The sequence below is a fragment of the Panthera onca genome, chromosome A3 (assembly GCF_046562875.1).
Source record: "Panthera onca isolate mPanOnc1 chromosome A3, mPanOnc1 haplotype 2, whole genome shotgun sequence".
Taxonomy (NCBI): Eukaryota; Metazoa; Chordata; class Mammalia; order Carnivora; family Felidae; genus Panthera; species Panthera onca.
The window spans coordinates 66,550,708-66,622,796 of NC_138341.1; the positions used below are offsets into that span (position 1 = coordinate 66,550,708).

At 42.1% G+C, this 72,089-nt stretch overlaps 1 long non-coding RNA gene and 1 pseudogene across 1 annotated transcript; one reads left to right on the forward strand and one right to left on the reverse strand.

Annotated features, from left to right (window-relative positions):
- Positions 1 to 18,445: 18,445 nt before the first annotated feature.
- LOC144615815 (uncharacterized) lies at positions 18,446 to 58,532 on the reverse strand. Its single transcript, XR_013554427.2, has 4 exons — positions 58,157 to 58,532; positions 42,155 to 42,254; positions 20,407 to 20,602; positions 18,446 to 18,896 (listed from the first exon to the last, which is right to left on the reverse strand). It is a non-coding gene; the product is annotated as an uncharacterized LOC144615815 (long non-coding RNA).
- LOC132676889 (phospholipid phosphatase 2 pseudogene) lies at positions 31,386 to 33,260 on the forward strand (annotated as a pseudogene).
- Positions 58,533 to 72,089: the final 13,557 nt, after the last annotated feature.

Here is a 72,089-nt window from a genome sequence, read left to right on the forward strand (position 1 = left end):
AAATCAGTCAGAGAAAGACAAATATCATATGACTTCACTCATATGTGGAATTTAAGATACAAAATAGATGAATATAAGGGAAGGGAAGCAAAAATAATATAAAAACAGGGAGGGGGGACAAAACATAAGAGACTTAAATATAGAGAGCAAACGGAGGGTTGCTGGAGGGGTTATGGGTTGGGGGATGGGCTAAATGGGTCAGAGGCGATAAGGAAGACTTGTTGGGATGAGCATTGGGTGTTATACATAGGGGATGAATCACTGGAATCTACTCCTGAAATCATTATTGCACTACATGCTAACTAACTTGGATGTAAACTAAAACAACAACACAACAAACCAGAAAGTCATCAAAAATGTGAACAATAAAATACTTAAAACCAAAAAAAAAAAAAAAAAAAGGAAATATAAAGTAGTGGAGTGCTACTCTCACAGTGTAGGAGTGAATGCTAGGGCAGATCCATGAACACAGGTGAGGGAACTCATGGCTCTTTGACTCCTGGACTTGCCCTAAGACCAAGCAGGTATATTTGGTTTATTAAAACCTCTGATCTTACTTAAAAAAAAATTTAGTCATTCAACTAACTGAGCCACCCAGGTCCTCTGAAAAAACAGTTATATTTTAGTATGTTAATTGTATTTCTGTTTACGGTGAGATTTGGAATATTTTCCTTTGCTATTTGCCATTTATATTTCTTTTACTGTGAATACCTCTTTATATTCTTTGCCCCTTTTTATTAAATTGCTCACCTTCCCTTTTTCTTATTGTAAGAATTGTTGATATACTTGTTGAAAATCGACTTCTGTGCCTCAGAGCTGAAATACATAATGCGAAGATGGAATTTGCGTATAAAGAAGGAAGATGGTTTATTATTTTGTGGGCCACAAGAGGCTGCAGCATGCTAAGGCCTTTAAACTGCAAGCCCCCCAGAGGAAGGGGCTGGTGGATTTTACAGGGAAATACAGGATGTAGCTGGTTTTGACAGAGATTATGTACATGCTGTCAGCCTTGATCATAGGTCATCATGTCTTGAGGGTGATACTGGGTTCCTGAAACAAAAAGCTAAGAAGGGAGGAGGGAGGTAGGCCTGCAGAAGAGAGGATAAAGGTTACTTAGTTTAAAATTGAGCCTCACACGCCTGGGTGGCTCGGTCGGTTAAGCCTCTGACTTCAGCTCAGGTCATGATCTTCTGTTTTGTGGGCCTGAGCCCCAGGTTGGGCTCTGTGCTGACAGCTCAGAGCCTGGAGCCTGCTTTGGATTCTTCCTTTGCTCTCTGCCCCTCCCCTGAGCATGCTGTCTCTCTCTCTCTCTCAAAAAAAAAAATAAGGATTAATGAAAAAAATTTTCAAATCGAGGCTCACAGAAGCACCAGTGCAGCCATTTTGAGTTTTGTTCAGCTTTATGCTTTTAAGCAGTTTCATACTATTAATCCTTTGTTATACCTGCTGCAGTTATTTTAATATACCACTTTCTTTGAACTTTGTGATATATTTTATTCCGAATTTTGGATTATTATGCTGCTTGAGTCTTTTTCTTCATGGCTTCTGTGTTTTTGTACCTTAAGCAGGCCTTCTTTACCCCATGGTTATAAACATGAAAACCATTTATTAAAATTGCAATGAGTTGGGACTGTCCTATGGAGCCAGAATCTGCTTGGCCTCAGATGCTTAGAGAAGACCCTGTAGGGGAGCTATGATCTGGAGTCCTACAACTCCTCATTTTCCTCATTCCAAGAGGGCAAGAAACAGAAGCCATGGCTTGTGGGTAGTCACTGCCGCCATGAAGCAAGTCTAGGCAGAATGCCTTTAAAAAGGACTGTTGCTGCCCTCTCTACCTCAGAAGAGTGCAGAAGGTGTCAGGTCACCTTGAAGAGTAGAGTTGTGGAGAGTTCTATCACCTCATGCCCAAAGTCCTTGACATACTCAGCAGTCCCAGAACCATGCAGATACTTTATAACAGGAGCGATACAGGCAGCATGTGCTGCCGTGTAGTACCACTGGGTTGTGGTTCTGATGCTAAACATGGAAACATCTATTAGCACAAGGTCTCCTGAATTATCTGCCTTTGTAACACACTGTGCTGGGTGGTGTGCAAGAAGAGGTGATGCCTGCCCTTTTAGAGATGCCGCTCCACAAAGGTGTGGTCGAACAGAATCAGACCCATCTGTGACTGAGTCCTAACCCTGGCCTTGAGCAGCTGTAGTGTGGGACTGTGGGCAAACTGATGAAGTTCTCAAGGCCTCTATCTCCTCCTCTGTAAATGGGCACTATTCTGGCTTGGAGGAGTGTGCTGTGAGGACTGCCGAGTTCATAAATGGGAAAGTGGGTTGTGTGTGTTCTAAGAACCACAGTATTGTCATTACACCTGGAGTCTGGGTGACACATGAAGAAGAAGATATGGTCTCTGTCCTCAAGGAGCTTGTGACATACTCATGTGGAAACAGAAAACAGGGCAGGGCAGGAAATGGTTAAGTTGTCAAGTTGTACGGTAGTGGAAATTGGAGAAGGGTCTAGAGTTCGGGTGACCCAAGGACAATCCCATTTGTGTTTTTATGAAAGCTGCCAAATGTGTTTGGTGTGAAATGAAATGAAACAGTCCCAAGGAGATCACCTTGTCAGCAGAATCCATGTCCAGCCTTGTTCAGTGAAGGACAGTGGAGCATCAGCTGGGGTAGTTTCTGTCCCCAGGCTCCCACTGTAAGGTTGACTTTCTTTTCCTTCAATTTAGACATCAGTCCTACAGGGCTTTTATCCATTGAAGACTCTGACCAGCCTTGGTGAAGTGGCCTGGGAAAGCTTCTGGGTATCTAACCAAGAATCACCAAATAGTATTCAGAGGGAAAGGCTGAGAAATTGGCTGTTGGCATCTGAATCACAAAAATGTAATATATCCTGTGCCGAGTTCCTCAACAGGAATTCAGTTTTCTCCATGCCGTATCCCCAAAGGAGTGTAGATGTTCACCTTAGAAGGAAAGGACACCAACAAAAAAAGGGAGGTTGGAGTGATGTTCTCAGCCATGACTTGCTGCCAAGTCCACGTGTAGGGGTCTGGCAGTTCCACTGTGGTTGGCAGAGAAGAGGCCTGTGATTGGCCTGTGCATTATTGGCCTGTGGGCCAGTGCAGTGAGGGCATGAGGTCCCCAGTTCATCTCTGAAAGGGCCATTTTCCTTCCCAAGACCAGCTGCCTAACAGATAGATGCTCAGCCCTCCTTACAAAGGGTGATGGTGGCTCAATTACCTCTGGAAAACAGTCCAGGGGAGGGCTGGCTACATCATTTGCAGGGCCTGATGTGAAATAAAAATGCAGGGCCCTTGTTCAAAAAGCAGGAAAGAAGTTCCATTAAAGGTTTTAAAATAGAAAACTTTTTCTTTAAAAAAAACTCTTGTTACTTACAAACATAAGGCATAATGGTATTATATAAATAACAGCACAAACTTACCAATGCAAAAATAGTAATGCTTTTGGTATCATATAATGTTATATAATACAACGATGACTGTATTTTATTAACATGGTATCTCCAATATAAGATTTTTCTGGTTTACTTTTTTGCAAATTCATTTATTAGGTCATCAAGAGTTACACTTCCAGCAACTTCGTTTTCAATTGATATAATTGAAAGTGACATTAGTTATTCTTGGCAAATGCAACATTTCAAATAAATGTTTGATAATTGTTAATTTTGAGAAGGATCTTTCTGTAGGTACAAAGGTTGCTGCAAATGTTAGGTATGTTTTAGAGGCTGGGACAACATTGGGGTAAATTTCTGGTAAATTATTTCACAATAGAAATTTTAGTACATCTAGAGCTGATGAGCTTCATGTAAGTCTGAATTTGATTTTATTTAATTTTATTTTTTAAAATTTTTTGTAAAGTTTATTTTTCAGAGAGAGAGAGGGAGACCGAGGGAGTGCGCGTGCGTGCATGAGTGGGGGAGGGGCAGAGAAGGAAACAGAATCTGAAGCAGGCTCCAGGCTCTGAGCTGTCAGCACAGAGCCCGACACTGGGCTCCAACTCACAGCCATGAGATCATGACCTGAGCAGAAGTCAGATGCTCAACCAGGGAGCCACCCATGTGCCCCTGAATTTAATTTTAAATATAAAGTTATGCAATGCCATTTTAATGTTTCCTCTGGTATTTCCTGTAACTTGTAGAGGTCGTACAAGAAACTGAAAGCAGCTTCATAGTTAGTGTATAATTAAACGCGCTTCTTTATGCATTCTGTTGCTTTATTTTCCATTATAAGAAAAATTAATTTTAAATTGTCTTGTTAATAATTGACTTGTCTCAAACATCATATGAAGATAATTTCCTTTCTGTTGAAAGAGAAAGTTTACTTTCTGTTTCTCAGCCTGCGGGTATTTGCTTTATGGTACTCTAACAGTGTTCAAAACCAGAGATTCTATACTCTTTTAAGAATTTGAATAACTCTGTGACAGTTTTTATTGCAGTGTCCACATGTGCACTTTCATTTTGTGGTACTTTACTGACCGTCTGCTGCCTGAGGACTGGCCGTTCCAGTGCTCAGGCAGCTCCAGTCTCACACTGGAGAGTTCTGGTTTGTGCAGATGTTGCAGGGACTTGATGGGGATGGAAGGGCACACTGGCCTCCCACTGCTGCCCCTGCTCTGCTTCCATGACGGGCCCCTTCCTCTTTGGGGGCTGTGGCCGCTGCTGCCATCAGTGCTTCTGCTGCAAGCACAGCCACATCACTAATGTGATTTCAGATCTGGGCCTGGCTGTGTCTTCAGCACACTCCCTGCTGCCCACAGGCCCAAAGGTGTGTGTGTGTGTGTGTGTGTGTGTGTGTGTGTGTGTGTGTGCGCGCGCGCGCGCGCACGCACGCTGTCAGCCTACCTCCTCTGCTCACACATGCTTAGTTGTCTCATCAGCCTTGGCTCACAAAACACAAACTGAAAAAATAAAGTCATTTGGAATTTCAGGATAGCGGCCACAGAGTATTAAACCAAATAGGAGAGCTGGACTCTGTGGGACTGCACAGGGTGAGCCCTGATTCAGGGCTTGTGTGCAAACCTTGGTAGGGAAGCAGTGGCATCCTTGGGTGGCAAGCCAGAAAGCACTCTACCTCAGGGGACTCCTGATAATCAGGACTGTGTTCTAAAAAGGGAAACCCAAGGGGTGCCTGGGTGGCTCAGTCTATTGAGCTTCCAACTTCCACTCAGTTCATGATCTCACAGTTTGTGAGTTGGAGCCCTGAGTGGGGCTCTGTGCTGACAGCTGGGAACCTGGAGCCTGCTTCAGATTCTGTGTCTCCCTCTCTCTCCCTGTCCCTCCTCTACTCACACACACTTTCTCTCTCTCTCTCTCTCTCAAAAATAAATAACCATCTAAAAAAATTAAATAAAAAGGGAAACCCAAGTTGTAAAGTAGGTGTCCCATACTGATAAATAGCTGCAAGACTTATTTCTCCCAGGGTCAAGAGGAAGCCATTGCTAAGTACCTCCTGTTACTTTCCCCACTTCTGCCCCAAGTCTGGTGACCTAGGCCAGTGAGAGGTCAGCTGAGCACCTCGGGTGGCCACTGGCAGTTTACCATCATCATAGCCTTCATCCCCTCTTGGTGCTAGAGAGCCCTGGGCAATGGCCTAGGCTTTTCCCCACCAAGAAGAATGTTCCCTGGATGGAGCAACAGGAGGCAGAGAAGCAGATCTGGACTTATGTCCAGGCAAGATGACTGATCTGGTTTTGGCTCTACCGCAAGTGCTTTCTTAGGGTAACACACACCCTGCAGCTCAAAATGGGATTTTCCTCTTCATTCAGGATCCTAAAAAGAGGACGGGTTCTGCAGTTAAGCCGGTGACTGAAAAGTTTTTATGACTATCTTCTCATTACAAAATCATTTCCAATTTTTAAACAGATGCTGATTTAGAAAATATGGAGAAATAAAACCAAGAAATATCACCTAGCAGAAAACACTGTTAAAATTTTTACAAATACTCTAGCAATCTTTTTGTTTGTTTTTCTGTATGTATTTCAGGAAAAAGTGTTAACTATAGGAAAGTACAGGGAATGACATGATAAGCATTTATGTACCCAGTACTCTGGATAAAAATTTATATTTTGTCATATTCGCCTAAGATTATTTTATATAAAAGAAATATTGCTGATAAAGTTCAAGTTCCCTTGGTACTCCCCTCAAATGCTGTTTTCCTTCTTCCTTCCCTGGAAACAACTATTGTAAATTTATATGTATATCATTTCTATACACATTTTTATAGATTTATTACATACATGTATTTATATTTTGTGAGGTATTAAAGATTTACCTAAAAGTATATATTGTTTCTGGAATTTGTTTTTGTCATTCATTTTTATCTTTAAGACTTACTCAAGTTGATGCATGTAGACCTAATCTACTAATTTTAATTGCCGTTGTAGCATTTAGCAAACTGTGGCTGCGAGCATATCTAGCCTGTGAGCAAATCTGGCTAAGAATGGTTTTACATTTGTAAAGGTTGTTTAAAAAAAGAAGAAGGAGAAGAAGAAGAAGAAGAAGAAGAAGAACAGAACCTGCAGTACAGACTTAGGTGATCTACAAACCTAAACATTTACTATCTGGCCCAGAACAAGTTTGCTGAGAGGTGTTACATAGCATTCCTTTGTGTCTATATAACAATCCATTCCCCACTGATGGCCATTGAGATTGCTTCCAGTGTTCCACTCTTAGAAACAGAACTGCCATGAACATGTTCACATATGTCCTGTGTGTGTGTGCATGCAACAGTTTCTACAGAACACGTGGCATTGCTGAGCAGAATGGTGGGTGCCTTTGTGACTCTCCTCCACAGTTGCTGTGCACATCAGACCCCAACCAGTGGTAAATGAGAGGTCTTATTTTTTTCCCTAAAAATTTCATCTACATTTGATTTTTATCCGATTTTCAATTGTTGCAAATCTAATGGAGGTGAGTGTCTTACTGCTTTTATTTGTGTCTCTCTTCTTTTCTAGTGAAGATGGGCAGCTTTTCCTAAACTTATTAGCCATTCAAGTTTCTTCTTTTGTGAGTTGCCTTTCTGTTTCATTTAACTCTCTTTCTACTGGATTATTTATCTATTTTTATTATTGTAGGAATTCTTTATATATTCTGAATTCTAACCTTTTGTGAGTTTTATATGTTACACACCTCCCTTCCTACTTTGTTGTCTTTCTTTTTCTACTGTTTATGATATCACTTAATGTATAGACATTTTAATTTTTGTTGTAGTCAGATGCATCAATCTTTTTCCATATGGTTTGTGCTTTTTACTTCTTATCTAAGAAATTTTTCTCTATCTTGAAATCATATAGACTCCTGTTATTATTTAAAAGTTTTAAAATCTAGAATTTGCTTTTGTGTGTGTTGTGTGTGCATTGAATTTTATTTTCTATCTGGAAACACCAAAAATCCCAACACCATTTTTTGATGTTCTTCCTTTCCCAGCTAATTTATCATCCAATCATTTATTCACTGAGTATTTACTGAGGTTGTACTATGTTCCAGGCACTGTTCTAGGCATTGGAAAACAGAGAAACAAAACAAAACAGGAAAAAAACCTTTGTCCTCAAGAAGCAAACATTCTAGCAGAGGAAACAGACAGTAAACAAAGAAAGTACACTGTGTATCAGATAGTGATACCATCTATGGAGAAAAAGCAGTTAAGGAGGACAAAGATTGCGGAGGGACTATTGTTCTCATAAGCAGGGTGGCCAGGGAAGGTGTTACTTACAAACTGGCAATGTGACATTTGAGGAGAGACTTAAAGGAAGTGAGAGAGTAAGGATGTGGGAAGAAAGTTCCAGGAAAAGAGAATGATCAGTACAAAGGCCCTGAGGAGGGAGTGTGTTTGGCATGTTGAAGAAAACCAGCAAGGAGATCCACATGGGAAGCAGAATAAGCCAGGAGACGAAGTCAGACAAGTAAGGAGTAGCTGGCTCATGGAAGACCTTGGGAGATGTTGTTAGAAATCTGGCTCTTAATGTGAGTGCAGGGTTTTAAACAGAAGAGGACATTATCTGACTTAATGTTTTATAAGGTTCACCCTGGTTGCTGTGCTGGGGGAAGTCCATGAAACTTCTCATCACCTCACTTTTTCTATCTTTGGGGTTGAAGATGTCTAACTCATCCTCTGTTCTTAGTTGATATGAGGCTGCTTATACGATGCCATAAAGGGCTGAGCCTTCTTGGGGGAGAGGCTTCTGGAGATTATTACTGTCAGGGGGAAGAGTAAGAATAATGGCAGATGATAATAGCATGCTGATTATAATGACCTCAGTGGATAAAGGGATCTGTCGTGCTTCCCAGAGAATTCTGGGCTCTTTGACGCTCTATGATTATAATTATTTATTCCCAGAGCTTTATGTTCAAGAGACTGGTAATGAAATAGAACACACACCAGATGGGTAGATATTAGCTGCAAGTTTAATTAGCTGAAGAAAAAGTAGGGATGGCTTAGGCTAACAACCCCTGAGACCCCAATAGTTTGAACTTCACTGTCTCTCTAAGTGACAGTTTCCTTATCAAGGCAATTCCTGTGCTCAGTTTAGATATTCCCTACGAGTATGCTCTTGGTTCCTTGAACTATATTACAACACTCATCGCATAATAACCAGCTTAATTGCAGGTGATTTCTTCTTGACTGTCAACTCCATGACAGTAGGGATTAAGATTGTCTCCTTCACTGCTCTATTCCTTGTTCCATGCATCTGCTGGAGTAGGTGCACAGTCTGCATTTGGTGACTGAATAAAGAAACTCTTAAGGCATAGAGCTATTGTGTGGGATTCGTAACCCGTCTGGTTCTTGGGTTTAGTCTGTTGGGCAAGGAAGGCATTGTTGTGTACTGCATTTTTCTACCGGGAGTCTTGGGTTCGTTGGAATTTTCCCAGCTATCCTGGGGGCCTCCTGGGTTTCCTTGTTGGTTGAATCATCCTTGAGCGGAGACCCTGGGGACCCCTGCGGCTGGAGGCAGTGTCTGCAGCAGTCATCGCCTGCAGCTACGTGGCTGTGATCTGGAGACCAAGTTTGTCTTAATCTCTGCGCCAGGCTGCTGACAATAAACAAGCTTTCCTCCCAGCAGCTGTTGACAGTCGCCTCCCACACGGCCCAGAGAGCCCTGCCCGGAGGTGGCATGACTCCCTCCCAATTGCTCTAATAATAACACTATATTCTTAGCCAGAGCTCCAGGGCCTCACTCGGATAGACATTTTTCACTTGTTTTAGAACAGGAGTCGGAGAGCATAGGAACAGCAAACTCATTTGGACGTTTATTTAACCACCTCCTGGAGTTATTCTGTTCCAGGTCCCAGTTTTCGAATTTCCCCTGCTGCTCGCGTTCTGGCAGCGGAGCCCTGGACGGGGCAGGCGGAGCTGCGGTGCAGCGGCGGCCGGAGGGGCAGGCCTGGCCCTGCGGTCTGTCCCCGCGTGTGAGCGCCGCGGGCCGGGGATGGGGCCGGCTGGCAGGTGCCACCTCAGGGAGCTGAAGTCACGGCGCCAGGGAGAATTGCCCTCCTTCGGAGACCGGGCGGCTTGCTCCTGCTTGCGCCTCTGCCTCTCGGGGCGGGGCTGTGCGGCTCCGCCCCTCCGCAGGGGCTGTGGGAGGGGGGCCGTGGGAGGGAGGCCGGAGAGGGCTGCACCCCTGCGGCCCCCGAGAAGCCGCAGGCCCCGCTCCCACAGTCCCACCCCCATCCGCCCCGCCGGCGGGTTCAGCCAGTGCCTGATCCCCACGCCCCTGCATAATTAGGGGGTGCCCACGCGGTCCGTCTCATTTTCTCAGCAGCCCTGTGAGGTGAGGGGGGAGGAGGCGGGCTTCCAGAACCACAGGCCCCGGGGCTTAGGCACTCCACCAGCCTAGGAGCTAGGCTGTCCTGGGAGATTCCCCCCGCGGCCCCCCTGTCTCCCCCCCACACCCAAGCATTGACCTCGGTCTCGAGTTTTTTTGTTTGTTTGTTTTTGGTTCTGTGTTTCTGCTCCCTGCAATACTTGCACAATTTTCACTAACAGCTCTGTGAGGTTTTGACTTGGGCGGCTCACTCTGCCCAGAGAATATGGTATTACCCTGTAAGCAGGAATCCCTGAGGTTTCTTGAAGAAAAGTGTCCCATAAATCCAAGGCATTATTGTATTACTTCTGCTTTAAGGCTTTTATACTCACATCCAGAAAGTCTGTGTTCCTTAGCTGAGCGAGGAGCCAGCCAGCTATCACACATGAGCTCTCTGTTCTTAAATAGACTCAAGGCTTTGCTTAAAGCTTTTCAGATGGATTCGTTTAAAAGTGCAGCTTCCCTGCCACTTTAAGAAATTCGTCATGTCCGCCATCAGTCTGATACTGCTGGATATATTACTACTCTGCAGAGACACAGACGGCAATCTCCAATGTTGAAACTAAAACTTTTTATTGGAAAACTGCAGAAAACTTGCCTGTAATTCACTAAGAACGTATTTTGATAAATAAGGAAAAAACATTTCAGAAAGTAGGTCAGAGCCCTTTTAGGGAACCCAAAAGCCCACAAGTATTCTCTGCAGGTATGGTAATTGGGCTGTCAGTCTCCAGCCTTCCGCCCCCTTCTTTTGTGTTTCTTTTCCCTGCCACTGTCTGTGACAGCTCCGGAAGGGGCCCCAGGCAGCTTTTCTCTGAGTCCTTCCCTGTGACATCTCCTCTCTGCCTTCTCTCTACACAAACCAGCCTCACTAGCACCTCAGCTTCTAATTTTAGCTTCTGTTTTGCATTTTGTGCAGCAAAGGAAATATAATGCAGAATTTAGACGAGAAGTCAGGCTGTTTTCTTCCTCATAAACTGGCAGCGATCCATAGTTGATGGCTGAAGGCTGATGGCAGTCAGTAAAACAGGGAACAGCAAAATGGTTGTGCCTTCATTTGCATTAGAGAGCAGTTTCTTTTAAGGATCCCATGAGCTAGAAGCTTTTTATCCTTTTCCCTCTGTGTCCATGACTGGTTGCATGACTTCAGAAACCACTACACTCACTCCTGGTTTTGTAGAAGTTCAAACTGACACATAATTGATTATGTTGAGGATATGAGTGTGTGTGTATTTGGGAAGCAGGGAGGATTATTTCACATAAAAATACTTAATTAGATTCAGTGATCTATCAAGACTAGAAGCTAGATATGTCTACATTGACAAACAGGCAGAGGACCATATCTTACATCCTCTTTCATGTGGACTGTCTCCTTGTGTGTCTTTTAAAGGACAGGGCAAAACTTTAGGAGCAGACAGGTGGTACTCAAACTGTGGTAGCATCAACATTGTCTGAGAGCTTGTTAGGAATTCAGGATCTTGGGCCCCAGACTCTGTACCTACTGAATCCCAATCTCTGGAGGGTGCGGTCCAGGAAATCCGTCTTTTGCCATGTTCTCTAGGTGATCATTATGCATGCAAAAGCTAAAAATCACCGAACTTCATGATATCTCAAGGTCTTTTCTATCCAACTAAGACTTATTTCCTGTAGCTTAAAAAAAATTTTTTTTTAGTGTTTTTTATTCATTTTTGAGAGAGAAAGAGAGTGAGAGAGACAGAGCACGAGTTGGAGAGGGGCAGAGAGAGAGGGAGACAGAGAATCTGAAGCAGGGTCCAGGCTTTGAGATGTCAGCACAGAGCCTGACATGGGGCTAGAACTTGTGAACTGTGAGATCATGACCTAAGCCAAAGTCTGGCTCTTAACAGAATGAGCCACCAGGTGCCCCAGTTCCTATAGCTTTTAAAATGTCTTCTCAGGTGGGGTTGCTGCACATTTTACTAATGAAACAAAACCAAATGCAACATTTGTTATTGTGAAATACAATGCACAGTAAAGTGCATAGATGAATTCTATGAAGGGGACCCCATAAATCTAAATGAATTATAACAAAAAGTAAACCTATGTTATTTCTACGCAGGTCAAGAAATAGAACCTTGCCAGAACCCTAGGAGCCCCTTTCCCAAAGGAATTCCAACCCTCGTTGCTGTCCCAAAGGTAACCACTCTCTTGACTTCTGTGGTAATCCCTGCCATTCTTTCCTTTATATTTTTACAATCTAAAAATACATCCCTAAATAGCACAAGGTAGTCTTGCCTGTTTTTGACCTTTATCTAAATGGAATCACAAAGTACATATTCCTTGGTGTCTGGTTTCTTTTGCTTAACATTTTGTCTGCAAGATTTCTTTAAGTTTTCAATACAATTCTTGCCCTTCATATAGCTGCAATGCCCTCTCATTGTTTGGATCCATAGCAACACCTCAGAGAAACACAGATTTTCCTTTAAAAACCACAGCAAACTTAAATTAATTTGGTTAATAGGAATTTCATGGTGCTCCTTGAGCCAACCATTGGTTCCCCAGGATGTTGCTGAATGAGGACTGGGAATTAGTGCTGTAGGGCTCCAACTGCGTCTTCTCTGTGGTGAGGATGGGGCTGAAGAGAGGGTTGGGAGGTGACACCTCACTAAAGGAAATGCTCAGACTGTGAGCTCCCAGGGGCCTCAAAAGCCCCAACATTCAGCCAGTGTGTGGCATTGGATCAGGTGCAGGATGACTCAGGGCTATTTCAAGGCTAACGCGTGTTTGTCTTCATGGTAGTTTCACTCAGGTTTTCTAACCCATCACACAAACAGCAACTGTGCATAAGGCACATGATAGAAAGTATAGAAGAAACACACCATCCAAGACCCAGTTACTGTCAGCATTTTCCCCCTGGACTCTTGTCTCCCACAGAGGTTAAGAGCGTGGCCTTTTGAGTCCGACCAACCTGGCTTCTGGACCTGGCTCTGCCACTGCCCGACTATGTGATCTGAAGCTCATTTCCATCTTAAAAGCGGAGATGATGAGAATAGTACATACCTCATGGTGCTATCTTGATGATTAATTAAGAATTGCTTGAAAAATGCTTAACATAGCGTCTGGCTAATAATAATTCCAGCTAACAGTGAATACTTTCAATGTGCCAGGTTCTGTAATCCTATATGATTGGTTCTGCTGTTACCTTAATTTCAGATGAAGGAACAGAGGTGCAGAGAGGTTAACAAACCTGTCCAGGATTCCATGGCTAATCTGTGGTGGAAGTAGTCTAATGCCAGAGTCTTTGTTCTAAACCACCCTGTGTGTGACTCAATAACTGTTACGTATTTTTTTTAACATTATGCTTTATTAATATTTTTTAATGTTTATTCGTTTTTTTGTTTTTTTGTTTTTTTTTGTTTTTTTGAGAGAGAGATAGTGTGTGAGCAGGGGAGGGGCAGAGAGAGAGGGAGACACAGAATTGGAAGCAGGCTCCAGCCTCTGAGCTGTCAGCACAGAGTCCAATGTGGGGCTTGAACCCACTAACTGTGAGATCATGACCTGAGGCCAAAGTTGGATGCTTAACCAACTGAGCTACCCATGTGCCCCTACTGTTACATATTTTTGTCATGTTTTATGTGTAGGCTTTGGTATTGTTGGCATGTTTCTCTCATTATCTGTTTCATACTTCTCCCGTGCCTTCTGGCACAGCCAGGGTCCTCCCAGCTGCCAGCCTCCTCCCCGACTGATCTGAGACAACACATGAGACTGGCTTTGGAATTTGAGGATGGTTCTGTCTGCTTGTTATATGATGCTCTTTTTCGTTTGTCCTTCACAACGGAAGCTGGTGACAATGATGGTAGTCAAGTTAGATGCATACCAGAGGTCTTAGCTGTCCCTTTATAAAACACTGGCTTGCTCCAAAAGTGTCGTGCCTCACTGGATTGGGATTCTGCGGCAGGGAGCTGTCAAGATGGTCCAAGTATTGGAAAATGGTCTGTAAACGACAGCTTACAGGAATTTATAGTCATTTGGTAGTGACATATTAGTGACTCTAACTTTGAACAGTTTTCCCTGCCCACAGGTGGTAAAAGAAGCAGCAGCATATAGAAAGGGAAGAGCTTGACAGGATGTTTTCCTTCTATTGATGACAAAGACTCACTGCCCTGGAGTGGATACAATATTGAAGGGCTGTTAGAAACACACTGTGCTTTCCTGAGCAGTAGCCTCGGCAACTTCAGACAGGGGCAGACACCCTCCCTTCTTTTTCCACAGTTTTGTGGTAAGGACATGTTCTCTTCATTCTCAAGTTTCTAAAGACCTTCTAGAGGATGGTAAGCAGAATCGCAGCCCCCAAAAGAGGTCCATATCCCAAGCCCTGGAACCTGTTGCTAGAAGTGTGCTCACAGGGGTTCTTCTATGGGAGGGAGGTAGAAGGAGTCCTTTTCAGAGGGATGCCATGTGGGAAAGGCTCTGGCAGTCATTGCTGGCTTTGAAGATGAAGCAAGAGGAGTATAAGTCAAAGAATGTGGGCATCTGTAGAAGTTGGAAAGGACAAGTAAATAAATTGCCCTCTAGAACTTCCAGAAAGACACACAGGCCTGCTGACACCTTGAGATCCATGTCAGACTTCTGACCTATAGAGCTATGGGATAATAAATTTATGTTGTTTTAAGCCACTTAAGTTTGTGGTGATTTGTTACAGAAGTTATAACATGGTAGATTGAGGGGGGTTGATTTTGATTTTTTGCTTTTTTTTAATGTTTATTTATTTTTGAGAGACAGAGAGAGAGAGAGAGAGAGAGCGAGCCAGTAGGAGAAGGGCAGAGAGAGAAGGGGACAGAGGATTGGAAGCAGGCTCTGTGCTGACAGTAGCAATCCCGATGTGGGGCTCCAACTCATGAACTGTGCGATCATGACCTGAGCTGAGTCAGATGCTCAACTGACTGAGCCACCTAGGCACCACTAGAGGGGAGGGATTTTTAGTCTTTTCTCCCAGCCTGCCTTCTTTTTTTTTTTTTAAGTTTATTTATTTATTTTAAGAGAGAGAGAGCGAGCAAGTGCTTGCACACAAGTGGGGTAAGGGCAAAGAGAGAGGGAGAGAGAGAGAATCCCAAGCAGGCTCCACACCGTCAATGTGGAGTCCAATGCAGGGCTTGAACTCACTAACCATGAGATCATGACCTGAGCTGAAATCAAGTCAGACACTTAACTGAGCTACCCAGGAGCCCCTCCTAGCCTGCCTTCTCTTTCCCAAGTTCATGAGACTCACAAGCTCAGACGTATGTGTTAGTGTGGTGTGAACAGTAGTAACAGTGAATAAGTACCTTGGTTTTTGAAGCTGTCTTCAAAGCTGCTGGTCAGATGATGCACCCTGTGAGGTGCCCTGGGATAGAGAGGGGGGAAGTGCATGGGGACTACTATTCCTCATGCTGTCACCACCCCTGAACCTCTGCAACCAGAGAAGCTTCAGAGGAGAATGTAGTAGGACCACTTTTCAAAGGCATCATTAACAGTATGCTAACTTTTTATGCTTCTCTGGAGTCACTTTAATCATTCATGACCTGAACTTTGGAGCCTCCTTGTCCCTTTCCAGCTCCAGCCCCTGATTAGAGAAGTGAGTTTTTTTCCCTGTGCTGACTCATGTCTCAGACTGCAAAGTGGAGCTGCAGACTAATTCACAGAAGCCAGGAGGAAGAACAAAAGCATCATCGCAAAAGATGCACCAAGTCCCAGACAAAGAAGTGACATCACAAAATGTTCTAACTGTGCCCGACTTACTATAGATTAATGTAAAGATAGATAATTCCAAACTGCAGACTGGAAAAAAGTCTAGCTATATTTTTCTATAAATTATATATTTATTATTTTATTCTATTTTTTAAAGGACAGATCTCTCTTTTTTAATTTATTTTTTTAAATTTATTTTTAATATGAAATTTATTGTCAAATTGGTTTCCATACAACACCCAGTGCTCATCCCAACAGGTACCTTCCTCAATGCCCATCACCCACTTTCCCCTCCCTCCCACCCCCATCAACCCTCAGTTTATTCTCAGTTTTTAAGAGTCTCTTATGCTTTGGCTCCCTCCCTCTCTAACTTTTTTTTTTTCCTTCTCCTCCCCTATGGTCCTCTGTTAAGTTTCTCAGGATCCACATAAGAGGGAAAACATGTGGTATCTGTCTTTCTCTGTATGACTTATTTCACTTAGCATCACACTCTCCAGTTCCATCCATTTTGCTACAAAGGGCCATATTTCATTCTTTCTCATTGCCACATAGTATTCCATTGTGTATATAAAGCACCATTTCTTTATCCATTCATCAGTTGATGGATATTTAGGCTCTTTCCATAATTTGGCTAATGTTGAAAGTGCTGCTATCAACATTGGGGTACAAGTGCCCCTATGCCTCAGCACTCCTGTATCCCTTGGGTAAATTCCTAGCAGTGCTATTGCTGGGTCATAGGGTAGATCTATTTTTAATTTTTTGAGGAACCTCCACACTGTTTTCCAGAGTGGCTGCACCAGTTTGCATTCCCACCAATAGTGCAAGAGGATTCCCGTTTCTCCACATCTCTCCAGCATAGATCTTTCTTTTTTTTAATGTTTATTTATTTTTGGGGGGGGGAGGGTCAGAGAGAAAGAAAGAGAGAGAGAATCCCAAGTAGGCTCCATGCTGTCAGTGCAGAGCCCAATGTAGGGCTCAGTTCCACGAACTGCGAGATTTTGACCTGAGCTGAAATTAAGAGCCGGATCCTTAACCTACTGAGCTACCCAGGTACTCCTGTCTATTTTATTTATTTATTTTATTTGGAATTTTAAAAGAAAAAACTTCCAATAAGAACAAATAAAATCAAATTTTAAATAAAATAGAGTTTTCCTGAGCAAGTTTGTGAGGCCATTTCAGGAGCCAATAGCCTGAGCATAGAAGTGTTTCTTCCACTACCTGGCTTAGTTCCTTAGAGGCCAGAAGGACTTGATTTTCTGGTTTGTGCCAAGTAGGGGTGGCCAAGACCATTTCCAGGGGCAGAGAAGTTCCTACATTTGGCACTAGAGTTAGGCAGGAGGCTTCCTGGCCGTCTGATCCTCAGCTGGTCAGTCATGGTCCCCAACCACTTTGGACTGGAGGTCTTCCTCCCTCCCCTTCCTATGAGGGTAGTAAGTGTTCCTACAGCTCCCGATGGGGTGGGGGGCAGTATGGGTGATGAAACCAGGCTGATGAGCCAGTTTACCTACATTGGAGCCCTTGGGTTCTACAGGTTGGGGTGAGAAGTCATCTACTGGGGGGAAACCCATAATGTTGTCCAACCTATGGCCACTGTAGCAACTTCTCCACACAGAGCAGCTGCCACTGCCCCCTGTCTCCTCTCCCCACTGTAGGCAGACTGACAGAAGCTTCCCGAGGGAGGTCTGCATAGTCAGGGATGCTAATGAGAGGGGAAGGTCACCATAACCTCACCTGAGCTCCTTCTCTGTGGTCAGTGAGTTTCAATGGGGCTTGGGTTCAATTCCATAGTGTCTCCAGACTATAGAAACCATGGTACTGGAGCTCTGAAGGGCCATCTTCTATAGGTCAGCAGTGCTCCTCTGACAGAGAAGAGAATGTACCTTCCCCATCCCAGGGTTGGCCCAAGCTGCTTCCCCTCCTCCTAAAAGAAGCAGAGAGCCCTCTTGCTGGTGGACCTTTTTACTTTTCTAGTGACAGCACAGGACAGAGCCTTTCTCTTTCTGTCAGGCCACCGTCTTCCTCTTCTTCATGCTAGTCTTGAGGTTTCCCCCGGGTCCTGGAATCCTGGTGTGCCCAGGCCTGTTATCTAGGGACCATCCACTGAGCACCCGGATGCCCACATTGTTCTGGCCACAGTTTTTCATTCTACAGTTTGTTTTCCAGAAACCACTTTCCCCATCTTTGTAAGTGTCAGACTCTTCCCATTTCCCCTTTTTTGCTTTTAGGTATTTTATTCCTCCACAAACTCTAGTTACGTGTTGGCAGAAGAAATCAAACAAGGAAGCCGGAGTCACGAACAGCTCTGATGACTTCTCTAGCAGAGGAGAACTTTGATTCATGGTTAAATGAGAGTTGGGGATTATCTGTTATAATTATCCTTGCTTCTTCAACCCATATTTACTCCGTTGTGGAAATGCAGGCCTATCCCTGAGCCTCCAGGGTTTATCCATTTGGAAATCTGTTTTCACAAGACAGCACGAGCTGCAAGGCTGGGCCTGGAGCCAGCGGCAGCATGGATACAGTGAACTGCAGGGTCAGGTTCCAGAAGAGCCTCTGAAGGCTGCTGCAGACATAGCCTAGGCAGCCTGGCTCCAAGTTTGCTGGAGGGACAGTGCCTGGGGAGATGCTACTCTATAAAAATATCACAGGTCAATTTGGGGGGGGGGGGGCTTGCTTCCTATCCTTTCCCCTGTGTGCTTAGATTTAGAGCCATACTGGTGTGGATAGCTCAGCTTTTCTAAAGCCAGTGGTGTTGAAGTGGTTAGGTGTCTGGACTGCTAACCTTCCAGGTCTGAGCTCAAATCCTGCTTAATCACTGCTTGACTTTAGGCTCTATGACCTTGACTTTCTTCATCTGTTAAATGAGAATTTCACTCTCCATCTTCCAGGGTTGCTATGGGGGGTGGTAAATGAGGCACCCTATGCCAAGGGTTTAGCAAATAAAAAGCGTTCAGTCAGTACTGCCTTTGTTACTAGATTTGTTGTTACCATCATCATCATGACAGCCCAGTCGGAAGCTAGTAGGATGGGCCTGGTGGAGTCCTAAGCAAGCTTACCCAGCAGCCTCTCGGGACTGGCGCCTGAGCTCTTTCCAGGGCTAGGTATGCTTTTTCTTGATTTCAGTAGCACTGAATTGGAAGATATGGCTCCAGTGTTCACTTTCTTTTGACCCTTGGAGCAGGGTCCCCAGAGGCCCATTGCAATCAGCTGCCTCTGGTAGTTAAAGCAGTTTTTAGAGCTGAGCCTGCCCACAAAGCCAGACTTCACGCTGAGTCATACTGCAGGGTCTAAGCCAGTCACCAAGACAAAAGGCAGGCAGCAGTCGGGAAGATGAATGGCCGTGGCATACAGAATATTTTTCAAGGGGATTTTAGTGCATATTTCTGTTCAATGTGTCTGGAAGAAGGAAGGGTGGGGTGGGTGTTAACATTTATTAAACTCTTACCACCCACCTGGCCCTACAATTGGGCTTTAATTTTTTTGAACCCCACCCAAACTACCCAGTGGGGACTCTTACCTCTTGAACAGCCCCAGACACCCTCCTGTGTGGGTCCTTGTGGGTAGTCTCTGACACCCAGCAGAGGGAGGGAGGTGGCTGTGAAGGGAAAGCTACTAGAGTGGTCCTGGATGGGGGGGGGGGGGGAACAATCCTCCCCTCCCCACTCCCTACCTGCACATGCACTCAAAGTGAAATTATGGGAACAAGAGTGGAAAACACTTATTTCTGCCTGAGACTGAGTGGGGTGTCACAAAAGGAAGTGACCCACAATAAGGACTGTGCCGTGAGATCTGTTTTCCATAGTTGCTCTGGATGTTTGTTTCTGTTACTTCCACTGTCTATTTGAGTGTGGGGTATGAGGATGCTGTCAAAAAATGCTTTCCCACATCTCTGTACTTATTTTCTGATTTAAAATCTTGAAAGGATAAAGTGAAGTGGTTTCTTTCACACAAATACTTCAGTATTCTCTGAAAAATTAGGGGAAAATAAAAAGCAACTTTGCAACTAGCAAATTTTCCAAGGTTTGCAGGCAAGCAAGTAAAGAGAAAAGAGAAAGATAATGTGTATATATATATATATATATATACTTTGAATAATATGTATTTTTCCTGCTTTGAGGTTGGCTCTTGATTTTATTGTGAACACATTTGGCATTTATTTAAAGAATGAGGCAAATAAAAAAGGATCCAAATGGATGTATATGTCTCTTAAGATAGATTGACATTGGTGTGCATTATTGATAAGTAATCAGGAAATGCTGTTTGGGAACATTTGTTTTCTTTATCAGCAAGAATTTTTTTCTATCCTTTATTGGCTCTGATAGGTCACAAGGCATTCCTGATTGTTTTGCTTCTTTTGATATTATTGTAACCTTGGGTAAATACCTATCATAAGAAAATGAAGGGTGGGAAGGAATGCTAAGGAGTCATCTGGTCTACCCTTCTGTCATTTATAGCCACAATTGTTTGCCCTTCCTTCCTTCCTTCCTTCCTTCCTTCCTTCCTTCCTTCCTCGATTTTTTTTTAATCTCTACCCCCAAAATGGGGCTCAAACTCACAGCCCCAAGACCAAGAGTTGCATGCTCAACTGACTGACCCAGCCAGGCACCTCTATAATTGTTCTTACTATTGATGAGAGAGACCCTCTGAAACTGAGATTCCAGATTATTGTTTTGATAATTTGTTCCATTATTTAACATCCCTTCTTTACCCAAAGTTTTCTGTTATTGCTTATGGGTGTAAGCTGAATGTCTCACTCTTCAGTGAAGAGGCAAACAGTCCCCCCCAATCCCCACCAGGGAATAAATAATATCCTTCCCCAGGTCTGAGGTTTTATTTGGGCATTCCTTCAGTCTCCTCCTTCCTTGACTGAGTAATTCTCATTTTCAAATGTTTAGAGGATATTTACTCTGTCTGAAGATCCTGTGTCCTGCCAGGCGCCCAGGCCACACATGCTCTGAGTCACTTCTTGGGTGTTGCTTTTCTCCCAACGAACTCCTAATGTGGGGCCTACACGGTAAGACCCTCTTGCTCCAGCAAAATATTCATCCTGCTCAAGCTCTTCCTTTTCTAAAAAGTGTTTCATCAGAATGGTTGGTGAATATCTGTAATAAAAAATTCCAGGGTCAAACATTCTCATTGAAGCTGAGCTGTGTATTTTCTATTCAGGGCCCACCTAGCTACTTGATACAGCATGTGTTGGTTCTTCTGTAGCATGGGAGAAATGTGAGGAATGGGCAGTACCAGAAGCGAGCAGTGGAGTAGAAGCTGGGCTTGAGTTGCCCTGAGCAATTTATTGTCAGTGTTGACACTTCCCTAACTTTGCATCTATTATTGAAGGGCCCAAGCTGTTCCGGGACTTTCTCCCATGGCAGTATCCACTTGGTAAACTTTGCATTATGGCTTGTGATGTTGGACGTTTACTGCATTTTATTTATTTATTTATTTTAATGTTTATTTATTTTTGAGAGAGACATTGACAGAGTTTGCGCAGGGGAGGGGCAGAAAGAGAGGGAGACACAGAATCTGAAGCAGGCTCCAGGCTCTGAGCTGTCAGCCCAGAGCCTGACACGGGACTCCAACTTACAAACCGTGAGATTATGACCTGAGCTGAAGTCAGACGCTTAAATGACTGAGCCACTCAGGTGCCCCATGGATATTTACTACATTTTAAAAGGAATTTAGCACTCTTTTGTATATAGCTTTTTTTTTAAATTTCAAGATTCTAGGAGATTATAGTTTATCGGTGTTTTAAGAATTATGGCTGGAAAAAATATAAAAACAGGGAGGGGGACAAAACATAAGAGACTCTTAAATATAGAGAACCAACAGAGGGTTACTGGAGGGGTTTTGGGAGGGGGGATGAGCTAAATGGGTAAGGGACATTAAAAGAATCTCCTCCTGAAATCATTGTTGCACTATATGCTAACTCAGATGTAAATTAAAATAAATAAATAAATAAATAAATAAATAAATAAAGTATATAAAAAAAGGAATTATGGCTGAAACATTTCATATACTGGGAATACTTAAAAATAATAGTTCAACCTGTAGACTTTAAGCAACTTCACTTCTCATGATTCAGAAATGGTACTTGGAGCAGAGCCTGTTGTCACTTTTGAAAAAGCTTCTGGCCTTGACCTTGTCTTTGCCATTTTCTTAAGAACATATTTAACACAGAGCTCCTGGAGCTATTCTCTGGGGAATATAACTGTCCCTGTAGATCCTCTATTCTTAGTATTTTTTGCAATTCTGGTTTTAGAAGTTGGTCCGTTATTTATTTCTTTTGGGGATCAGAGTAATAAGACATGAGAGATAGGTAAGGGTAGAGAAAAGGCCTAATGGTTTTTATTTCCAAATCCACTTATATTAGCATAGCTTCTCCAATCACCAACCGCCCCCGGAGCTACTCTCCCTGACCCCTGTACTCAAAGTACAGTAAAAATAGGGGTGCCTCGGTGGCTCAGTTGGTTAAGCATCCAACTCCTGATTTCAGCTCAGGTCGTGATTTCACGGTTCATGAGTTCAAGTCCCACATTGGGCTCTGCACTGACAGCACAGAGCTTGCTTGTGATTCTCTCTTTCCTCTCTCTCTGCCCCTTCTCCCCCTCTCTCTTTCAAAATAAATAAATAAATTTCGAAGTATAGTAAAAACAAAACAATAACAACAACAAAAAACACCACCCACCTATAGCTAGCAAGAGACTCTCTGCCCCCAATAAATTTTGGTTCTCGATCTCTCTCTCTCTCTCTCTCTCTCTCTCTCTCTCTCTCTCACACACACACACACACACACACACACAGACACACACATACACACACACACACGCACACCAGTAGAATTCCAGGTTCATCCTCTATCCTGCTCCCTCTCCACTGTGGCAGGAAATAGGCACTCAAGTTACTAAGTGCTCAACAGCTTGGAATTTGGAGAATACAACAGAAATAGGCCAATATTTTTAAATGCTTACTCACACTTCCCCAAAACTCTGTGTGTGTGTGTGTGTGTGTGTGTGTGTGTGTGTGTATGCATACATACATATGTAACTGTATTTAACATGATAAGAAAAGTATGACTTATAGTTAAAACACAAGCTCTAAGGTAGCAGAAGTCATGATGAGGTTGTTCCGAATTGGGTGCACCCCATGTAGCCTTTCCTGAGTCACTCAGAAGTATCTCACAATCTCTGGTTTTGTGATCATAATTGGTCAGGGGGAGGAATCCTGCCTTGGGATCTGTGTTTGTCCAGGGAGTGGCATGGACATTCCTGATACAGACATGAGGGCTGTAGATGCCCAGAGTACCCTTTGTCTACCCAGAGCCTGACTGACATCTCTCTTCACTTCAGTATCTGTTCAGCCTGGAGTACATGACCTCTTTCTATAAATACCAGCTGTGTTTAAATAAGAGCTGCCTTGGACTCGTGGCTACCGCAAATCCCCCAGATGCATGGGGGCAGGCAGTCCCTTCCTCGCTGTGAGGTTTGATCTGCCCTCCCTCTGGGAGAAGGAGCAGAGACATGGGGGGAGGGCTCAGAGCTGCCATCACTCTTTCTTTCTTTCCACAAATGTGAGGCCCTGGATGAGGGCTCTGGTGGATACAAAGATGAATAAAACTCAGTGCCAGCTTTCAAGGAGCTTACAGTGTGGTACAATAGAGGGGATTACACAGAGAATTATGCCTTGAGAAAGAAAGAAGAACCATAGGGGATGAGGGGCAAAGGGAACAATTAGGAATTGATAGGAATGTGAGCCCTCTCCCAAGTGGGGCAATCCTGACAGGAAAATAGGTGAGCTTTCTGGGAAAATATTACTGTAGCTCCCCACCGTATACACCAAGCTAAATTCCAAATCCTAACAGCTTAACATTAAAGAATACAGTTCCCCAAATAGTAGAAAATATAATTGAATATTTATGTGATCTTGAAATGGGGAAGTTCATTTTAAACATAAAAAAGAGAAAATGTGGGGCGCCTGGGTGACTCAGTCATTTGAACATCTGACTTCGGCTCAGGTCATGATCTCATGGTTTGTGAGTTCGAGCCCCGCATCGAGCTTTGTGCTGACAGCTCAGAGCCTGGCACCTGCTTTGGATTCTGTGTCTCCCTTTCTCTCTGTTCCTCTCCACTTGCACTCTGCCTCTCTGTCTCTCTCTGAAAAATAAATAAGTATTAAAAAAATTTAAAAAAGAAAATGTAAAAGGAAAGATTGCTTCTGACTATAATAAGATGAACTATCATAACCATCCTACACAAAATAAAAGAGCAAGGGAGAATAGGGAAATGCTTGTCACTTATAGAGATAAAAGGTTAATGGCAACATGAAGAACTCACAATAAATTAGAAAAAAAATATTTTAATAGAAAAATGGGCAAAAGGCAATGAACAATTAACAAAAAGAGAAATATAAATGGCTTATGAGTAGGAAAAAATTCCGTATGAGTAGTAATTAAGAAAATTAAATGAAAACAACAAGGATATGGAATTTCTCACCTATTAATTAGGGAAAGTTTTGTTTTTATTTTTATTTTTTAATGACTATTCCCCCATGTCCAGCAAGAAAAATGGGGAAGAATGAACAGCTCTTTCATTCAGAACTGACTTTTATTTTATTGTTATTATTATTTTAAGTTTATTTATTTACTTTGAGAGGGACAGAGACAGCACAAGCCGGGGAGAGAGGGAGAGAATCCCAAGCAGGCACCTCGAGGTCAGCACAGAGCCTGACTCAGAGCTTGAACTCACAAAACTGTGACATCTTGACCTGAGCAGAGATCGAGGGTCCCATGCTTAACCAACTAAGCCACCCAGATGCCCCTAGAGCTGCCTTTTAAAAACTCATTATTTCTTAAAATGCTTTCTAAACTTGGTTTAAAAACAGATGTTATGATAGTAACCTTTTGGATTAATGAAGCTGCTTAAATTTTATTTGTTTGTTTTTTGAAGGAGAGAGATCAGGAGTGAGAGCAGGTGAGAGAGAGAGAGAGAGAGAGAGAGAGAGAGAGAGAGAATTGCAAGCAGATGCCATACTCAGCAAGGAGCCCAATGCTGGGCTCAATCCCATGACCCTGGGATCATGACCTGAACTGAAATCAAGAGTCAGATGCTTAAGGGGCACCTGGGGCTCAGCTGGTTAAGCGTCCAACTCTCGATTTCGACTCAAGTCATGATCTCATGGTTCCTGAGATAGAGCCCATGTCAGGCTCTTTGCTAACAGCAAGGAGCCTGCTTGGGATTCTCTCTGTCCCTCCCCCACCACCCCCCGCCCCAGTCGGAATAAATAAATACACTTGATCTTAGCCAAAAGGCTAAGAAGCTATCTCTAAATAAACAATAAAATAAAATAAAATTCAGGAACATTAAAAAAAGAGAGACGCTTGCAAAAAAAAAAAAAAAAAAAAAAAGTTGGTTGCTCAACCAACCAAGCCACCCAGGTACCCCTTAAATTTGTTTTTAGAAAAGTAACACTATGATGTTTTGTTTCCAAATATCTTGGATTCCTTCCACTATTCCCTAGCCCTCAATTCCAGGACTCCAGAGAAGCAACAGATTCTAAGTATCAAGTGCTGGCCTAGAGCAGAGGCTGCCAACTTATGGCCATGGTCATCTGCCTACCGCCTGATCTTTATAAGGCCTGCCAGTGAAGAATGGATTTTACATTTTTAAAGGATTGAAAAAAAAAGAAAAGGAGAAGAATAGGATTTCATGACATGTGAAAATTATATAACATTAAATTTTTAGTGTCAATAAAAAACATTTTATTGAAAAATAGTCATGGCCATTTGTTTATGTATAGACGATGGCTGCTTCTGTGCTACAAGAGCAGGGTTAAGCCATTTTGATGGTAGGGAAGGAAGAAGTTTTCTTTGACCTTCTTAGGGTCCCTGATTAGGTCTGCAAATTAAACTGATGTTTGTTAGGATTAATAGATTAACAGGAGAAAATCATACAGGCTTTATCGAATCTTTACATGGAAGATTTCACAGGAGAATGAAGACCCGGCGTGACCAGAGTAGGAAGACTTTACAACTTTGAGACAAAAACCCAGTAAATTTGTGAAGAATTGAGGAGACAGAGATGCTTGGCTAGAGGTGGTAAAGGGGGAAGAAGTAACTAGGAAGGTAAGAGTTAGTTTAACAAGGTTTATGTATACAGGCTTCTTGGTCCTACATTCCCTGCTGCTGGTGATAAGAATGTCTTCTTTCCTCCTGGAAATAAATTTTATGACTCTTTCATGAAAGAAATACAAGTGGGGGGAGATCTGGGGAACTTCCTGCTTTTGCCATTTTTTAAATTATGTCTTCAGCTTAAGATATTTAATAGGCCAAGGCGCCGTATTTTAGAGCATTGTGTCCTGAACCCCATCAGGACAGAGACCGCCTGGCCCACAAAGCCCAAAACATTTACTGTCTGGGCCCTTTATAGCAAAAGTCCGCTGAACCTTGGCCTAGAGTAACAGCAGATGAGCATCTGCAAGGAAGTCCAATTCTGCAAATATTAAGTTCAGTTCTATTTCACTTGATACGTTCATGCTCCCTTCCCTTGTCCCCTAAATCGTCATCTGTTCGAAAGGAAGGACTGAAGAATGTGGACATGATTGGAACCATAGGTTATGTTTAAATTTTTTTTTTAATGTTTATTATTTTTGAGAGAGAGACAGAGACAGAGAGAGGGAGACACAGAATTAGAAGCAGGCTCCAGGCTCTGAGCTCTCAGCACAGAGCCCTTCGCAGGGCTCGAGCTCACAGCTGGCAAGATCATGACCTGAGCTGTAGTCAGCTGCCCAACCGACTGAGCCACCCAGGTGCCCCTGGAACCGTAGGTTATAAAATAAGAACATCTCATTAAAAAAAAAATTTTTTTTAATGTATGTTTAAGAGAGAGAGACACAGAGCACAAGCAGGGGAGGGGCAGAGAAAGAGGGAAACACAGAATCTAAAGTAGGCACCAGGCTCCAAACTGTCAGCACAGAGCCTGATGTGGTGCTTAAACCCACAGACACTGAGATCATGACCTGAGCCAAAGTCGGATGCTTAACCGACTGAGCTACCTAGGTGTCCCTAAAACATCTCATTTTTAAGGAAGTTGGTGTTGATGATTTTTTAAAATTGATTTGTTAATTTTGTAATTCAAAATAAGACCAGAGACTTTTTAAAAATGTCCTTAGTATCCAGAGGTCACATCTATGACTGAAATACTAACAGGAAAGAAGATAAGCCTTCTCGTCTATTTCTGTTCTTCTTATTTTATATTTTATTTATAAGTATCAAACTATATATCACAGTGAGTGATGATTTTGTGAAATTTGAATATGCTGATGAGATAATGCATGTTAGTCACTTAGCCCTTATTGAAAGGAAAAATTCACTTAGTAATAAAAATTTGAGTAGAAGTACAGTTAACTTATTTGCTTATTATTTATTCACATGCAGTAATTCTAGTTTATTTCTGATAATGCTTCAGGATTATGCACAGGGCTGGTTCATACCATAATATGGTATGAAACCGAGTTTGTTTTTATTTATTGAAGTATAGTTGACAGATAATATTATAGTAGTTTTATGTGTATAACACAATGATCTGACATATATATCAAGAGATGCTCATCATGATTAATGTAGTTACAGTCTATCATCATAAAACATTACTATAGCATTATTAACTATATTCTCTGTGCTGTACTTGACACACCTGACTTATCTCCTTTATAACTGCAAAGTTGTACCTCTGAATGCCTCTCATCTATTTCACCCATTTCACCATCCCCTTGGCAAACACCAGTTTGTTCTCTGTATTTATGAGTTTGTTTTTGTTTTGTTTTGTTTTAGGTTCCAAGTGTAAATGAAATCATATGATATTTGTCTTTCTCTGTCTGACTTATTTCACTTAGTATAATACCCTCTGGCTCCACCCACGTTGTCATAAATGATAAGACCTCATTCTTTTATATGGCTGAGTAATATTCCATTGTATATATGTACCACCTGGTCTTTATCCATTTTCTATTGATGGAGACTTAGGTAGCTTCCATATCTTAGCTATTGTAAATAATGCTGTAGTAAACATCGAGTGCATATATTTTTTCAAATTAGTGTTTCCATTTTCACCTGGGAAATATCCAGAAGTAGAATTGATGGATCATATGGTATTTCTATTTTTAATTTTTTGAATAACCTCCATACTGTTTTCATAATGGCTGTACCAATTTACATTCCCACCAACAGTGCATGAGGGTTCCATTTTCTCCACTTACTCACCAACACTTGTTATTTCTTCTCTTTTTGACACTAGCCATTCTGGTTGGTATGAGGTAATATCTTATTGTGGTTTTAATTTACATTTCCCTAATGATTAGTGATGTTGAGCATCTTTTCAGTGTGTCTGTTTGCCATCCGTATTTCTTTTCTGGAAAAATGTCTGTTCAGATCCTCTACATTTTTTTTAATCAGATTGGTTTTTTGGGGGACGTTGAGTTGTATGAGTTCCTAATATATTTTGGATATTAACCCTTTATTAGATGTGTCATTTGCAAATATTTTTTCCTGTTTAGTAGGTAGTCTTTTCATTTTGTGGATGGTTTTCTTCACTTGCAAAACTTTTTAGTTTGATGTAGTCCCAGCAGTTTATTTTTGCTTTTGTTGCCTTTGCATGAGAAGACAGATCCAAAAAAACAATGGTAAGACCAACGTTCAAGAATGTTTACTGCCTATGTTTTCTTTTAGGAGTTCCATGGTTTCAGGTCTTGTATCTTTATATAAGGTCTAAGTTTATACCTTTAGGTATAAAGGTCTTTAGGTCTTTAATCCATTTGGCTTTATTTTTGTATGTTGTGTTTATTTTTGTATTTTGTATGTGTGTATGTGTATTTTGTATGTGTATGCTTGGATTCCTTTCTCTTTACTTTTTGTGGATCTATTATAGGTTTTTGTTTTGTGGTTACCATGAGGTTTATATGTAATGTCCTATTATATAGCAGTCTATTTTAAGTTGATGGTCATGTAAGTTCAAACACATTCTAAAAGCACTATAATTTTACATATACATATCATATTTTATATCTTTTCATTTTGTGTATCCCTTGACTAATTATTGTAGATAGAGTTGGTTTTACTGCTTTTGTTTTTTAACCCTCATATTAGCTTTATAAGTGGTTAATCTACTGCCTTTACTATATGTTTGCTTTTACCAGTGGGTTTTTTCTTTCATAATTTTCTTACTTCCGTTCCTTTTCTGCTTAAAGAAGTCCCTTTAGCATTCTTTATAAGGCCGGTTTAGTGGTATTAAACTTCTTTAACTTTTATTTGTCTGGGACACACTTTGTCTCTCCTTCAATTCTGAATGAAAAATTTGCTGGGTAGGGTATTTTTGGTTGTGGGTTTGTAGCACTTTGAATATATCATGACACTCCCTCTGGCCTGCAAAATTTCTGCTGAAAATCAGCAGATAGCCTTATGGATGCTTCTTTGTATGTAACTATTTACATTTTCTTGCTGCTTTTAAGATTCTCTCATTATAATTTTTGATATTTTAATTATTAGGTGTCTTGGTGTGGGTCTTTTTGGGTTCATGATTGTGTAGGGCTCTCTGTGCTTCCTAAAATGAGAATGGTAATACACTTGATGTTGTACCAGAGGTCCCTTAACCTATCCTCATTTTTTAAAAAATTCTTTTCTCTAAAGGCACCTGGGTGGCTCAGTTGGTTAAGCTTCCAACTTCGGCTCAGGTCATGATCTTGTGATTTGTGAATTCGAGCCCCTTGGAGGGCTTGGTGCTGACAGCTCAGAGCCTGGAGCCTGCTTCGGATTCTGTGTCTCTCTGTCCCTCCCCCACTTGTGCTCTGTCTCTCAAAAATAAATTAAAATGTTAAAACATAATAAAAATTCTTTTCTCTTTGTGCTGTTCAGCTTGGATGATTTCCATTACACAGACTTTTATTTATTTATTTTTTCTTTTCTTTTTTATTTAATTTAATTAATTAATTAATTAATTTATTTATTTATTTTCCAATATCTGAAGTTGATTGTCAAATTGGTTTCCATACAACACCCAGTGCTCATCCCAAAAGGTGCCCTCCTTAATACCCATCACCCACCCTCCCCTCCCTCCTACCCCCCATCAACCCTCAGTTTGTTCTCAGTTTTTAAGAGTCTCTTATGCTTTGGCTCTCTCCCACTCTAACCTCTTTTTTTTTTTTTCCTTTCCCTCCCCCATGGGTTTCTGTTAAGTTTCTCAGGATCCATATAAGAGTGAAAACATATGGTATCTGTCTTTCTCTGTATGGCTTATTTCACTTAGCATCACACTCTCCAGTTCCATCCACATTGCTACAAAGGGCCATATTTCATTCTTTCTCATTGCCACGTAGTACTCCATTGTGTATATAAACCACAATTTCTTTATCCATTCATCAGTTGATGGACATTTAGGCTCTTTCCATAATTTGGCTATTGTTGAGAGTGCTGCTATAAACATTGGGGTACAAGTGCCCCTATGCATCAGTACTCCTGTATCCCTTGGGTAAATTCCTAGCAGTGCTATTGCTGGGTCATAGGGTAGGTCTATTTTTAATTTTCTGAGGAACCTCCACACTGCTTTCCAGAGTGGCTGCACCAGTTTGCATTCCCACCAACAGTGCAAGAGGGTTCCCGTTTCTCCACATCCTCTCCAGCATCTATAGTCTCCTGATTTGTTCATTTTGGCCACTCTGACTGGCGTGAGGTGATATCTGAGTGTGGTTTTGATTTGTATTTCCCTGATAAGGAGCGACGTTGAGCATCTTTTCATGTGCCTGTTGGCCATCCGGATGTCTTCTTTAGAGAAGTGTCTATTCATGTTTTCTGCCCATTTCTTCACTGGGTTATTTGTTTTTCGGGTGTGGAGTTTGGTGAGCTCTTTATAGATTTTGGATACTAGCCCTTTGTCCGATATGTCATTTGCAAATATCTTTTCCCATTCCGTTGGTTGCCTTTTAATTTTGTTGGTTGTTTCCTTTGCTGTGCAGAAGCTTTTTATCTTCATAAGGTCCCAGTAATTCATTTTTGCTTTTAATTCCCTTGCCTTTGGGGATGTGTCGAGTAAGAGATTGCTATGGCTGAGGTCAGAGAGGTCTTATCCTGCTTTCTCCTCTAGGGTTTTGATGGTTTCCTGTCTCACATTCAGGTCCTTTATCCATTTTCAGTTTATTTTTGTGAATGGTGTGAGAAAGTGGTCTAGTTTCAACCTTCTGCATGTTGCTGTCCAGTTCTCCCAGCACCATTTGTTAAAGAGACTGTCTTTTTTCCATTGGATGTTCTTTCCTGCTTTGTCAAAGATGAGTTGGCCATACTTTTGTGGGTCTAGTTCTGGGGTTTCTATTCTATTCCATTGGTCTACATTACATAGACTTTTAGATCACTGATCTGTTCTTCTGCATCCTTCTAATCTGCTGTGGATTCTAGTATATTTTTCATTTCAGTTATTGTATTCTTCAGCTCTGATTGGTTCTTTTTTATATTTTCTATCTCCTTCTTGAATATCTCACTGAATTCATCTATTCTTCTCCCAAGTTTAGTGAACATTTTTATGACCATTACTTTGAACTTGTTTCATTTAGGTTTTTGTCGTTGTTGTTGTTTGTGGGGTTTTTTTTGTTTTGTTTTGTTTTCCATGGTCTTCTTTTTTTTTTGGTCTTCTTTTTTTTCGGTCTTCTTTTTTTTTCATTTGGAACATATTCTTCTGTCTCTTTTTTTTTGTCTGACTTGTACTGTTGATACCTAGGTACTAGGTAGGTTGGCTATGTTTCTTGGTCTCGAAGGTGGTGGCCTTACATAGGAGTCTGGTGGGGCCCAGAAGCCCAATCCTCCCAGTCACCAGAATAAAGCATTCCAGGAGTGTTTCCTATATGGGCTACATGAGCCCTCCTGTTGTGGTTGGGCTGATTGCTGCAGGCACACTGGTGGGCAGGGCTGACCCTGGCCTGGACAGCTTAGAGGCCCAGTTATGGCTGCTGTAGGCATGAGGGTAGGTGGGGTTAGCCCATGGTATGGTCCGACCATGAGGCCAGGCCATTACTGTTGCTCTTCCTCTCTGGGGCAGGTGTCACCTTTGAGGGGTACTGGTCCTGGCCAAGGCCGCCTGTTGGGTGTAGCAGGATGGGAGCCTCTTTGGAGGGGCACCTACAGTGGGCATGTTGGGCAGGATGGGTCCATAGGGGAATGCCAGGGCAGAGCCAGTGGTGCTAACAAGGTGATGGAGAGTGTCAGAATTGGTGCCTACCAGTGTCTGGCCAGGAAGGCTGAAGGAGGGCAAGAAAAGCGGTGCCTACCAGCACCACTGTTTTTTTAATTGTCTTCAGGTGTTTTTTCGGAGCAAGGTGTTCTGTATGAAGTTGTAGCCTTGGTGTGTCTGTAGGAAGAGGTGGCTCAGGATCTTCCTCCTCTGCCATCTTCTGAAGCAAGTTTATCTTCTCTCTCACTGTATACCTAGTTCTTACACACCTAACACATTGCCTGGCACATACTTCTTTTTTTTTTTTTAATTTTTTTTTTCAACGTTTATTTATTTTTGGGACAGAGAGAGACAGAGCATGAACGGGAGAGGGGCAGAGAGAGAGGGAGACACAGAATGGGAAACAGGCTCCAGGCTCTGAGCCATCAGCCCAGAGCCTGACGCGGGGCTCGAACTCATGGACCGCGAGATTGTGACCTGGCTGAAGTCGGACGCCCAACCGACTGTGCCACCCAGGCACCCCTGCCTGGCACATACTTCTAATGGAAATACATGTTTAATGAATAAGTATGGTTTGTTCATTGTTCTACAGATACCAGAGTTTTAAATTCCATTTGGTTTTAAATATGTATAAAGCATATACTACTGGCTCAGCAGCCATGTGACCCTGTGGCCGGTCAGGGTGCTATGGGATGCACTGGGACTGGCATCGGGGGTCACGGAGGTGGCATGGAATGGGGCCTCTTTGCCTTTTGCCATCGTGACTCTTGTGAACGCTCCATATAAGCATGGCCTCTACTGCAGAGAAGACTCCATCCGGTATGCCTACTGTCCAGACACCCACGAGTTCATGGCCAGAGGTCACCATCACAGCCACCATCATCCTTGTCTCAACCAAGGAGGCCTGCCTGGTGCACACAGACTGCCTCTATTCCCACTCCAACTTCAACAACAGAGTGGCTGACTTCTATAAGGTGTTGAGAAAATTCCTGTTTAGGGCTGCAATGAGTCAGTCACTGGCAGACCTGGCCAAGGTCATGATAGGCCATCTGTGGCCCAACTTCCTGGCTAAGTGTGACCCTGACTTGAGCCACTTCAACTGCTCTGTCTACCTGCATGTGGAGAAGATGTGTAGGGAAAGCCTAGTAACATCACCGAGTCCAGAATGTCTTTCTACTCCGGACACTCCTCCTTTGGGTTGTTTGTGGTGCTCTATGCACAGGCAGGCATGGCTCTGCCCTAAGTGAGCACAGCTTCTGGGGCCCACAGTGCAGTTCTTCCTCATGGCCTTTGCACCCTATGTTGACTATAGCCATGTGTCTGACCATAAGCACCAATCGAGTTATGTCCTTGTTGGCCTCCTGCAGGGGATGCTGGTGGCTGGCCTCACCGTTAGCTACATTTCTAACTTCTTCAAGGCCTGGCCTCCATAGCGCTACCTGGAGGAGGAGGAGCTGGGACTGAAGCCCAGACTGTCACTGACCCTGACCCTGACCCTGACCCTGACCCTGAGTGAGGCTGACCACAACCACCCGGGTACCCTGTCTCCTCCTCCTGAGTCAGGTGCCTGTCTCTGTGTCCAACTAGGGCTCAGTGTGTTCATGGTCCTGGCTGGTGATGAGGGCTCTGGATAGGCTCTGGGTGCCCCATGCTGGCTGCCAGCGGGGTTTCCACTAACCCCACCTCTTGTGCATGGGGCCAGGGGCCTGGGGATGCACAGGGCAGCCCCAGCATTTTGGAAGGGGGACCTTGTCCTCTTATTTCCCTTAGAACCCTCCTATATTGAATTAGAGGGAAGCAAGAGATCCAGATAGATGCTTTTTTTGTAAAGTGCAATGTATGTGTATATGTGGACTTCCAATAAAATAGAGTGTTTGCTTGACAAATGGTGTCAGTCTCTATTCTCACTCTTTTTTTAACGTTTATTTATTTATTTAGAGAAAGAGAGAGAGAGAGTGCAAGTGGGGGAGGGGCAGAGAGAGAGGGAGAGAGAGAATCCCAAGCAGGCTCCACACTCATCCCAGAGAGGGACATGGGGCTTGAGCTCACTACTGTGAGATAATGACCTGAGCTAAATTAAGAGTCCATTGCTTAACCAACTGAGTCACCCAGGCACCCCTGTCAGCCTCTATTCTTTATGGCCATTCTGAGCACTGAGCCATTCTGAGATGCTCCTTGTTGGGGGCTCAGCTGAGTTAGGCATCAGAGTAGCTGGTTGCAGTACTGTGGTTTAGAGGTATGGGGAGGGCAGTGTACTCTTTTCCTTGGTCCTCACCCTATGTATCTCTTCATCTTGCTGTTGATTCGTAGTTATCACATCCTTTCATAAGCTGGTAAACATAAAAAAACCCAAAACAATCCAAAAAACCCTATACTAAATTGTTTTGGATTCAGTGAGGGTTAGTTATACTGTTTTTTTTCCTATACCAGTTATTATAGTAATCTTTTGAAATATAATTTATTGTCAAATTGGCTAACATACAGTGTGTAAAGTGTGCTCTTGGTTTATGCGGTTGATTTCCGTGGTTTGTTGCTTACATACAATACCCAGTGCTCATCCCAACAAATGCCCTTCTCAATGCCCATCACCCATTTTCCCCTCTCCCCCACCTCCCTATCAACCTTCAGATTGTTCTCTGTGTTTAAGAGTCTCTTATGGTTTGCCTCCCTCCCTTTCTGTTTGTAACTATTTTCCCCCCTTCCCTTCCCCCATGGTCTTCTGTTAAGTTTCTCAAGATCCACATATGAATGAAAACATATGATATTTGTCTTTCTCTGACTGTCTTATTTCAGTCAGTCTAATACCTTCCAGTTCCATCCACATTGCAGCAAATGGCATGATTTTATTCTTCCTCACTGCCAAGTAGTATTCCATTGTATATACAAACTACATCTTCTTTATCCATTCATCAGTTGATCCATAATTTGGCTATTGTTGAAAGCAATGCTATAAACATTGGGGAACATGTACTCCTATGCATCAGCACTCCTGTGTCCTTTGGATAAATTCCTAGTAGTGCTATTGATGGGTCATAGAGTAGCTCTATTTTTAATTTTTTGAGGAACCTCCATACTGTTTTCCAGAGCGGCTGCACCAGTTTGCATTCCCACCAGCAGTGCAAGAGGGTTCCTGTTTCTCCACATCCTCGCCAGCATCTGTTGTTACTTTTAGCCACTCTGACTGGTGTGAGGTGATATCTCAGTACGGTTTTGATTTGTATTTCCCTGATGATGAGTGATGTTGAGCATCTTTTCATGTGTCTTTTGGGTATCTGGATGTTTTCTTTGGAAAAGTGTCTATTCATGTTTTCTTCCCATTTCTTCACTGGATTATTTGTTTTTTGGGTATTGAGTTAGGTAAGTTCTTTATAGATTTTGTATACTAACCCTTTATCCAATATGTCATTCTCAAATATCTTGTCCCATTCTGTCAGTTGCCTGTTAGTTTTGTTGATTGTTTCCTTTGCAGTGCAGAGGCTTTTTATCTTGATGAGGTCCCAATAGTTCATTTTTGCTTTTAATTCCCTTGCCTTCAGAGATGTGTTGAGCAAGAACTTGCTGTGACTAAGGTCAAAGAGGTTGTTGCTTGCTTTCTTCTCTAGGGTTTTGATGGTTTCCTGTCTCACATTTAGGTCTCTCATCCATTTTGAGTTTATTTTTTACACCAGTTATTATAGTAATAATAACAGCTATTTTCACAGAAACTTACTCAACTGAGAAACTGCCATGAAAAATCTCACTAATAATATTAAAATTAATATATAATTAATAAAATTAATGATATATTCTTTTGCTCTTTTGCACATATTATAATAACCCTGGTTTTTTAAAAATATTTTTTTCTGATTGAAAAAGTAATACTTATTCATAAGAAATTCTAAAGAGTATAGAAATATATAAGAAAAATCTATTATAATTTCATCCCTGAAAATAGCCCCTATTGTCAGCCTGAGCTATCTTTCTTCAGATTTTTATACCAAGATGTATGAGAATTATTATCTTACTAAAATATGATCCTACTATACATACTGTTTTGAAACTCCTTTTGGTTCTCTTAATACCTAAAGATATCTTTTTTTGTTAAAATTTTTTTAATGTTTTTATTTATTTTTGAAGGAGAGAGAGAGAGACAGAGCATGAGCGGGGGAGGAACAGAGAGAGAGGGAGACACAGAATCCAAAGCAGGCTCCAGGCTCTAAGCTGTCAGCACAGAGCCCGATGCGGGGCTTGAACCCACAAACTGTGAGATCATGACCTGAGCCGAAGTCAGACGCTTAACCGACTGAGCCACCCAGGCACCCCTAAAGATATCTTTAAGTATCAATACCTAAAGATCCACTTTATTATTTTTAGTGACCAAATAGTTTCCATTATGTCAGTCACCATTTTTTGTCTACAACTTCCCTGTTGACAAACATTTGTGTTACAATCATTATTTTTAAAGTGCTTCAAATGTCATCTGAATGGCATGTCATCTTATTGACAAGCAGCTACTTGAAAAATGCTGACAGTGCAATAAGACACAAAAAGAGGAAAAAAAATTAAAGCAAGTGAGTAAATTTTTGTTTAAGCAGTGATAGATCTTGGGGCATCCTGGGAATTTCTGGCCAGGGCTGATGCAGTCACAGTGCAATTATATGTCAGTGATGCAAGTGTGTAAAATTGCAAACAAATGTCTTTGTCTTAAAGAACTCATGGCATCACCACTTGAGAGACTGTTCACATTAGGGCTCTGTAGCGTCTTCAGGTCCAGAGAGGTCCCAGGAGGCTTTGTTGAGATCTAAGGAACCAGCCCCCTGGGCTTCTGTTTCCCTTTCGCTGTCTTTATTTGACCAGTCAGTGGTAGCAGCCCTGAAGCCTTTAACCTCTCAAACCTGAAGAAAGAGTTGTATTGCAAATGGCTAAATGGATCAAGATTTTAATAAGGATGAGCTTCCAGAGCAGGACCGGTGTTAAGATTTATGTGATCTGCAATACGTCTTGAAGCTCTACCAGTTTGATTAAAAAGGGAGCTGGAGGACTTTGGGGAATGCCATCTCTGATAGCTCCCTGTGCTCAACTAAGAAAGACCAGACAAATGTGACTTGGCAAGGCCCCCAGTGCAAAATAAGAACTTAACTCCACGGTTGGGCCACTCCCAGCCAGGATTCTGCCAATTTACCCCTTTCCAAACGAGCATAAAAAGCAGGAAGTACATGGGTGCTTGGGAACTTTATGAATGCCATTAGCTTTGTTGAGTTTGGATTCCTTTATAGGAAATGTTCTAATATGTGTGAGTGTTGCATCACTTAGAGCTACACATTAGTGGGACCAATGCTGCAGATGGAATGTTAGAATAATTTTCTTTAATAAATCACTGTGTCACTAGATATGAATAAAACGTAAGTCTGTGTTACATCCCAGATGACCTATGGTGTGAGCAGGCAAAATGACAAGGCTACAAAGAAATGAGTAATAAGAATTTTTTTTTTAAGTTTATTCATTTATTTTGAGAGAGAGAAAGAGCACAAGCACAAGCAGTGTAGAGGCAGAGAGAGGGAGAGGAAGAATCTCAGGCAGACTCTGTGCTGCCAGTGTGGAATCCAACATGGGGCTCATCACGGGGCTTGAACCTGTGAACCAAGAGATCATGACCTGAACTGAAATTGAGAGTCAGATGCTTAACTGACTGAGCCCCCCAGTAGTAAGAATGTTAGTGGCCAACTTTTACACAGCCCTCTGTGCCAGGCTCTATTCGAGGCATTTTACATACATTTCTTCATTTCAATCTCACCAGGATCTTATGACTTGAGGTAGCATTATTATTCTCCTTTTATAATTGAAGGAGCTGAAGCATGGAGAAGTTGATAAACTGGCCAGTGAATACCTAATAAGTGGTAGAGTTGTGATTCAAACCCAGGCAGTCAGTCTACCCCTGGAGTCTGCACTGTTAGCAACTAGTATGTCTGAGAAATTTAAAACTTCAGAGTCAAGGTCAGGTCAACCAAGGGGCAGTGAACATCCCCAGAGCCCTGATAAAGGTCTTGTAATACCTCTCCCATTAAAAGGAGCCAGGCTGATTCAGGTCTGGGGCAGGAAGTGAACAAGAGAGACTTGAAGCATCCTGTCACATAGTTGAGGAAGTTACCAAAGACTACTAGGCTTGCTCCAAAAGAACCCAAGAACCAATCTAGAGAGGTTCCCATTGACCAAAGGTGTAACTACTTGAGCATTAGGGGGATAATAGTGGTAATAGGTGGAAACATCAAATATGTTGAAGTCTATGAGTTTATAATAATGCTCAAAAAACTGGTCACATTTAGAAGATGATGGGGAAACAACTCATTATTGGTTTGAAAACTGGTAAAGAAATTATATTATTTTTTCTGAACTTTTGATGTGACTGGTAACCGAATAAGGCATGAAGTGAAGCTCCTCTTTTTTTTTTTAATTTTTTTTAATGTTTATTTATTTCTAAGACAGAGAGACAGAGCATGAATGGGGGAGGGGCAGAGAGAGAGGGAGACACAGAATCAGAAGCAGGCTCCAGGCTCTGAGCTGTCAGCACAGAGCCTGAAGCGGGGCCCTAACCCACAAACCGTGATATCGTGACCTGAGCCAAAGCTGGACACTCAACCGACTGAGCCACCCAGGCACCCCCTAAAATGTTGTTTTTAAATGAAATAACTAATTTTGGGGTTGCACAAGGTACACACCATTTCTGATCAAAGAATACATGAGTGATTTAGCCCAAAATAGTTTAGGTGTTAAGACGAAATGAACCTCACACCCATGACTTTAATGTATGACTTTCCTGTGCTATGCAATGGTATAAAGAGATACATTTGAATAGCTATTGTTAAAATAAAATGTGAGAACCTTGAGCTAGAAATAGGAAGATAAAAACCAGATGGTACTGTGTCAAAAAAATATCATCAGCAATAATTTATAATAGCTTGGTAGCTCTTGTTTGAATAGATTCATTTACCATTTAAATGCTAGAATTTTAAGTTCAACTTGATGAATTACCACTAAATCTTCACCACGATGTCACAAACATTTATTAGGCATCTACTCTGTGCTAGGTGCTGGAAATCCAGAAATGTTTCTACCTCTAACAGGAGAAAAAAGAAAATGGGACACCACTAACCCTAATCAGAAATGGGGCACCCGGGTGGCTCAGTCAGTTAAGCGTCCAACCTCAGCTCAGGTCACCATCTCACGGTTCGTGGGTTCAAGCCCTGCATCGGACTCTGTGCTGTCAGAAAACGAGATACTGTAGCTCAGTGCTGGGGTTAGTTCCATCTGGGGGTGAGAGTAGGACAGATAGCTTGTGAGGTTGTGTTAGGCAGAGAAGGGGACTGAGTGAAGGGCTCTCTCATGGAGGGCAATGATGCGAGATGGAAGCAATGAGCAAGAGTAGGGAGTGCCGCAAGCCCTCCACCTGTCATCTTTGGCCGGGCAGACCCCACCTGCTTCCCTGGGAATTTTATTTTTCATGTTTCAACCCACGTGGTAGTGACTCAGAAATTCTTATCTTCACCCTCGACCCCTACCCTGAGCTCCAGTGCTGTATGTCCTAATGCCTACACTTCATTACGGATTTCACTGCAAATTCACCATGTCCCAAAACTCTACTCATTATTTTTCCCTGAAACCTACTTTTTTCTCCTATTGTGACTATCTATGCAGGCATCCAAGAGACAGACCTTGGAGACCCACACCTCCACATCTGACAGCCCACCTTCTAGAGGTCTCAGCAGTCACCACCTCCTCCTTTTCCCTTGCCTTACCATCTCTCAGATACCAGTAGCTGTCTTCCACCTCCGGGGTCTTCTCGTTCCAACCTATTTTCTAGTCTGCTGTCAGAGTATCAGTGTTCCTAAGTTTCCCTCATAATAAATATATGGGATGCCCATTAAAATACAGACTACCAGGCTTCCCCTGGACATTCTGATTCTATGAGTCTAGGTTGGGGCCCAGGAACCTGTTTTTCTAACAAGGACTCTGAACTGGTATTATCCTCAGGGAAATTTGAGAAATACTGTTTGAATACATATCCCTGCTACATATCCTTGTAAAACCTGACAGAGCAGTGTTTTAAAATGCTTATTTAAAGGTGATTTCCAGCAAGAAATAGTTTACATTGCAAACCAGGACATGCAAATATTTATATATGCAGTAACAGACAAAATGTCCACAGCCAAGTTTTCTCACATGTTCTATTTCACTTTAAAGTAATGATAGTCAGGGACTCACTAAGTTGATTTCAGACCAACAGTTTAAAAACACTGTCCTGTAGTTTTGTTTTTTTTTTTTAATGTCTATTTATTTTGAGAGAGAGAGAGAGAGAGAGAGAACACATGCATGGGGAGAGGCAGAGAGAGAGGAGGGAGAAGAGAGAGAATCCTAAGCAGGTTCTGCGCTATCAGCACAGAGTCAGCTTGGGGCTTGATCTCATGACCTGAGCGGATCTTAAGAGTCAACGCTTAACCAACCGAGCCACCCAGGTGCCCCTATCCTTGTTTGGTCGCATTCTAGTTCATATTCATGTTTTGCAAATACTTCCATATTATATTTCTCAGTGGCCTTGACTTACTCTGTGCATGAAGTGCCCTCTGTCTAGGCCTTCCCTCGGCCCCTTGTCTGCTTGGCGAACTTTTTTCTATCTTTAAGACATGGTAAGATACCATGTCCCTTGTGTAATTTCCCTTAAGTACCACAGCCACCATGCAGGGCTTTGGTCCAGACTCCCCCTTTGCAATTTGCCCATGCCCAAGTTAGCATCTAGCATCCACTTCCCTCCTCTGCAGTTATCTGTTTACAGTGCTTGTCACTGTAATGTCACCACACTCCTTGACTGTAGGGAGCCTTTTCTTAGCAGTTTCTGTATTGCAGGGCCTAGAAACATGACTGTCACAGAATGGAAGCATGAGAAACCATAACCCAGTGGCCTGCATGAAGGAATGAGCAGGGGTGTGGTTGATCCTAGGAGCGCTAGTGTGGAGCTCAGACAGGAGCCTGTGGTCAGGTTAAGAAAAGGGCCTAAATGTAATGCCTCCCTGTCTTTCTGCCCCTCCTCTACTCTCTCTTGCATGCTCGCTCTCTCTCTCTCTCTCTCTCTCTCTCTCTCAAAATAAATAAATAAACTTAAAAAAATGTTTAAAAAAAGAAAAAAAGAAAATTCAGAGGATGCCTTGTGTGGAGTAGAGGGTCATTCTGAGACCATTGTTCTTTCATTGGTATTTAAAATCTGATGCTTTTCTTTTTCTTTTTTTCTTTTTCTTTTTCTTTTTCTTTTCTTTCCTTTCCTTTCCTTTTCTTTTCTTTTCTTTTCTTTTCTTTTCTTTTCTTTTCTTTTCGAGAGAGAAAGTATGAGCAGGGGAGAGGGGCAAAGGGAGAGAGAGAAAAAGAGAATCCCAAGCAGGCTACACACTCAGTGTGGAGTCTGACCTGCGGCTTCATCCCACGACCCTGGGATCATGCCCTGAGCCAAAATCAAGAGTTGGACACTCAACCTACTGGGCCATCCAGGTGCCCCATGAAACCATTTTTTTAAAGTAAGCTATACACCCAGTGTGGAGACCAATGTGGGGAATGTGGGGCTTGGACTCACAACCCAGAGATTAAGACCTGAGTTCAGATCAAGATTTGGAAGCTTACCTGTCTGAGCCACCTAGGCACCCCTGAATTTTCTTGCCATGTATCTCTTACTTCAATTTCTGGGTATTAATACTGAAGTCTGTCTTAAGTCTATTCATTCCCTGCCTGCACCAACTCACAGGTAACTGTCAGGTCTTACACAGGCACAAACTAACACCATGATCCTGTACTTGGGATGTTATTCCACCAAGTTTTCTCTTAGTTGGCTCTTCTTTATCCTTTGGCTCAAATGTTCCCTCCCCAGAAAGCCTTCTCTGACCACCAGATCTAAAGTGGCCCTTCCTATCACTCTGCATTGCATTCCCTGTTGTGTTTCCTCATGGCTCTTCTAATCTAAAATGTATGTGTTTGTGGGGCACCTGGATGGCTCAGTCGGTTAAGCGTCCGACTTCGGCTCAGGTCATGATCTCGCAGTTTGTGAGTTCGAGCCCTGTGTCAGGCTCTGTGCTGACAGCCTGGAGCCTGCTTCGGATTCTGTGTCTCCCCTTCTCTCTGGCTCTCCCATGCTCATGCTCTGTCTCTCTCTGTTTCTCAATAATAAACATTAAAAAAAATTAGAATGCACTTGTTTGTTTACTTGCTTATTGTCTGTGGCTAATCTTCCTGTTAGAGTCAAAGTCCCACCATGAAGGTAGAATCTCACTCATCCACTTTACCCATGCTTTCTTCCACAGCCCTGGAGCAGTACCTGCACATGCTCAGTAAATCTCTGCTGAATGAATTCACATAAAACACTGTCTTTGTTAGCTCAGGTTGCCATAACAAAATACCATAAACTGGATGGCTTAAACAACAGACCTTTTTTCTTACCATTCTGAAAGCTGGGAGGTCCAAGATCAAGGTGCTGTTGATTTGGTTCCTCCTGAAAGCGCTCTTTCCGGCTTGCAGATGCCTTTCTTCTGGCTGTGTCCTTACACAGCAGGGAGAGAGAGAGAGAGAATGAGAGAGACAGACAGACAGACAGACAGAGAGATTATAACTCCATCCATTGTGACTCCATCTCCTCTGCTACCCAGACACATGTGTGTAGGATTTTAGTGATTGCAGGAGAATGGACTCTTTTATGGTATTTCCATTTCCCTCTTATATTCCTTAAAAAAAATTAAAAGCAAGAATTTTTTTCCTTTATGATTGCTACCCCAATTCTTTTTCTCCTTAGACAAAACAAACCATGCAGACCACAGACACATATCTAAATGAAATACATTTTTTCCTTGACAGATCTTAAAGGAGAGTTAGGTTGAAGAGCCCTCAGACTGTCTTTCTCTGGCTGGAATCAGGAAAAGGAAGAATTGGCCACATTTACCCTTTTCTTCTTCCTTTTTTTTTTTTTTTTAATTTTCAAATGTTTTATTTATTTATTTATTTATTTATTTATTTATTTATTTTTGAGAGAGAGAGAGAGAGAGAGCGCGAGAGCAAGCAGGGCATAGGGGCAGAGAGAGAGGGAGACACAGAATCTGAAGCAGGCTCCAGGCTCTGAGCTGTCAGTGCAGAGCCGGAGGTGAGGCTCAAACTCACAAACCACAAGATCATGACCTGAGCTGAAATCACATGCTTAACCGACTGAGCCACCCAGGTGCTCAACTTTTATCTTTTTCTTCTTACCAATTTATCTTTCTTTCCTTCCCTTCTTCATCTTTGACTCTCTCCTAATTCTCCTGGTCTGGGTGGGGGAGAGCTGTGGGTGTTCTGGCACGCCCCAGATCTCAGGGGAGATGTGGGAAATGAGTTGGGGCTTGCTCCAGGAGAAACGGCACCTCTAAGCTGAGCAGGGACATAACTTTGGGGTTATGAGAGCCAGGACTTCCCTCAACTATAATAAACACCTTCCTGGCATATCAGGAGAATGAAGAACAGTCTCTTGGGGCCCAAGGATGTTACTGGTTCATTTATTCAAGGTTTGTGTGTATGTGTAAATAAAACAACAAACACGGACACATGCTTTTTGCCATTTTGAGTTCAATGGCGTTTCACTTGTACTTGTGAGCACTTCAACTGCAGAATCTATTGAATAAGCATTTACAGGTATTTACTAAGAACACATATGAATTCTGTGTCATGTAAAAAACATGTGCAACATTCTTTTACTATAAGAGTTATTATGGCAATTAGCAGGCTCTTGAAATGCATCACAAGCTATTAGATCAGTCAGAATAAGGCAAGGCCCTCATCATCTGCTGTTCAACACACACACACTCATTTATTTATGTCAGTTCTCAGACTCAGTAAGCAACATTGCATTGATAACTGAAAAAATAAACTTTGTAGTCATTAATAGTGATTAGTGACTAAGGGTCAAACAAAAATGTTTTACCCTTTGGGAAAAGGTCTGAAGAGAAAAGAAAATGGCAGGAGCAGGAATTTTCTGTGAGGTTTTGAAAAGGTTCAAAACTGGATACTTGGAAAGAATGAAACTTCCCTCTTGTGTGAATTTCCCCAGGGCTTTGGCCAGCCCTAGTGAGGACCTTGCTTTGCCTCCGGGAGCCGCAGGGCATCCACATGAAACTGTGCCCATTTTACCCGACTTAGAGGAACCGCCAAATGACAAAACTTTAACCAGATGCTGTAGTTCAGGCTGGTCTGGGGCAGAGAGAAAGCAGGAAACAAGGGAGACTCAGATGCATTCATTCCACAGGCTTTACTGAGTACTATTCTGTGCCAGGTAGTGTTGTAGGAGCAGAAGGTAAGAGTTTCTCCCTTCATGGAGCTCATATTCTAATGTGGAGAGAAAGATGAAAACTGTGTAATCAAACAATAAGAGTTGTTAGGAATAAAACAAAGTAAAGGTAGAGAGTGACTGGGGGCAGAAGTTTGGAGATGGCAGCAGCTTGGCAGAAATTTAGGGGAACACACTCTAGGCAGAAGAGTAGCAAGTACAGGGGTGCCTGGGCTGCTCAGTGGGTCAGGTTCCCGACTCTTGATTTCAGCTTGGGTCATGATCTCACAGTTTGTGAGTTTGAGCCCTGCATTGGGCTCTGTGCAGACAGCGGGGTGGATCCTGCTTGGGATTTCTCTCTCTCTGCCCCTCCCTAGTGTGCTCTCTCTCTCTCAAAAAATAAGCATTAAAGAAAAAGAAAAAAGTAGAGTAGCAAGTACAAAGGCTCTGAAGCGAGAAGGAACATCATGTGTGTGTGCGTGTGTCATGTGTGTGTGTAAAAAGGGGCCAGTGTACATGACATCCCAAGAGTTCAGAAAGAGAAGGAAATGAGGTCAGGGAGGTGAGCAGGGCTAGGTCACGTGGGGCCCCTTAGGCCATGGGGAGGAGTCTGAATTGCACTGGGAAGCTACGGATGATTTTAAAGGGTAGGGTCATAGGTTCTGACTTGGACAAACGCAGTCTTATCTGGCTGCTATTGCTATGTAGTAAAAAGGGCACTGGCACCAGATTAGAGGCAGGATTGTGTTAATTCAGTTGGGAAACGGTGGCTGATACTTAGGTGGGATCAGTGGAAACAGTAGCCAACACCAGGAAGACAGTGGGAGCTAGCATCTTGAGGACTGTCTCCAAAGTCCTGAAAATACTTCCAGGTTTCTGGAAGGAAAATGTGGGACAAAGGTCAGTGGGTGTGTGCAGGAGGGCAGTAAAGGTCAGGAGGATCTTTGTCTTGGAGTCAATCACAGGTGGGGTCTTGCTGGCTCAGGGCAGTCAGTGCTTGAGGGGATGCTTTGCCCCTAGGATCTTTTACCGAGTTAAGAGATAAGTGGAAAGAAGAACTTCATCAATTAGAAAGTTTCAGATCAAAAGGAGGAAGTGGAAGTCTTCTTTCCAAATGTTCAGACTTAGGATATGTCTTGGAGGTGGGGCTGACGGGGCCTGCTGGTGGCTTAGCTGTGGGGGACGAGGTAGAGAATCCAAAGCTGACTTGCAGTTTGGGGCCTGAGCTACTGAGTGGATATGGGGCTGATAACCGAGATAAGGAAGATTAAGGGAAGAATGCACTTGGAGATGGAGTCAGGTTTGGTTTTAGGTCATTTTAAGCTGGAGTTATCTGTTAGACATCTAAGAGGACAGATTGAGTAGGCAATTGGCTTCAAGGTCAGGCCTGGAGAAGGTTTTTTTGGAACCATTGGCTGCAGTCTCCTTGCCGCGTAGAATAGGCTCAAATGCCTTTCCCACATTTCACGGAACTCAACAGCGGTCAAGATGATTTGGGGGAATTTCCAGGTGGACAGGGAGGGAAAGATGGCTTCATTCCTTGTCACTTTTAGCTCCAGCTTCTGCTTCTTTTGAATCAGTGCAGTTTATGGACAATATCTTCTTCCTCTGCAACACCCTTCCCTCAGAGAAGGAAATCAGCCACTTCCTTGATTTCCATATTCAGTCAGGCTGTCAAGTGTTTGCTGGAAACAGAGGTGAGTGTGCATGTTTGGGGAGAGAAGGTGGGGTCGTACTATACTAACACAAACTCATTTTTTTAAATTTTTTTTATTTAGAGAGAGAGAGAGTTTGAGCTGGGGAAGGAGCAGAGGGAGAGAGAGAGACAACCTTAAAATTTTTTTTTTGTTTATTTTTGAGACAAAGAGAGACAGAGCACAAGAGAGGGAGACACAGAATCTGAAACAGGCATCAGGCTCTGAGCTGTTCGCACAGAACCCGATGCGGGGCTCAAACCCACAAACCGTGAGATCATGATCTGAGCCGAACTCAGACGCTCAATCGACTGAGCCATCCAGGCACCCCGAGAGAGAGACAATCTTAAGCAGGCTCGATGTTCAGCTTGTGAGCTCATGACCTGAGCAGAAATCAAGAGTCACTTAACCAACTGAGCCACCCAAGCAAGCCTACGAATACTATTTTTTAATAACACAAATACTATTAAATGGAATACTAGTCTTCCATGTTCTTAAAATGTCTTAGATCGCTGTATGTGAGGGACATTTCAGGGTATTTCTTTTTTTTTTTTTTAAGTTTATTTATTCTTAAGTTTATTTATTTATTTTGAGAGAGAGAGAGAGAGAGAGAGAGAGCGAAAGCGCGCATAAGGGCAGGAGGAGAGATAGAATCCCAAGCAGTCTCCGTGTGGTCAGCACTAAGCCTGGCTCGGGGCCTAATCTCAGGGACTGAGAGATCAGGACCTGAGCTGAAATCAAGAGTTGGACACTCAACCAACTGAGCCACACAGGGGCCCCATTTGCTCTTCTTTTTTTCTTTTTTAAGGGTATCTCTGTGGCCCTTTTGCATCTCTCATTCTTAGCACCTAGACTTTTCCTGGCAGAGGAACTAAACTCTCTCCACCCATGCCCCACTCTCCCCACAAGGCAGCTCCAGATCCATATTTATATATTCAAATCCACCAAGAACTGAGAAAAATCTCTCTTTAGAAAACATTTGCTGTTTGTAAAAAGTCAGCCTTTCTCAACTTTGACAATCCCTGAAGCATCCAGACAGCTTCTCAGGGCAGGGAAGAGGGAGAGGGTTCAGGCAGTTGCCCCTCCCCAGTCACTGATGACGGTAGGGGAAAATAGTCCAAGCTCTGGTGTCCCAGGAGGCATCTTTTTACCACATACCTGGAATAAGACCCATTGGCAGCAGGACCACAGGACTTGGCGGAGGAGCAGGGGCCAGCAGAAGGCACTTTGCCCTGGGGGAGACTTGTACCTCAAGTGCTTCTGCATTTTACAGATTTAGGAAATGACAACTCAAACCAGAAATAGCTAAAGCACTAACATGCCCTTGATACTGTAGAACATCTCTGTTGTTGAAACACTGAATTTTAAGCAATCCAGACAAAGAGAAAGATATGCAATTGATAGGTCCCTTAATGCAGATAATGTGAGAAAGTGGCTGGGTTTATAAAAATGTTATGTGACCAGAAAGAACTGGAAAAGCAGAAAAGACACATTCCGGGTTCTGTGATTTCAGTACCAAAGCAGAGAATTTCCTGCCCAGAGTGTAGGGTTTAACAGTGCCGTCCCGGATGGGGTGGGTATTTTAATGCTAGATGGGCTATTGTAGTGCTGGGTTTTAGTATTCATACTGCTGCTTAAATTAGTGATAAGTAATGTGCTATGAATTCAGTTCTTCTGAACCTGTTTGTTCTCTTTGAGGTATCCTGAGATAAAAGAACCCCAAAGATAACCTTATTCTTATGCTGTCCTCTGGCCAGAGGATGGGCAACCAGATAAGCTTCTCCTTAAAACAATATTGCCTAATGAGGATCCCTTCCTGATAGGTGGTGCCAATGTTGCATAACTCCACCTTTTTAGCTGTCTCTCCTCTTCCCAGTTCCTCCCTCTGTCTCTGTTCCTCTGCTTTCAGAAGATTCTTTTCTTTCTCACTTTCACCAAATCCAAGTAGTCATTACTTACCTGCTTTGCTTCCCAAACACTGTGAGGAAAACTATGGACCCTCACCCAAGAAAAGTATATATACAGGAGCATACGTGGATCATGCTACTAAAATGGACCCATGTTAAGGACCCTACCCTGAGGGGCTACACAGTGGTTGAAGGAAGTAAGGAGAGGGGTTAGAAGCTATTTCTTTAAAAAAAAAAAATTTTTTTTTAACGTTTATTTATTTTTGAGAGACAGAGACAGAGTGCAAGTGGGGGAGGGGCAGAGAGAGAGGGAGACACAGAATCGGAAGCAGGTCCCAGGCTCTGAGCTGTCAGCACAGAGCCTGACATGGGGCTTGAACCCACGAACTGTGAAATCATGACCTGAAGTCTGACGCTTAACCGACTGGCGCCCCTGGGGTTAGAAGATCTTGATCATAGTCATGAACTAGGGCTCCTGTGATAGAGCAAGGATGCTGCTGTGAGAATAGGTGGGAACTCTACTTCCTGCTTCATCATCTGTAAACATGCAAGTCTTCCTGTTCCCTCTCGTAAAATTGTTTGTCACATAGCTTTATATTTCCATCTTGGGCAATAAACCAGGTAACTTAATCTTTATGTGTTTTCAATGTAGATTAATTGGGAAATTGAATTAAGTTAAAGAGCTGCTATCCTTGAGGACCTGTGGGACTTCTGTCTGTGGTATATATTTGATGCAAGGAACTTGATTTCAGAAGACCCGACTTCTTGGCTCTGTTATCTATTAACTCTACAGTCTTGGACATGTGAAAATAATTCTCTGGCCTTAATTCTGGCCATATGAGGACTACGGTAATGGATTGTTGTGAAGATCACACAAGATGTATCCATGAACATATTTTGTAAATCTTGAGGAGCTACAAATTCAATTTGTTATGATCCAATAAATGTATAGCAAGATGATATTCACATCTCATAATGTCTATTGCTAGGGGCTGGGGCCTTTACTAATATGCATTACAGGCTCTGAAATACAAATTCTCTCTCCTCTCTCTTTTTTTTTTCTGTGTAGATTGGGGAAGGATTATATGATGGTTAGCTTTATGTGTCAGCTTGGTTGACTGGAGTCTAGTCCTCTAGTCAAATATGTTTAGATGTTGCTGTGAATATCTTTTAGATGTGATTAACATTTAAGTCAGTAGACTTTGAGTAGAGCAGATTGCCCTTCATAATGGGAGTGGACATTATCTAATCAGTTGAAGGCCTGAAAAGGAAATGAGATCCCACAAGAGAAAGAATTGCTGCTTCCTGACTGCCTTTCACTCAAGACTGCAAACATCATCTCTTTCCTGGGTCTCAAGCCTGCAGCTGGCTCTGCAGGATCCAGACTTGCCAGCCCCCACAACTGCATGACCCATTTCCTTAAAATAAATCTATATATCTCTCTATACATCTATTGATTCTATTTCTATGAAGAACCCTATCAGGTCAGGTAAAGGGAAGAGGAGAGGAGGGTGAGGAAATTTTGCATGGCCGTTAGAAAAGAGAGGATCTAGTGCCCTGTTTAAATTTTTTTTTTTAATATTATTTATTTTTGAAGAGAGAGACAGAATGCAAGTGGGTTAGGGCAGAGAGAGAGGAAGGCACAGAATCCAAAACAGGGTCCGGGCTCTGAGCTGTCAGCACAGAGCCTGATGTGGGGCTCGAACTCACAAGCTGTGAGATCATGACCTGAGTCGAAGTCGGTCGCTCAACCAACTGAGCCACCCAGGTGCCCCGAATCCAGTGCCCTGTTTAAAAAGTGAATTCTGTAGGCTTGGGTGGGCTGCTTTATCTGGATTACACATGGAAGCACAGCTTTTCCCCTTATAATTCCTCTTAATTCGGTACTATTGAAGTGAAGGTATAGTTTGCCTATTAAAAGAAAAAACTGGTGTGTTTCCTTCCTCTGTGTGTGTGTGTGTGTGTGTGTGTGTGTGTGAGAGAGAGAGAGAGAGAGAGAGAGAGAGCGAACACGTGTGTGTGCATCTATTTTAAGCATACTTTAGATCATTCTGCATGTAGAAATTCACATCCTGCTTTTATTCTTATGTTTACATGCAAGCATTTTTCTGTGTTGTGACAAACTGTCATAGGCATCACTTTTAGTGGCTGCACATCCAATCTATTGATACTAATTTATTTACTTATCTCTTGATTGTTTACCTTTGGTAGTTATTGATATGTTGATTGTTGTTACTGTCATTTTAAATTATAATGCAGCAAGGTGTGGTGGGTAAAGCACAAAGTTTGGAGATCTCTAGATGTAGGTTTGAATTTCAGAAAAGATATTTAGCTGCATGACTTAGGGAAGTTACTTAATCACAAAATGTGAGATGTGGGTGGTATTACTTTACTTTACATGTTTTAATGATTGAGAAAACATAAAAATGCCAGTAGAGTCCCTGGCACATGGTAGGCATTCAGTAAATGATAAAAATACATTTCAAGTCAACTGTTAAATCCCCAAGGTCAAGGCATGATTTTATTATTTCCAACGCCTATCCTGGTTTATGATGTATAGTACTCAGTACAGGACGTATTTGCGGAGCTGTTGACTGCTTTAGTGAGCTTTGCCAAAATTTAGGATTATTTTCTTAAGTGGAATTACTGGATCAAAGGATAGAGACAAGCAAGGCTCTTGAAACATGTTACAGATTGGTCTCCTAGAAGCATTGTATCAATTTAAGTGGTTGTTATGCCAACAGGGAGTACATTTATGCATGAAAGCAGCAGACCTCATCTGCCTTAAGTCATGACTATTGTCATAACCAGTGGGTGTGACCTTGAGTACTGCTGGCACCAAAGCAGTCCTGTCCCATAGGGAAGGGGGAAAAAAAAAAACCTGGCCAGGAGTGGGTGAAGTGGGGCTAATCACAAGACTGGGCTTGCTAATAAGGCAGCCTGCCAGGGGATTGCCCATTGAAGGAGCTTATTTGGGAGTGTGGTAGTTTAGTTTTTGGTGGTTGCTCCTGATTTGGCTTTTCTTGAGTCCTTGACTTTTGGGGGATAAATGTATCACCAATAACAGTTGGGTTGTAACTTCTGAGTGTGTAAAAAACACTTACAGAAGTGTTCATTTACTGTTGCTTTTATGGAAATCAAAGGAGATCAAGGCATCAGACAAATACATCTTGGTTCCTATATTTGTACTCCAAACCAGGAAACGGTAGAGCCAATGAGAAATAATCTTCATAGTTTCTGAGATTACAGATGGAATCATAATAGATACAAATTTTTGCACATTTATGCTTATGTCATATGATTATGTCAAAGATTGAAATTCAATTTAGGCCTTCTACCAAGTAAACTACCCATCTATGGATAATAAGATGGCTGTCATATTTAAAATCAGCATGAAGAAAAAGGAAGAATTTAAGTGTGTTCAGGTCTCCTTTTCCCCATACCTGATAAATTCAATTAGCATTCTTGATTAGCACAAAGATGAGGGGCATTCCATACATTTTTTTCTATCACCTAGGTGAAATACATAAACTCTCTGGGTTCACAATACAATAATCAGAAATGTTTAATATTCAAAATGTCTGTGTATTCACACATATAATTCTGTGTTGCATATATGCCATTTAATTTAGGCAAAGTAAATTTGCGGTTCCTTTTCTTGTGTGCTGTAGCTTAAAAGAAGATGGAGACAATGTACCCTTTTGAGAACTCCAAATATAGAAAAAGAAGTATAACATCCCTTTCTTCCAAAAGAAATTGCTTTCCTCTCTTTTTCCTTTTTAAGACCAAAAGATTTCACTGAAAGATCAGAAAATCTGGCCATGCCCCCAAGGTTCCCACTGAACCACAAACTGTTTTTATACTTGGGCTCTTTACTCATCTAGGTCACCTGACAGACTCAGTAGATCAGACTTGAAAAAACAAAGGTCACTTCCCCCTCCCCTGGGGCAAGGAAGCCTAGCCTTCCAGGAAACAAAGCCCTGTTTGCCGTCCCAAGAGGTGGAAGAAGAAATACTACTTGTTCCTTCATGATGAGTCAACCCCCTAGACACAGTTAATTTCTCACTGGCATTGGTATAAATTTCTGCCTCCATAAATAACAAGATCGGTTTGAGTTTCCCCATCATCTCCCTAGGCACTGAGATTTGAAGCCTTGGCAGTCTTTGTGGCTCTTCTCTTGTGTTTGCCAAATAGTTCTATCAGCTGCCAAACCTAGATTCTTCCACCAGAGCTCTTGTGCCCACAACCTTATCTGTATCCCCCACACCCACCTCCAAGATGCTACTTTTGTTATGGAACCAGGCTGGAATGCTGATGGAAAAACCAAGTGGCACTCAGAGATCTTGGTGGATCCGAGGTTTATTTAACACTGGCGGGCTCAGAGGAGACCATTTCTCCAAAGATCTGAGCCCTGAATGCGAGCGGGAAAGGTAATTTATAGTTATCAGCCTCCATATTTGTGTGTGTGTGTGTGGGGGGGGGGGGGGTGGTTCACACATGCAGCAAACAAAGAAGAACCCAGAGGAGGGGTCTCTAAGCTAGAGACCAGAGTTTGTTTTAGCCCCATCAGCCATCTTTGGTGTACTTTATCCACTTCTCCAACAGTCCCCACTTTGATGCCTTTTATTTATTTATTTATTTATTTTTAATTTTTTTTTTAATGTTTATTTTATTTTTGAGACAGGGAGAGACAGCATGAACAGGGGAGGGTCAGAGAGAGAGGGAGACACAGAATCTGAAACAGGCTCCAGGCTCTGAGCTGTCAGCACAGAGCCTGACGCGGGGCTCGAACTCGCAGACCACAAGATCATGACCTGAGCCGAAGTCGGATGCTTAACCGACTGAGCCACCCAGGCGCCGCCCCTTTGATGCCTTTTAAAAAAAAACTTTGAGTAGGCATCACCTTTCAGTTTTACAGGTTAGTACACTCGAAAGGCTAAGATATGTGCAGTAGTTTGGCAAGCAACAGTGTTTTCAGTAAAATGTACCACGGCATTCAGTATACAGGGGCCAATGGATACAAGTAAAATTATGGAGAGGAGGGGCCCCACCAGGGCAGGAAGCCAGGATGCCCAATCTGTGAGATCCCATCCTTTCCATTGATTGATACTTTCCTGTTGTCTATGTTGAATTCTTTCCTTGAGTTCCTTAACCTTAGTTGTAACTATTCCTGACAGGTTTACGAAATAGCAACATTCCTCCCCCAGAAAGATGAAGTCCCTCTTTTTCTGAAGTGAGGAGGTCAAGGGCTCGCCTATTTTGGAGGGTCACTGCCACCAGAGAGTTTATTTGGCTTTGTAAGGTTACCAGAGAATCTGCCCCTTGTTCCATGTCTTCATTTAGCTCTTGAGATAGTCTGTGGCATAGTCCTATGGATGAACCTATGCCCCCTATTCCAGTTCCTATTCCTGTCGCAATTCCTGCTCCTATCAGAATGGATAGCAGGATTGCCCGTTTAGCCTGGGACTTGTGGCTAGAGGCTGTTAGGAGCTGATCTTCATTGTACACGGATATCTCTGGGGTTAGGAAAACAGGATAACATATCTGAGTCCAGTTGGCCTCTAAGCATCGGTAGGCCAAATTAGAACACAGAACACACCAGGGGTTGAACATAGGGTTGTATTTCTCTTTAAGGTTATATTTCTTCCGTATAGAGGTACTATTCATACCTTCAGGGACTGTACAGATTAGATTGTCAGCATTTGTGAGACGGATCCCAGTGGCCAGGAGTCCAATTAAGACAGAGGTGTTGGTTTTGAGATTTTCAGGAGCTTCCCAGGTCAAAGGGATAGGAGTGGCTAAGTAAGCCCTCCAGCTAAGGGGCAAGCACATCCAGCAGGTTTGGGTGTGATTATCTATTTTATGAGGACTTGTAGAGTAGTGTTGGCCCAACGCTGGAGTGGGGAATTGGTAAGCATCTGATTGAGGGCTGAAAGGTTCAAACCCTGGTAGGCTGCCGGGGGAGTGGTCGCCTTTATGGCTTGTATTACCCTGTCCTGGGTATCCTTTATAATGTTTTGGAGGGCCCTGTCTTGCATCCCTCCCCCGTCCAAGATCCCCCATTGAGGAAGGTAAGTGTAGCAAGCTCATTTCCCTTTCTGGAGGCCTTTGTTGTGACATGTGTTCCTGATATTTTGGGTTATCTCTGTGGTCCAATACTTAGTCCTTGGGGCACTGGATGACTGACAGAGAGTGGGTGTTTCTCCCTTGTAGCAATCTTTGTGGAGGGAGATGAAGGCGCTGGACGCCCTTGACCCCCCTTATTGTCGTATAACAATCCTGGGGGCAAAGTGCGTAAGTGGCAATTGTGAGGGTGAGAGAAGTTATAATATACAGGCAATACTTAATAATCCTCCCATCCAGAGGAAGTATGTGAGACCCAGCATGCATCTTTTGTCCCATGTCCAGGTTGTTGGTGCAGTCTCTCTCAGCCCAACAGTAAGAATTAAGATCAGACTATGATACCAATAAGGGGCAAGGGCTGGCAGAGTTGTATCCAAACCCCTGGGCTCAGTCCACATGTTGATTCCTCAAGCTTCTGCCATGTGCAGGCCAGCCAGCTTCCAGGGTGTGGCTGGAGCAGGGCTGGAGATCTCAGGGGCCAGTGTCTTTTTGAGGGTCCGTTTAAGTGGGTTGACTGGATCTGGATCACTTCACCAGGTTGAGGGTTCCTCTGTTGGCTTTCTTAACTCTGGAGTAATGGACCCATGGGGTGATATCTAAAACTGAGTCCTCTATTTGGTTGTATATCTGTAAAGTCCATCTCCAAATCTTCGAAAGAGGTGGGTGTCTGGTAACTGTCAGATCAGGTTTAGGGAAGATATGGTTTGCATATTTAGAGATCCATCCTGTTTTCCAGTTGTTTAAATAACCGTATGCCCATTGGGTCTTATTATTATCCTCATAGAATAACAAGCATATAAGATTGCCTATACATGAAATACTGTGACAATTTTCTGAAGTTTACTTCAAGTTGTCTAGTTTAGGCAAACAACAAACATTTAAAGGCAATCATAACTAGAATTTAACATCCATAATGGTGTATTGTTGAAATATAGTTGTTCTCTCTAAGCCCCCCCCCACTCCTCTCCTTTCCAGAGATAGCCAAATTGAGACCAGTGCATTTGTAGAATAAATCCAGTCTTAACAAATCTGGCCTAATTATTTACATAAGTTCAGCAAGAATAATGATTGATCATGAGGATCTTTTAAAGTTTGCTTTGTTGGAACCTTTTATAAGGATCTCTGGGTTGAAATTTTAGTAGCCTCTCCAGGCCAGAAGCCAAGCCAAATACTTGTCATCAGACAGGTCTGCAATACCTGTAGAATTGGGTGAATTCCTCTTCATGAGGTGCCCAAGATATCCTGAGGTTCCTGCACCTGCCAGGAAGTGACCTTCTTTACTTACCTGGTGAGGCTGCTGGAACTCTGTAAGCAAGGCACCAAGCCAACATTATGGCTCCATGTTTTATAAAGCTAACCCTAAGTGGCTTAAGGAACCTTAATTTCCTTAAGTCTGTCTGGTTATATCTGAGTCTATGAATGTCATCCTCAAATATGACATTCCAGTCAAAGCCTTGGTAAAATAACCAGTATTTCCAATGGTGACCTTTTACAAGATGAACAGATTCTTAATGAACTTATGCAAACAATTGTAATTGCCATGAAATAAAGAATACTCATTGAGAGTTTTGAATTTGAGGGGAGTTATGTAGAGAGAAAAGATAAATGCTTCAGTATACAAATGCATACTTTATGACATTTTTGTATATCATAGATATCTTAAGAGAAAGTTTCCTTAATCTGGAAGAGGAAACATTAGAGAACCAGCAATATTTTCAACAAGAATCACAAAACTATCATCTACCTCAGTTCATTTAATCCCATGTTCCTAATTCTTGTTCAATTTGAATGCAGCTTTTTAGTTCTGGAAACTCTTACCCATTTTAGTATTAATCTTAAAGATGTTGAATACCTGTATTTATACCCAAAGTCCTTTTTATAAATCTCCTTGAACAAGAAACACATTTTGTGAGAGAATAAGAACAATTATAAATGACAAAATCTCAGAAATAGACATCGTTAAAGATCTGATGAAAGTTCATTATGATGCAATTGACAAAAAAATTCGGTTATTTCTGTGACACATAACATCTCAAGTAATCAGAATATTAAGTTATGACCTTATATCAAAACATTAAAACTTTAGGAATTGCATATATTAGGGCAGTTACAGCATTTACCTGTGCAATACAACTTAAGGTTTACCATCGTATGACAGTGCTTTTCCAAGTAACAGCATCCCAAATAAAAGGGCCTAATTGGTCAAGAAGACTTCATTTACCATTTAAATCCTGAGAAGTTTGTTAAAACCCCAGAAGTCATAAGTGCATCCTAAATAGGATTACAGATCATTACAAATCTTATAATTTTATTTATTCCACCAAAGTGGCAATAAAAGATCCCAAAGGTGAATGTATAGCATTACACAGTTGTTATCAAAACCTAGCTCCTTTAACATTGAGAAGTTTTAACTAAGTAATCAAAGACCTAATAGAGATGAGACCTAAAACTCTGATTTTCCCAGAGGATAAACCTTTGTTTGCATTGTCTTATCAAGAGCAGATCCACAGTTCAAGAAAACGTTGTCATTTGAGCAGAGAGAAAAGCAGAATTTCAACCTTATACCAGTGTACTTTTAAAACTCCATTTATCTCAACCTTCTACAACTTTCTTTTGCTTCCAAATTTTGTCCCAAAGCCATTTCTTTCCAAATAACCAGTCTCATTTACGACAAAATTACTTTCTTCTACCCTCAACGAAACTGTATTTCCATTCCTTATATCTTTCTTATATATCTCCTATTTTCCTATATACAGGGTTGCTTTCTTTATTTTCATCAGTCTTAAGTAATTTAGCAGAATTTTAACTCTTAGGAAACCTTAGTCTCCAGTTGAGGACTTAGTAACCAATTGAGAGGTGTTTACATCATAATTTTTTAGATAGTGAATTCACGAACCAATTAAGTACAAAGCATGTTTTCCAATAGGTCCGAATAGCCTTTATTTCTCAGCAATAAATTAAAAACACAAACGTATGTTCAATAATCAAAGCTTTAGCATTCCATCCTATTTGGAAAGTTTCAGGTTACCAAGACCTTGAAAGTTAACAATTACCCGTGAAAACTTTGAGACAGGCAAAGTTAACTATCATTAACAAATTGCAACAGAGCTAACATGAACTTATTTGACCTTTGCCGATACCTTTAAAGACAGGTCCAATAAACTTAAATTAGTTTAAACATCAAATATATGTCACCTGCCTCCACCTAAAAGTCAATCAATTTTCCCCATTGTCAATTTTCATTTGGGGCACCAGGGGAGATATCTGAAATGGGTGGTCCAAGGGGGGTGCACTTTGCTCCTTGACTTGGAGGGTGGGAGGAGGAGCCAATGGTGCCTGAGACACTGAGGATGGTGTAGGACCACACCCAAGGTGGTGCAGAAACATGAGGGGGAGGGGAAGGCAGAAGCAGCACCTGCTTGGGAATATTCCTTAAAGTCCCTGTCCTGAGGTAGACTAACCACAGTTGGTTCTAATTATAGCCGTTCACCTGGGAAATGAGGGATAATCCCTCACATTTATTAAGCAGAGGAACAGGGAGAGAGAGTCAGTGTCCCCTTTTAGTCTGGTTCTATCTCGGCTAGACCAGTAAGGTCTCCTTCTGGAGGTTCCTCCTGATTTTGGTTGGAGTTTTGGGACTTTGCCTTGTTGGGACACTTATTCTTTTTAATGTCCTTTCTCCTTGCAGTAGGTTCATATTTATGGCCTTCTCAGCCCCCTGCTCTGATCCCCCAGAGAGCCTCCTGATACCAGCAGACGTGGACTGGCATCTGGAGAGTGCCTGAGCCTGGCTGAGGGTGCAGTCTGGCCGGTGGTCCTTGCGGTGGAGGGTTCTCTGGCCCAGAAGGGGAGGAGAGATGGGAGGCTGCCGCGGCAGCTCCATGGCAGCGGCAGTGGCAAGACAGATGGGGAAGAGTTTCAAGCTCAGGAAAGGGGGAGGGAGCCTAATGAGTCATGAGGAGGCAGAACACTAGGGGAGCGGTGGGTCGCTTCTTTGGCTCCCTGGGTGAGTCTCCGGATAAAGTGGCTAAAACCTTTGCTTGGGTCTCCTTGCTCCGCCCCGACCCCACAATGTTCCCATGAGGTGGAGTCACAAAGACAGACAGAGGGACAGGGGCGCCCCCTCCAATGAGGAGACCAGCCAGTTGCCCGTCTGCCCGTGTCTGAAGGGACCCAGGTGACGCTCAGCCCCACAGGTCCCAGCCCTGTGACCCATGATCAGAAACCACTCTGATATTGCCACAGATGAGCACCATCCATCATGGAATTGCAGACGGGCCCAATCAGACTCCGTGGGCCCCTGGGAACCCCAAGGGCTCCCGCCGGTGGAGCCACGGAATTGAACTCAGTAGGCAAGCTAGACCGAGTTGCACATTCACATTCACATACACACCAGAGGTTATTACATTTCCTCCCACAGAATTCCTACCTGTGAGACTTCTGAAATCTCGGGGAGTGATCAGGTTCCCCTTCCACTCTTGCAAGTGGGCCTGACTAGATTGGGCCCCAACCTTACCAGTTCCGATGTCGGGTCCAGGTCCTCACCTGCCAAGTCTCCTCAAGTCCAATGGGAATGGCAGAGCAGGGCTGGCCCGAGGTGACAAAGCAGGAGACTGCCAAAATTCAGGCAGGGCACGCACTCTCCCTTGTGATTCCTCATTCCGTCACCGCCTCACCATTCTCCCAAACTGGTGGTAACAATGGGCCAGTGAGGTTGGGTTTCCCGGTCAGGGGATCAAATTTGTTACGGAACCAGAATGGAACGCTGACGGAAAAACCAAGCGCCACTCGGAGATCTTGGTGGATCGGAGATTTATTTTACACCGGCGGGCTCAGAGGAGACCTTTTCTCCAAAGATCTGAGCCTTGAATGCGAGAAGGAAGGGTAATTTATAGTTATAAGCCTCCATATTTGTGTGGGGGGGGGGGGGCGGGGGGAGGGGTTGCGAGCACAGCAAACAAAGGAAGAAGAACCTGGAGGAGGGGTCCCTGAGCTAGAGACCAGAGTTTGTTTTAGCCCCATCAGCCATCTTTGGTGTACTTTATCCACTTCTCCAACACTTTAACACAGACTCTCCTCACCTCTTGCCTGGACCATCCTGATCTGTGACTTCTTACCAGATCTACTGGCTCCAGTTGATATTTTTACTTTATTTTACACTTTATGTGTCCCATCCTTATCCCCATTGCTCAGGTGGAGCTCAACCTCTCTTTTTCCCAGTACCTGATGGGGTTTTGGAGTGGTGTTGGGGGTTCAGAGCAGACAGCCAAGAAAGAATTCTTGAAGATGTCTTTGGTGCAAAAAAAGGTGATTTTATTAAATCTCAGGACCTGTGGGCAGAAAGAGCTGCCCTGGGGTTGTGAAGAGTGACTGTGGGGTTGAGGGAGATAAAGTCAAGAGGAAGCTTCTTAAAGGGATTTCCGTGTGCTAAAGAAGACCTTTTTTTTTTTAATGTTTATTTAATTTTGAGAGAGAGAGAGAGAGAGAGAGAGAGAGTGCACAAGTGGGGGAGAGGCAGAAGGAGAGGGAGACACAGAATCTGAAGCAGGCTCCAGGCTCTGAGCTGTCAGCACAGGACCCAACATGGGCTTGAACCCATGACCCACAAGATCATGCTGGGAGCCAAAGTCACTCAACTGACTGAGCCACCCAGGCATCCCTCCATGTGCTAAAGAAGACTTACAGATTACTGGAGACCTAGCTATTGTCAAGGTAAAGTTGTCTTTCCCTCTAGCAAAGCATTATCTTTAAGACAGTAAAGAGTTCCTGGAGATTAGGCTATTGATAAGATTGCCTTTTTCTTGTAATATTACTAAGATATTTGTAAGCTGATGGAGACTCTATCAGTTTAACTCATTTGTTTTCTGTCCTTTCCTTTGTTCTTAGGCAGCCAGGCCTACTTGAGGAGGAATATCACACATATCTCACCTGGGGGAAGGGGGTTTGTGTTAGCTTGTGCTTGTCCCTCAGCCTGCCTTATGCTCCCTCATCAGTACCTGCGCTGGCCTTTTCTACTTCTATCATCATTCCACTCTTTCAATCTAAAATTCCCTTCCTGTCTTCCCACTTATTCAAACTTTACCTCTCTTTCAGTGGCCTTAAGTTTCACTTTATTCCGGAATCTTTCTCAATGGAAATAATTACCCCCTCTAAGTTCCCACAGCATTTTTCATGTACATTCTTTAAGCATTTACTGATGAAGTTTGGGGGTGATGGTGGGTTCAAGAAAGAATTCTTGAAGTCATCTTTGGTACAAAGAGGTGATTTTATTAAACCATGGGGACAGGACCCATGGGCAGGTAAAGCTGCACAGGGGTTCTGACAGGTAACTCATTATATGCTCTCAGGTTGGGAAGGGGTCAGGAATAGAGTAAGTCTCTAAGGAATTTTGGAAGCAAGGTTTCCAGGACCTTGAGGGGCTAGCTGTTGCTAGGGGATTCCATTTATTACCATTTAATAAAACCCCAGTCATGATGCATATCAGGGGGCCTAAGCTTGGAGCATGATTGCTAGCATATGTCCTGGGGCAGTTGAGATAAAGAGAGTAGATTTACAGGATCCTGGAGGTTGGGAAGCTGAACTCCTGGAGGAAAGTCATTCTGCTGGTTTCAAGGACTTGTCCATGGGCTGTAGGCAGAAGGGAATTAAATTTTTCATTTGCCTTGGTTTCCCACATCACCATGGTGAGCACTTAAACCCCTTTCCTTTGTTCTTGGGTAGCTGGGAGTGTCAGAGGAATATCACACATATTCAACCTGGGAGTGGGGGAGGTATGCCACCCTGTATTTTGCTCTCAGCCTGCCTGGTGCTCCCTCATCACTTATCACCACCACTCTGTTTACAAATAGTGTCCCTACTTGACAGCAAATCTTTTCACAGTCGAGCTCATTTTTTTTAATGATTTTGTATGTCCAAAAATGGTATATTGCAGGTATTAAAAACTGTTTACTTATTTAGAGGGGGAAGGGCAGAGAGAGAGAGAGAGAGAGAATCCCAATGCTCAGTGCAGAGCCTGACACAGGGCTCAATCTCATGACCGCAAGATCACAACCCAAGCTGGTATCAAGAGTTGGTTGCTCAACTGACTGAACCACCCAGGTGCCCCTTCTAGTGAGTTTTTTTTTTTTTTTTTTTTTAACGTTTTTTATTTATTTTTGAGACCGAGAGAAACAGAGCACGAACGGGGGAGGGTCAGAGAGAGGGAGACACAGAATCTGAAATAGGCTCCAGGCTCCGAGCTGTCAGCACAGAGCCCGACTCGGGGCTCGAACTCACGGACCGTGAGATCATGACCTGAGCTGAAGTTGCACGCTTAGCTGACTGAGCCACCCAGGCGCCCCTCTAGTGAGTATTTTTTAAAAATTTTTTTTAATGTTTTTTATTTATTTTTGAGACCGAGAGAGACAGAGCACGAACGGGGGAGGGTCAGAGAGAGGGAGACACAGAATCTGAAACAGGCTCCAGGCTCTGAGCTGTCAGCACAGAGCCCTACGAGGGGCTCGAACTCACGGACCGTGAGATTGTGACCTGAGCTGAAGTTGGACGCTTAACCGACTGAGCCACCCAGGCACCACTCTAGTGAGTATTTTTTAGCAAGTTTTCAATATTTGTTAAAGGAAGACAGGCTAAAATCTCCTACAGAGCAAAAATGTATTTAGTTACAGGAAATTAATTATTTTTTTGGTTATTGCAGCCTCACCTCTATCATTCCAGTAGAAGAACTGGAATATCATTTCTAAATCTACATCATTCTGTCTGAGAAAAATAGGGCAAAAATATTTCTACACTGATGTTTCCTTATTTTATGATAGTCATCTATGAGCTAGCTTTAGAATCACTAACTGCCACAACAGCCTGGAAGGCAGGTGAATTCCTGACACATATCACATACAAGAATGTGTGCATTGGAGAGAAAGGACTTAAAATTGACCAGAAGGCTAGGTTGTGCTTACTAGTTGCCACATAAGTTCTTTGATTGTGTAAGTATGTGAGTTGCTTTGGGGACATGCTGTGGCTTTGGCCTAACCTTAGGTTTCATGTAACCCTGTGATGTGGCTGGGGCAGGTGGCCCTAGGGAGCGTGGACATGTGGGTGGTGCACCACATTTCACGTCAGAGATGGAGGCTCAGGTCCTGGTGCTGCCACTTACCAGTGAGTGACCTGGACAAATCTATCAGTCTCTGCTTGTAAGGGAAGAAAATCGCTCCTTATTTCTAATGTTCTTTTTCGTTCCCAACACCTGTGCGTCAGGCTGTGAGCTGATGATTTTCAATAAATTGAAACAGCAAATGTTTCCAGAAAGCCATCGATGTGAGCAGCTGGAAGACAAATGGGAATTCTGGAAACTGTATTTTCAAGTTGCACCTAATTGATGCCTGGTATTTTTGCACATTGACATAACAATGTAGCTTCATGCAAATGGCACGTATTAGCAATGTGTTGTAATTCCCAGAATTCTTCCCAGAAAATACTGGGGAAGTCTTCAGCCATTCCCTTAGGTGTACCAACTTGCTGCCAAAGTCCCCTTTTGCCTTTTGCTCTCATCTGTTTGGACAGTGCATGAAAACTGAGCTACTGCTACTGTTGCTTGTAAAAGTCACAACCAAATGCTATGCTGTTGCATATTTATGTTTCCTATAGAGTTATTTGTAGACATTATAAATGGCTTCATATGACAAGATGCTCACTGGGATATGGAATGAATACTCTTGGCTGTTTGATAATTTATGGAAAGAAAGAAAGAATGAGATTGATCTAAAGGTTACCTCTGGCAGGAAAGAAAAAGATCATCTAAGTTTACATGTGGCAAGAAACTCTATTTTAAAAATGGTTTCTAGGGGTGTCTGGGTAGCTCGGTTGGTTAAGCATCCAACTCTTGACTTTGGCTCAGATCATCATCTCACAGTTTGTGAGATTGAGTCTTGCATTGAGCTCTGTGCTGAGAGTGCGGAGCCTGCTTGGGATATTCTCTCTTTCTCTCTCTGTCTGTCTGTCTGTCTCTCTCTCTCTCTCTCCCTATGCACCTCTCCTGCCACATGCACATTAGCATATGCACTCTCTCTCTCAAACAAACATTTGAATAAAAATGGTTTCTGTAGAAAAGATGGCTAGTTAGAATGGTCTTGTTTTGTTGCATGGTATATACAGTAAAGCTCTGGCTTGTAATTAATTTTAAAATATGTAAAAACCAGCCTTAGCCTCTTGATAGAACTGCCTAATATAATTGCAGAAATAAATAATTGTATGGGGAAAGGGTGGAAATTAGAGGAGGCAACTGAAGAGGACACATTAAGGAAGCCCAGCAACTGGTGAAGCTTTTCATGGGAAGAGTTACAGAAAGAACACTAAAATTTCTCTTTTGATTATTTGAAATAAACATATCTAAAGCACAAATGGTGATCCTGAAAAAGAAAATGATTATTATCATGATCTTTATATTTAGGGACTTTCCAAATTTGAAGATCACATAGGCATTCTTTCAGATAATTTCAAAATTAGAATGTATATCAAGTATCATTAGGCATGTGCTCAAGGGCTAAATGGTACAGATATATCTAGAACAGAGAGATGGCACCATGATACTTAAAGAGAAGGAATCCTCAAAAACTTATCAAAATTGAAATCTTTAAAAATGTGCCCCTCACCCAGAAACTCCACAGCATCTAAGGAAATATATATATAAATATGTATATATATATATATATATATATATATATATATATATATATAATATATAACATTTTTAAAATATTTATTTATTTTTGGGAGAATGCAGGTAGGGAAGGGGCAGAGAGGGGAACAGAGGATCTGAAGCAGGCTCTGTGCTGACAGCACTGAGCCTGATGTGGGGCTCAAACTCACAAAATGTGAGACCATGACCTGCGCTGAAGTCAGATGTTCAACTGACTGAGCTACCCAGATGCCCTGTATAACAATTTTTTGATGATATTTACTCAGTTTTATTTATAATTAGAATGAAAGAGAAAAAGATGAAAAGGAAAGAAAGAAAGAAAGAAAGAAAGAAAGAAAGAAAGAAAGAGAAAAGCTAGAAACAGCACATTTCCAATAAGGAATTGTTTACATAAGTTGTACACGTCCATACAAAGGAAGAATATTTTAATGACATGGGGTATTGACGGGAACCATTTAGTGCAGGAAGCAGGGGGAGGAAGATGAACATTTCTACTTTCTTTTACTCTGGAAAATTCTATTCTGGAAAGTTCTCAAGTAAATGGAGTTTATCTTAGCAATCTTCCAACTTGCCTTTCTGCTCTTCTCTCTTCTTTAGGATCCTAAAATTCTCAAGCTAATGTAGTCACTACAACACCTCTCTGTCGCAAAATTATTTGAACTCATCTCTCCTGAACTGTTTATGACTTTTCCAATTGCTTCCCTGCCTTCGTTAATAAATCCACAGAATCTCTCAAAAGATGCCAGGGTGGGGTTTTTGTTTTTGGGGTTTTTTTTGTTGTTGTTGTTACAAGTACAGCCATGGCAGCCGTGCAGGGATTATGGTGAAAGGTTTGGACTAGTGTTTGCAAGGAAGAGCTAATCTACAAATGAAGTGTCTGGAGTCAATGATTGCCTGCAGTATTTTTCATAGAATCAGATCGCACTCATTCTCTGCACTAGCAGTAGCAATTAAGTGACTGGTATTTTAGTGGCAAATGGTCCTGCTCCTATACCGTCAAGGCAAACCATAAGGAGTTAAAAGTGGGAAAAGGCATCAAACACTTTAAAGTCATTTGTTAATGGGCTTCCGTTTTTTGCAAAGGTCATGAGGAGTTAATTATGTCTGATTATAGTTTCTCCTAACTTTTCAAAGCACTTTTACATCCCCTTTTATTGTATCCTTATAACCAGAAAGTAGGTGAGATGCTCTTGTACCCACTTGGGAAATGATGAAACTGAGGTGCAAGGAGTTAATTGCAGAGCAGCAATAGGACACAGGATGGCTGACTCCAGCCTAGACACTCTATCTTGTAGATCACCAGTGGGAGTCCCTTGGTAGCTGATTAGTTGTTACTGTAGAAACTAGGCAGCATTTGAAACTATTCCCAGGAACTCAACCTGAGCTTAGAGTTTTAAAGTCCCATTAAAAAAAAAAAAAAAAATCAGAAGGGGCTCCTGGGTGGCTCAGTCAGTTAAGTGTCTGACTTCAGCTCAGGTCATGATCTCACAGTCCGTGAGTTCGAGCCCTGCGTCGGGCTCTGTGCTGACAGCTCAGAGCCAGGAGCCTGGTTGAGATTCTGTGTCTCCCTCTCTCTCTGCCCCTCAGCCACTCACACTGTCTCTCTCTCTCCCCCACCTTCAAAAATAAAAATAAACACTAAAAAAAAAAAAAAAAATCAGAATACTGTTTGTCTGTGAAAGGAATGGAGAGGGTTTGTTCTTTTGGTTTTTTTTTTTTTTTTTTTTTTTTTTTTAGTGTTTATTTATTTTTGAGATAGAGAGAGACAGAGCCAGAGTATGAGCAGGGGAAGGGGCAGAGAGAGAGGGAGACACACTCTAAAGCAGGCTCCAGGCTCTGAGCTGTCAGCAGAGAGCCTGATGCAGGGCTTGAACCCAGCAACCATGGAATCATGGCCTGAGCCGAAGTCAGATGCTCAACCAAGTGAGCCATGCAGGTGCCCTGAAAGGGATGGAGAGTTTTATAGGTTGAGATAATAATACATCCAGACCAGTGGATTTTAGGGAGGGGCAACTTTGCCCACTCACTTCACTGCTCTCCCCATAGACATCTGGCAATCTCCAGAGACATTTTTGGTTGTCCCCACTGGGAGGGAGTAGTACTGGCATGTTGTGGGTAGCAGCTAGGGATCCTGCTAAATATCGTACAGTGCACAGCATAGCCCCTGTAACAAAGAATTACCCTGTTCATAAGGTCACTAATGCCAAGGCTTGAGGATCCCTGCTCTCCATGTCTCTCTGCCTTGGTTAATGGTGATTGCCAAGCTCTCAGTTTGTCACACATACCGTCTCCATCATCGGAATTATATAAATGAATGGACAAAACTTTTATTTTTATTTTTTTAAGTTTATTTATTTTGAGAGAAAGGGAGGGGGAGAAGGGGCAGAGGGAGGGAGAGATAGAGACAATCCCAAGCAGGCTGTGCACTGTCAGCTGAGAGCCCAATGTGGGGCTCTAACCCATGAACTGTGAGATCATGACCTGAGCCAAAACCAAGAGTCAGACCCTTAACCGACTGAGCCACCCAGGCGCCCCTATATAAACAAATGGACAAAACTTTTAAATTAAAGAGTTTGCTCTTGTGTTCCTTCTACCCCATATGTAGTGTTTCCTCTTTGTTCTTCCTCCCTTCTCCTAGTTCTTGGTCCCTCGTTGTCACCCTCCCTAACTCCTTAGCTAAATTTATATTCCTGTGCCTTTCTCCAACCTCATCCTCTTTGACAGCAATCTGACGTGACTCCTCTCTGCTCTGGGCTGGGCCCCTTTTTCTTGTGCTCTGTAAGTGAGCACTGAGTCTGGGCAGACACCGGCTGATGGGTGGGGCTGCAGGCCCTGGAGGCCACCAGGAACGCCAGTTGGGCCTCTCTTGGGGACTGCCTATCTCAGAACTTCAACTATTATTTTTGGAAGAACGGTTGGGTGGGGGAAGCAGAAGTCTGTCCTGAGTGTCTTAAATAAAACCCACAGGCTAATTTTTCTAGAGGGAGAGTAAACTACTCTTGTCCTAGAAGGAAGGTAGAAAGTAGACCCCACATTCCCCTATGCGTTGTAACTCTATTTGCCTAATAGTAATGAACTATGCATAGGTAGTCTCAGGCCATGCAGACATTTTCAGCAAGCTCTTAGACAACGGGTAGATTGAACGTACTAATTAAGAGGATCACTTAGGCTATTACAGGGACTTGCTGATTTTTTTGTGAGGAAAGAGGTGCAGAGGGCCAAGTAACATTAATTTTAACTTTCCAGAAGGGTGCTAACAGGGATGGGAAGCACTGTTTGCATCTCAGTAATAAAGATTGGGACTATATATCCTAAATATTCTCATCAGCCTCCTTAGGGTTGGCTCTGAGCTAGGTGAAATGAATATATCATCTTCAGTTGAACTATCATCTTAGCTCAGCAGTTCTCAGAGTCTGGCCTCCCAGACCCTGCATGCTCCTGAGACTCTTTCAGAGAGTCTGAAAGGTCCAAATTTGCCAAATAATGCTATTAACATGTTATTTGCCTTTTGTCTGTGCCATTCTCCTCCCTGGCTGTGTACCGATGATGCACACATAATGGCAAAGAGGAGTGTGGTTGTCTTGGCGAAACTTAAGCCGTGGCTCTAAGGGGTGCTAGCTGTCATTGTATTCTTTGCTTCTGTACTCACAGTAACCAAAAAAAAAAAAAAAAAAAAAAAAAAAAGAAGTTTCACTTAGGAAGGTCCTCGTTGAAGCAGTAAAAATTACTATGTTTTGTTAAATCCTGACCCCTGAGAATTTGTATTTTTAAATTCTTTTTAATGTTTATTTTTAAGAGAGAGAGAGAGAGAGAGACAGAGCACAAGCAGGGGAGTGGCAGAGAGAGAGGGAGACACAGAACCCGAAGCAGGCTCCAGACTCTAGCCATCAGCACAGAGCCTGTCGCGGGGCTCAAACTCAGTGACCGTGAGATTATGACCTGAGCTGAAGTCAAGATGCTTACCCAACTGAGCCACCAAGGTGCCCTGAAAATTTGTATTTTTTAATAAACTGGGTGGCCAAACAGGAAGTGCGCGTAAAGCGCTGTGGCTGTATGCGAAGTACAGAATGCAACGACTGTCCGAAGGAAAGGCATGAGTGCAGTTCAGTTGAGTGCAAACTGAACTAGTCACTTTGTTTCCATGAAACATCACGTTTACTTGAAAGAATCACTGAAATACAAACTATGATTACTTAAACTTAGGCGTTTGATAGAAGTTTTCAGAAAAGCAGGTGAAGTGAGCCTGTCATTTTAAGGGGGAGAAAACACTACAGTATTTTCTAAAATTGAACTCTGGGTTTTTAAGCAAAAATAAGAATTTTGGTAAACTTGTATCTACCACTGTGAGTTTGACAGTTCCCACTACTAAAAGACATTTTTGGCGAGATGAGTAGTGATATCAATTCACGTGATATTTTAGTATTATATAAGGAAGTGTGTCAGAAAGACCTGAAGTCTAATGTACTGATATATTCAGTAGGACCAATGAATATTGCTACCCAATTACAGATGGGTGAAAGAGCATTAGAAGTATAAGATAGACCAGTGGATTTTAATATAGCAGAGGAGCAGTTCATTGATAATAACTTTTCACAAAAAAGCAATGAACCAAGTTCATTGGTTTCAGATTCTTTATAAATAACCTTTATGGAACCACTATTACTATTTGATATAGTATCAAATAGTTAAATCAATAATTACCTGAAAAGGCTATTAAAATACTCCTTCTTTTCCAGCTACTTACTGTGTGAGGCCAAATTTTCTTCAACCAAAACAGTATGTTGTAACAGATAGAATGCAGTAGAATTGAGAATCCAACTGTCTTGTATTAAGATAGACTTTAAAACCTTTGCAAAAATGTAAAATGATGTCTTTTGGCATGCCTGGATGGCTCAGTTGGTTAAGTATTTGACTCTTGATTTTGGCTTAGGTCATGATCTCATGGTTCATGAGTTCAAGCCCTGCCGTTGGGCCCAGCTCTGGCATTGTGGAGCCTGACTTTCTCTGACTTTCTCTCTTTCTGCCCCTTTCCTGCTTGCTCTTGCTTTCTCTCTTTCTTGCCCCCCCCCTCAAAAATAAATAAATAAACATTAACAAAAATGATGTCTCTCTTCTCACTAATTTTTATTTTATAAAAAATAGCTATTTCTCATTAAAGTTATTTATGTTAACATGAATGGGTATATTAATATTATTTTTAAATAAATATTAAACAATTTTTAGTTTACATTTATATTGTAGTAAGTATTTATAACCAAAATCCACATCAGAGAGGGTGTGAAAAGATTCTGAGATCAAGGAGAACGGCTGGTCTAGAAGAACATAAATTGCAATATGGGCAGTACAAACTTGATCTCTTCAAAGCAAATATGGGCTATTTCCTTTCTTCATTTAAAACAATAGTGATTACATTTGGGTAGTGCATTATACTTTGCAAACAGCTTTTACATGCATCAGTAAGTTAATCCTTTGTGTAATCTTATAGGTCAGGCATTATTTTCTCCATGTTATACTAAAGAAAATTAAAGTTCAGAGCAATCAAGCAGCTTATCTTAGATCAGATAGCCAGTGAAAGAACTGGAATCTGCCCCCAGATTTTCCATTGTCATAGCATTTTCATCATATTTCTGTAATACTACTATATAGGTTCAGAAACTATTAGTAATTATTGGTATGTGACCAATATAATCACAAATTATAATCAATTTGAAAAGTTACTTTTGAGCAAATATTAAACTCAAGTATATAATCAAATTGTATTGGTTTTGAGTTGTATTACAAATTCCACATTAGTAATATCTAAATGAATGTTTTTATATAGTTTCTTTATATCATTCATATATATTTCTTTGTGTTAATTGTATTACTTTGAACTATAAAACTCAATATTCTCTCATTTTTTGACTTAAAAACATGACAATTTTCATATGGCTTGAACTATGCAATTTTAAAAACAAGGAAAATACAAAGAAGGCTTTTAAATTGGGTTAGAAATTATATCAAAAGCATGAAAAAGTATAAACAAAAAAAATAGTCTATGTACACAATGTAACCATTAGTCCCATATGCTAATAGTCTAAGGTAACTGCTATCAACAATTTTCTATATATCTTTCCAGAAATTGTCTATGCAAATACAATCATACATATATCTATTAAAACACAGACACACTCACAAACACACACATGTGGGATCATGCTTAACAAACTATTATGCCTTTTTTGCTAAATATGTTTGGGTGTCATTCCATTCAATTCATGTAGTTCTATTCCTTTAAAATTTAAAGTTCTATGAGTCTATTGGAAGATGTACCATAATTTACTGCTGAATTTAAAAAAGTATTGAGGTACATATCCATTTAGTAAAGTGCACTAATCTTTTTAAAAAGTTATTTATTAATTTTTTAGAGAGAGAGGGAGAGAGAGAGAGAGAGAGAGCACACATGGGAGGGGCAGAGAGAGAGGGAGAGAGAATCCCAAGCAGTCTATGTGCTGTCAGCACAAAGCCCAACACAGGGTTTGAACTCACAAACTGTGAGATTATGACCTGCGCTGAAACCAAGAGTCAGACACTCAACCAACTGAGCCACCCAGGCTCCCCTAAAATGCACTAATCTTAAAGTTTTCTACATGCATGTGTGTATATGTGTATGTTTAACTGTATAAGCACCACCTAGATCAAAGTATGGAATGCTTCCAGCATCCAAGAAGGCCATATTGAGTTGCTTCCTAGCCAATAACACCTCCTCAAACCTGCAACCATTGTTCTGAATTTTAATACATAGATCAGTTTTGTCTTTTCTTAAACTTCATATAAGTGGAATTATACTATGTTACTGTATTTTGGTGTGTGTGTGTGTGTGTGTGTGTCTGGTTTCTTCTGCTCAATAGCAGTTCTCTGGGATTGACCTATATTGTGTGTAGCTGTAGTTTGTTCTTTTAAATTGCTGTATAGTATTCCATTCTATGAATTTGTCCATTTCAACTGTTGATGGACATTAGGTTTTTTATATTTAAAGTGTTAGATATGAATAAAGCTTTAATGAACATTCTTTACATGTCTTCTGGTGGACATTTTCATTAATTTTCCTCGAGGTAGTCTTACCTGATTTCATTTTGGTTTAAATGTCTGAATATGCCTGTAAAGGCAGTACTTTATAGAGGAGGTACAACACACCCATCATGCTAACAAATAGTGGTAGAAGGCAAATGGATGAAATACAGAAATTATGAGTGAGATTTGAAAAAACCTTTCAGTTGCAGAAAATGTGGTATAAATAAAAATAGATGTTTTAGTAAAATCTATATGAATTGGATGTATGATGGTGGATTCTGGTATGAAGAAACTCTGCCAATAGAATGCTAGATAAAGAGGATATTCTGTAAGAGCAGAACCACTGGCTTTTTCAGGCTAAAGATATCAATCAGTAATATACTAGCTAAACTTATCTCTATGATTTCATTTGCATTCTTTCCGTCAGATGCTTACTGGCTTATTTTGAGTGCACTATTTAAAAATCCATAGAATATAATACATGCACTCTAAATGGAAAAACTAAAGTTGTTTATCTGTAATAATCTAATCTGGTATCAAATCACTTTCAGATAAATGATTCTTCCTAAAGAGGAAATTTTTATTAGGACGTAATTTATATGTTCGGTTAAACATATAATTTAAAATGAGAAAAACCTAGGGGCGCCTGGGTGGCTCAGTCGGTTGGGCGTCTGACTTTGGCTCAGGTCATGATCTCACAGTCTGTGGGTTCGAGCCCTGCATCGGGCTCCGTGCTGACAGCCCAGAGCCTGGAGCCTGTTTCGGATTCTGTGTCTCCCTCTCTCTCTGACCCTCCCCCATCCATGCTCTGTCTCTCTCTGTCTCAAAAATAAATAAACGTTAATAAAAAAATTTTTTTTTGAATTAAAAAAAAATAAAATGAGAAAAACCTCAATTAATTGGAACTTTATGTTATAATTAATTTTGTTTCTTGTTAACTAAGGACCAACTAGAAAACTCTTTTTATTTCTCACTGATGAGCATTTCTTAAGTAAATAATCATACTTTCCCAGTCTTGGTATTTTGGTATAAATATCCAATTCATTCTTTGATGATTTAAAAACTCCTGTGTTATTGCTTTAAATATTAATGATTGTTGCAAAAGTGCTATAGATGGTCTATACCTGAGATGACTCTACAAGTTTCTTTTAAAAATACATTTTGTGGGGTGCCTGGGTGGCTCAGTTGGTTAAACGTCCAACTCTTGATTTTGGCTCAGGTCATGAACTCACCATTCATGGGGTTGAGTCTGGCATCTGGCTCTGGTCTGACAGCGTAAAGCCTGCTTGGGATTCTCTCTCTCCCTCTCTCTGCCCCTTTCCCACTCACGCACATGCAGGTGCTAACTCAAAATAAATAAACTTAAAAAAAAAACACTTTACTATTTCAAAGTTCTAATTAATGGTTTATCATTAATTAATATTTTACCTAATTCAGATCTTTTAAATCAAGCATTAATATTTCATGTAGTATGTCATAAGTAAAACAGATAAAGCTTGAAGGTAATCTATCATATCATTTTACCAAAATGACACCCAATAGTAATTAGCAAAGTAGTTTTTGGTTTAATTGACATGTTAATATTTAGAATGTTTCCAGATAATAAACATGGGTCTGT